The sequence below is a fragment of the Xiphophorus couchianus genome, chromosome 9 (genome assembly GCF_001444195.1).
Source record: "Xiphophorus couchianus chromosome 9, X_couchianus-1.0, whole genome shotgun sequence".
NCBI classification, from domain to species: Eukaryota; Metazoa; Chordata; class Actinopteri; order Cyprinodontiformes; family Poeciliidae; genus Xiphophorus; species Xiphophorus couchianus.
The window spans coordinates 20,520,175-20,573,623 of NC_040236.1; the positions used below are offsets into that span (position 1 = coordinate 20,520,175).

Consider the following 53,449-nt stretch of genomic DNA (forward strand, 5'->3'; position numbering starts at 1 on the left):
TGGGTGGTGACGCATAAAATATTGCCCATATGCTGCACCCTTGGCGTCTTCTTTTGCCTTTTTTCCCCCACCACAACTCATCGGTTAACTGAATTTGGACGGTAAAAAGAAAGAAAATGTGAACCCACTCACCAATATTCTCAACTCAATACTTAAACACAAAAAGGAGATTTAAGTTATCAAGGACATAAGAGTTATTGAAACCAACCTTCAGCATATGAAAACATAATTGATAAATCATGAAATAACTGCAAGCAGTTTGTTCAATTTTACTCTTGGCTTTTACTTTCCTTTCCATGCCCAGGCCTGGTAACGTCCCGAAATCCAGGATCAAGAAATCTCCTAAATATAATCTATCGGGCAGCATGAAGTTGGCTAAAAGATCTCAGAAGGCAATGCATCGCGCACCGATCTAAAACAAATTCAAGAACAGACTAGAAAATAAGTCAACGACATCTGCAAGTCATTTAAAAAATAAAAATCCGTTTCTAAAGCCTTGGGCCTCCAGTAAACCACAGAGAGAGCCATTATAAACAAATGGAGAAAAACTAGGAAACGTGGCCAGTCTACCAAAGATTACTTAATAAACACATCCAAAAGGTCACAATATAATTTAGACCATCTAAAGCACTGCTGGCCTCACTTGAATCAGACACACGAGTCAGTGTTCATGATTCACCAGCAGGAAAGAGACTGGGGGAAATAACGGCCTTCATGGGAGAGATCCAAGGCAACAAACCACTGCTGACAATAACGACACGAAGGCCCATCTGAAAACATCTCGAGCCGCAAGAGATGGAACAAAGAAAAAGATTTAAAAAAAATTTTTTTGGAAGTGTGAGTCTCATTAGATATGTAAAAAGTAGAAAAGCGTAGTAGAAAAAGAATATTATGGTGGTAGTATTTTATTAGAGGGATTCCTGAAACCGTAAATCCTGAAGGGAGAAATCTCTCTGATCGTAAGCTTACGTGTACTTGGCTTGTGCAATAACCTGAATCAGTATACAGAAGTTAGTCTAGCAGTGAATTCCTCAAAAAAATAACTAAAAATTTTTATTTTTTTAAATTACGTTTTGGAGTGGCACAATCAAAAGCTAGATCTGTGTCAGATTAATATGCTCTGGATGACCTTCATCAAGCTGCTCACGCTGGAACATCTCCCAGTGTGTTATATTTAAAATGCTAAAGATTTCCTGTACAGTGATGTAAAATACTTATTACACATCATCAGGTATTGCCTTCTTTTCTTTTCTTTTTTTTTTTTTTTTACATGAGGCCATGTTGTTTTCAATAGTTTTTTAGTCTTAACTCAAATCTTTTTTTTTTTCTTTGATGCAACACATTTAAGTGCGGTAAAAAAGAGCAAATAAAAAAAATTAATGAATCTTAAAAGGAACAAAAACTTTGTTACTGTACTGAGCTTAGTTTGTACGCAGGAGATTATACTTGCTAAAAAAGCAACATAAAAGGATCCTACAATATGTTTCTTAAAGAAGAGCAAAGTTTGGGACAATGCCGGCTTTCAGCTCCCAGTCACGGGAGTCCAGCGCATATGGAGATGTGTCTTAGTGTACATCAAGGCAGCCCTTATTTCACAAGCAGGACTTGATGCTATCTGCGTAAACAATAGTAGATGACCGACAAAAAAGGACGGCGCCCGAGCATCACATGTTGTAGCATGAAGCATCACATGATGCAGAGAAAAAAAACAACCCCAAAACATTGTGATCCGGTCTGAGGGAGGGAGTTGGGTCATTTAATGGAGACCCTGGAGGGATGTTGTTGAACACTTCTTTTCTAAAAACGAGTCCAATGTTTTGGGCCTCCTTGCCGTGGCCGGAGAGTTATTTGTCTCGCCGGCTACTCGAAGCGGCACTTCGCTCTCTGGAACGAAGACTCGGAAAATGTTCTGCTCCTGTGCAGAGAGAGACGGGGCCAGGGGTCTCTCTGGTGGCCACGGCTCACAGGCCCCTCTGTTTCCTTCCAACCGTGCGCTAAACGAGGCGGTTTTTCACATTAAACTGCCAGATTTACCACAAAACGTGTTTTTTAGGAAACCGACATGCTTATCAAATTTACAACCACTCCGAGGAACCACAGCTTGTTGAGCAATTGGAGACACCATATATCAACGCAGGACCTGCAGCTCAACGCTCAACGGGTCGTATGTCTTTTTTTTTGTTTTTTTTTTTGGATTAAAACTGGTTACTCTATAAAACTGACAACAGAAGAACTATAATTTCAATGATAGTGTGAAAGGAAACAAATGGAAGTTTTTTGTTTTTTTTTACTTCTGAGCTTCAATGATGGGATTTCCTGCCGCCTCTTATCAGTTAGATCCTAAAACAATGGTCACCGACCCACGACTTTCTGCACCAGCCTCATCTAAACGGGCGGCGGGGGGACGGGGGGGGGTTGCCTCGAGTGACCAGATGTGTTTTTCTGCTCCGGAGTTCACGAGGGCAAATGGAAATAGAAAAGACAGAATGGCTTCGGTTAAACGGCCTCAAGGTGTTGATGTGACCACCTGCAAAGATAAAGTTGTCAACAGATAGCATTGTGAGGTTCTGCAGCATTACTAAAGACCTTTAAACAAACCCTAAGAAAGAAATGTTGCTATTTTTTAAAACCACTTTAAAGATATGGAAGGTCATACAGATTTATTTGAAATACATTGAGCCTGTTCCATTGATTTTCCATTGTTTGTGAAAAATATTTAATTCCCTGACAGTAATATTAAGTTACTTTTGATTCATTTCTTTGAGTTTGACTTTAAATCAAGCTGCTTACATATATTTCTAAATCAGCCATACGCATTTAAACCTCCTAGCATCATAGCTCGCATCGTGTACAGCACTCAAAGACACACCGAAGTCTCTTGGAGAAAAAAAACGGTTGAAGCTGTCAGACGAGTGGATATGCTGAAACGTCGGAGCAAGTTGTTTATTTCCTCCTTTTCGTCCTTGAAGAGAAAATGACTGAAGAAGTGAGGAGAAGGAAGAAGAAGGAAAAGAAAAAGGCCAAATTTAATGTGACGACTTAGTTCAAGCTGCAGCTTTCCTGCTATAGGTCAGTAATTTTTACTTTTTTTTAACTTTTTTTTGTTCTTTTCAAACTTTCAGAAGTTTAGATACATTTATGTAACAGTGTTCATAACTTTCCAAAAGACATGACGCTTTAGCCTCTGCTCTCTCTTATACATAACAGGGAATGCTGTCATCAGGTCTAAGTGAAATCTTTGCTATTTATGTTGCTTCTGCAACATTTGCTTCTTCCCTGCTGGGTGGCCTTTCAGTCCATATCTGTACAAGACTCATTTCGCAGTGGATAATTATATTCTCATTTTCTGGTAGACACTTGGATCTCTGTGCCGCTCAGTGCATCTACTTCCTGGTATGACAGCTGGAAATAACCACCGAAGATGCTTTTCTTCAGCAGGTGTATGAGTCAGGGAACTGGTCAGAACATGGATGCAGCAAAATGCAGGGCCATCCTGTGAGAGGATGTGAGAGACATGGGAATGTGGTGCAGCCACGGACAATTACCCTAAACGTACCACCAGAGCTTCGTGATTTAAAACAAAGCGTCCACGTGTTAGAACGGCCCAGTCAAAGCACAGACTTCAATCTAACAACATTTCAATCGATGTTTGCAGAAGGCTGCCGTAGACGATTTCACTGTAGTTTGAGAAGCTAAGTCAAAATCAGGAAAATGGATCAAATTCAATCATGACCAAAAGCAGAACTGAGAGTTCAATATACACAATTTTATTTACATTGACACTTGTAATAGCAACATTTCAGATTTACACAGTAACTTTAAAGCTTTCAATAAATACACTGGGGAAATGCAGCAAGCAGTCGAATGAAAAATAGTCTGGTATTCAAGAAGGCTCCTTTCCCAATTCTATAATTTTGTCATATTCAAAGCTTCCTGATCAGATCTGACCATTTGGAGCAGTGTCACTGGAGGAAACTAGTAAACTTGCAAAGTGCAGCAAACAATTGGAATTGGCCAAAATGAAATCCTTTCTGTTAATAACGTCATAGAAAGAAGAGCAACATGCAGATTCTCTGGTTGAATCTATATAGGGATATCTGTGCACCTATATGAAAATAAAGCATAATAATTTCTGTATCACTGTACCGCTTCTTCATTAGCATAAACATCTTCCAAAGTACTGACGTTACTTTGTAATATACGCACGTATGTATTTACAAAAAGACAAGAGCAGTAAGACTGTGGGGTCTTTAGTAAGCTAGATGAATCTGTAGTAGTGGCACCTCTTGACAGTAACTCTTTGAAACTCGCGCACGCACAGACACACTTAGCACACGCAAACAGGACACTTTCCACTCCTCTGAACAACACCCACAGCTGGGAGAGATGCCGGGACCGCTCCAGACGACTGGCTGAGAGGCGCTGAAACCCCCCCCCCCCTGTTCCGACAGAGGAAACAACTGGACGACAAAAAAAAAAAAAAAAAAAGAAGAAGAAGAAGATGACGAGAGGGACGGCAAGGAAACCAGCTACTGGCCGGAGAACAATGAGACGGCCAAACACAATAAGTTCTGCACCGAGTGTCACCTTCTGAACGCAGAGCTAAGAAAGAGCCTGTGTTGTTTTCTTCTTTTCCCTCTCGCTCCTGTCACCTCAGGGAATACTGCAATCCACTTAATGGCATATCACATGAGGTTCAGCTTGTCTTAGTTGGAGCACTACACTGCTAGCATGGGGTGACACACCAGTCTGAGTTGGTTAAAACAAACAAACAAACAAACAAAAAACTGTTTCCAAACCGACGGATTGGAGGAGGGTTGGGGGAAAGCTGTGAAAACACGTCTGAGAAATGGCAGTACCTACCTCACGCTTGTAAACATATAAACAGCGGGAGATGCGGGAGAAAACAGTTATATACATCTTTACAAGAGATTGAGACCTCTCGCAGTCCAGCTGTCGGCAACGCAACGAAGCATAAAGGGTCGCGTAGCATATCTGTATCTATGCTGTAGCTGCAGTCATGCACTGATCATGGTATTTGCTAACGAAAGTCACAAAAGTCGTTTGCTTTTTAGGTGCTGTCGTCCTGGATCTGCCTCCTAATGAACTCGAAGCACTTATGGATATGTCGTCGTCGACCATGCCGCCTAGTAGCTTATATAGAAGTATCCGTGTCATTGTATCTCAATTGAAATTGGCCCCCAAAAGTATCTTCTTTATACAGCATAGATCTGCACAGTTGGAAAGTAATACTGACAATGAAAGGGATTTTTTTTTAAAAAGAAAAAAGTTGTATTATTTGCATCATGTGATGTATGGAATAAAGAAAAGTTTAAGTGCCTCAAGTGCTTTCTTTTCCAACCCTACAACTGCAACAGTCAAAAAGAAAGAAGGAAAGAAGGAAAGAAAAAACGCAAACGACGCTCCATGACAGAAAAAAACAAAAAACAGAAAATAACCAAAACAACAACACCAAACGTAAAAAGAAAAAGAAGACATCTGCTATAATGTGGACTAATCCCCCCCCATCCTCACCTTGAAAAAAAAAACTTAAATGATGAAACAACTTTAATGAAATGTAAAGGAGACATGAAAAAGTGTAAAATAACCAACCAATGTAACAGTGTAATAACATAATGAGTAATGTGTGACGGCCGCCCCACCCTCAGTGGTGCCTTCAGAGTTCTGGAGATTGGGAGCAATAGTCCAAGTGTCCTCCCAGCACTGAGCAGGCAAGAACAGCGATCGCAAAGATAAAAGCCGTTTATCCACGGACGCGCTCTCTCCTGCGAGAGGCGGCGCTCACTCTTCTTACAGCAACCTTCGCTGGTAACCGGGGGATTCAGGAGAGGGAGGCGGACGAAAAGTAGTGGTTTGGATGATTTGTGGCGAAACATCACAGGCACTTTGAGGCAGCCAAACAAGTCCGGCGGTTCCTTACACCCACTGGGCCTGAAGGATTGTCCCCTCCACGAAGACTTCATGCTGAACCAGCAAGGGCTGCGTTGGAGCGCTCTTACTGCTGGCTGAGAACGAGCCGAGAGTTGCTGTGCTCTGAGAACTGGATTCCTCCCTCGCTCTAGGCAACACAGGGAGTCTGGAACTGAAGTTCAAATAAATCTGAGAGAGGAGAGGGGGAAAAAAAATATCTGTTGGAATGGATTTTCAGATGCTTTAATTTGTGGGAACTCAGTACTTTTCTTTTATTCTTTTTTCTTTAAGCCCGACTGTCTAAGATATTTCCAGAGATTTGCAGAAGTATTAACTCCACTTTGACGATTACACATTTTGTTACACTGCCACCACAAACTTAAGTGAATTTTATTGGGATTTATTTTTTGACACAGTGTAGTGCAGGATGGTGAAGTGGAAGAAAAATAGTACAAACAGATTAAAAACATGGAAAGCAGTGGCATGCATCATTTGTTTTCATAACCCCCTTAGTATATCAACGCAATTCAGTTTGAAAAAAATATTTCCAGTCTGACTGAGTTGGAGCTACTCTGCAAAGAGGAACGAGCAAAACTGTTAGCGTCCAAGTGTAAAGTTGGCAGTGAATTAGCCAAAAACGACAGATAATTGCACAGTACTTTTCAGTTTTTGATTAGTCAAAAAGTTTGGGAACTGTTATTAATCTTCTTTCCTCTTAATATTTACATAACGTGCCCTTAGGAATCCCAGTAAAATACAGACTGACATTTGTTATTGTAACACTGCAAAATGTTGCAAACGTTTAAGGAGGTTTTTTTTTCCAAAGACAACACTGCATTGTAAGCGAGCGTGGGAGAAATCTTCCGAATGTTGCACTGGCAGGCAAACGTGGAATGTGATATTTGAACGAGGGAGAATAAACAATTTAGGTGAATTTTTCTCATCTGGTTTTACATTTTTCATTTGCTCAAGAGTTTTGTGTTTACACAATAAGACGTGCTGTTGAGAGCGAAGGCAAATCAGGCCGTCGTCTAGAATGGTGACAATTGAGCCAAAGAATCTTGTTCCTGCTCATGTTTACACTTTGTAAGGAAAGACTATTTAGCAAAGTGCCTGTTGATGTGAAGCTCGTACCCTGAGGGAACGTCCAGGCTTCTGGAATGCCGGAAAACTGTCACGAGGCAGACGGATTGCTGGACTGTTGTTGAGACGTTTCTGTCGTCATGACTAGCTACACGTTGCATCACGCAAAAGATGAGCTGCAATGGGTCCACCTTTCCTGTTTTCATACACTCAAAATTATTCTACATATGCACAAAACATACGTTAAAGCTAAATGGGAGATGTGTCTTATTGACTGTAGGTGTTGTGGATCAGGATGTAGATTTTTTTATCATGCAACTGTAAATTTGGTGGGCTGATCCAAGCCACCGCCACCTCAGTGGCCGGTAAAAATGTTCATTAGCAGCTACTGTGGCTGGAGGAGAAAATTTTAAATTTCCACCCCTGCGTGCATCTGGTTTACATTCAGAGTCCATGCGCTCGATGAGTTGAATGCTCAAGACGCTCCAAACGATTCAAATTGCGCGCTAGACGCTCCAAACGCGCCGCAGTGGCCCTCGACGCGCCTCCACATAGACTTTGAATGTAAAGTAGACAAGCCTGATGCGCAAAACACGTTCGTTGTGAACGCACCATAAGTGGTGAGGGACCCGGCATCACGCAAAGGTCGTCTAAGAGCTGAACAATAAATCCATAGCAATATACTGTATATATATATACAGTATATCGCAATAGAAATGTGATCAACATCAACAGATGATACGTCTCATTGAATGTTCAATTATTTCACTGAAATCTGATCCAGAACCACACAGCATTCTGGGGGATGTAGGCAGATGAAACGGCGTTAGTCTTTTATTGACTGATTTATTGCTCAGTCTCTTACCACCAGCTAAGAAAGGTTGGTGGCATCAACTAACTCCCTCACTCTTTGGTTACCAGTTGAGTAACTTGCGCAGCAGCGGTTTGAGGTTTCGCCACTGAGCCTCATAAATGCTCAAAAATTAAAAACGCTGCAGAGTGAAAACTGTAGATAAAACAGAGAAGGTTACGCCACGAGTTAGGCATTATTTCAGACATTTAAAACAAAAAATGATTAACATCTGTCAATATTGACTGATGTGAAAGGTGATACGTTTTTCAGCCCTGTTGACCAGCTAAAGCTGGTCTCCAGTTCACCAAATAAAACCAACACTTTTTACAACTTTCAGCCCTTTGAAGTCTTCCTGATATTGTTGAGGAATGTGATTCTGATCTTTGTGCAGTTTTGGAAAACAGTGCAGAAATAGGTGAACCTACATGTTTAGTGGCATCCGACAGCTGTTGCTCAATGCTCTCAACCACCTTCATGAAGGGGGGTCTCTTGAAGGGGTCCGCATCCCAGCAGGAGCTCATGATCTGATACCTGCAGCCAAACACACAAACAACACAATGTACCTTCAGCTAACACAGAGCATCTTCTGTCCAGTACTGTTTTATCAAAAGATCCTTTATTAATAATTTGCTATTCTTGTGCGCAGCCAAACACAATAGGACGTGAGCGGGCTGTGACGCAACTCCTCAGTGTTGCATTCTTGCATATCATTTTATCAAACCGCAACATCTCTGCGTTTGAGGATGCGTTTTGAAGACTGTCACGTTCCACATCAACAGAAAACTCACATTTCGCTGGGTGCGAACTCCGGTGCGTCCATCCGGTATCCTTCTTTTATCTGTTTGTAGAACTTGGCGTCCACAGGCATACCAGGATACGGACTGTTTCCTGCGTTCAACGGGAATCTCAGGTTACTTTGTGCAGTTCTGACAACACCCAGATAAGCCGGGATAAAAGCGGCGTGGATGGAGAAACATACCCAGTGAGAAAATTTCCCAAAGCAAGATGCCGTAGGACCACACGTCACTCTCAAACGTGTACACGCACTCAAAAATGCTTTCTGGGGACATCCACTTCACCGGCAGGCGGGCCTGAAACAGAATACCTCAGTGAATAGGTGCTGTACATAAATGCAGTCAACCTTTTTTTTTTCCCATCTCAAATACAGATTTGACAGAAAGTTTAATAAGCAAAACAACCAAGGTGTGAAGAAGTTCATGGCTCTTTCTGAGGTTTGTAAAAAAAAAAAAGAAGAAGAACCTCAGACAGAGGTCTGACATTAAATCTGAAGACATAGTAAAAAACAAAATGTCTAATTGAATTATTATTTTAGAGGTTATACTTTTAAGAGAAAGGAGCAGAAATATGTAGCAACCCGAGACGTGAATCATAGGAACACACAGTTCCTAATAATTCAGTTTTAGTCATTTAATAAAATGCTTCACTGGCTAACACATCTTGTGCTGTTTTCTTTAAAAAAAAAAAAAAAAAAATTATACTTGAGAGTTATGCTCCAGAATAACAAATTGCCACATAGATGCAATGTAGAAAAGCCAAACCACATAGAACAGTGCAATTTTCTGGCTTACTTGCAAAACTATTCACAATGTTGAACATTTTAATGTTCTCCTTCAGTTACAACCACAAACGTTTATGTACGTTATCAAAATTTTAGAGGATAGATTCATACATATTTTATTTTGTGTTTGTTTTTTAGCTTTATTTTTTAGCTACATCCACAGACATACATCTTCAGATCTTGCCAGAGGTTCTCATTGGCTTTGGATCTGGACTTTGAGAGATTTTGATAGATCGATAGACCTTAATGTAACCAGTTCAGATTCTGAACTGATTTTAGATTTGATCTTTAATTACTCTGTTTTAACACATTATTTAATTCTTTCATTGTAGCTCTCCTGCTGGAGGGTGTACTCCAGTCTGAATCTGTTGAAATCTCTAACAGGACTTTCTTTGAGGATTTCAGCACATTCATCTCAACCAAAAAGGGAAATTTTAATCTCATCTGACAAAATGAGCTACTGTGGGGATCTTGGGTGCTTCTCTGATTAACCCTCCTGTTATGTTCCAGATCAAATTGACGCTTTTTAAAAGTTTAAAAATGTTTAAAAAAAATAGTTGGAAGTATTTTTTTTTTTGCATGAAATGTTTTCTATTTGTCTTAATAGGTACACTCTACATATAAATTGAAAATTTATTTATTTTACATATTTGTACCAACCCCTAGGTCTACTTTTTACATAGATACTGTTCAGGTCAATTTGACCCGGCAGTCCAGTTGAAGTGCAAAAAAAGATAAAAAAATGTCAATTTCTCTATGTCTCCTTGCAGCTATGAACCATATTTCACCACACACACACACACACACACACACACACACACACGCACACACACACACGCACACACACACCCCGACACACACCAGCCACACCACTTTCTCATTATTCTCTTTACTTCTAGGAAACTGCGAGAAAGCAGGTGTTCACACAACTTTGATGGGAATCTTTTCTGTTCCTATGGACAAACTCCACCCACTCAGCAGATGTGGAGGAAAACATAAATACTCTCTGCATGACTCATTTATCTTGATTTTAATCAGCGAGTCAATTTGACCCTGAACAGTATGTGTGTCTCAAGTTCAATTATAAAGGTCACCCATTGAAAAAAAAAGTGTAATATAAATTTTTTTTACCAAAGATCAATTTCAAGGAAATTATTGTTTTTTTGTGTCTAGGTTTTTTTCAGTGGACATTAAAAATGTAAATTCCATTTTTTATGTCCAAATGAGTAAATGAGTAAGTTGTCGTCATTGATCCTTAATTTTTGAGAAATAAAAAAACATCATTGCACAAATATTGATTGAAATGGTTAGTAATGGAGTTAATAATCAGATACAAAAATGTTTTGGTTTCTGACACTATTGCATGATTAAACACTCCCTGGGTCAAATTGACCCACGAACATTATTGCTGTACCCTAGAAACGAACATAAACAGGAGGGTAAAAGCCCTCCTTGCCTGGCCTGTTAGTTTTAGTTAGATGGCCAGAGCTTTGTAGATTTGTGCTGTTCTCTCAAGTTTTACATGATGCTTAATAATAATGTTTTAGAACCCAACCCTGCTTTATCCCCGATCTATCTGCTGCTTTCCTTGGTATTACCTAATGTCCTGTAAAACCCTCGAGTCCTTCACAGAACTGCTGAATTTCTACAGAGACTAAATTACAAGACAGCAATGAAGAACCTCCTTTGCCATTTCCTGTAAAAGGACTGATACGACCTTTGTTAAGTCCCTCACTCACCAGGGACGGTAGTCAGGGTCTGCATTGGCTAACTTGTACAGGGGTCCATCGTCTTTGTGGGTGGAGAAAGTGATTTACCGATGATTTTTGAATGAAGAGGACTCAAAAATAATTTCTAACAGGAAGAGTAGAAATGTGGAATTTATCACTAAAATTTGAGGGATTGTGATTGATGAATTGCCAGAACCAAATCAGAGGCTTTAGGCATTTAAGATGAAAAATGTTTATGAACGTGGCTGAATTGAAATACAAATGCATTTTTATTTTATTTAGTTTCAAAATATATAACACAAACCGTTTTACGTCCACTTCACAATTATCGGCTTACTTTGTGTTTTATCACAGTAAAGTCTAGTAAAATATGCTGGAGACTGCAGTAGTACAGTAACAAATCTCGGAAACATTCATTTGGTAAAAAAGAACTTTTCCCGAGGCACTCGAGAGTTCATTGTTGTATTTGTAATTCTTCGTTAAGTGCATCTGAAAAGAAAAGAATCGCAACTTTCATACCCTCGGATCAAACTGCCAGGATAAACGTTGGCAAACCACAAAGTGTAAAGAAGTTCAAGGTTCTTAAAAATCTTGTCTTGACCTGAAATCTGCTGCACAATAATGCTGAGTCAGCAATTGTAAGTCAGTATTGTAACTCAAATCCCTGTGTGTGCATATTCCAAGTCATAAATCACGATCCAATCTTTCTGTGATGCTGCACAAAACAAAACAAGAAAAAGAAAAAAAACCAACATTTGTCTCACATGGTGATCAGGCCTAATTCAGCTAATAGCTAATTCATACGGCTAGGAATCTGCCTTACATCCACAACTTTTTGATTGTTTGTTTCTTGTATTTCAGCTGCCACCGTAACTTCATGACACCTCTACTTACGTTGCCCTTGACGACGTAGTTAGAGTCTGTGGTGATGTCCCTCGCCAGGCCGAAATCACAGATCTTTGCCACTCTTCCTTGAGTCAGCAGGATGTTCCGGGCGGCGAGGTCTCTGTGAATACACTGAAACAAGACGCGCCACAGTAGTCACAAATGAGCTTCTTCTCGTAACAGACTCGGAATACTTTTTCTGTGCCGGACTGTGTAATACGCAGCCGCCGACATCGATACGCAAGCTCTCTGGACACAGTATCTGCGCCTCCGCAGGGGGATCAATTTTTCAACAACATGCTCAAACACGCGTTGTAGATCCGTTTACTAGCTGTGGAAATGCGATCAGCTCTTGCCATGACAGGCACGCGCGTGGCGTCTGGTTATCAGATGTGACGGGGTTTATCCAAATACAAAAAAAAAGAAAAAGAAAAAATCTAATTTGGCAGCTGTTCGTAGAAAATCTGCAAACTGCGAGAAGCAGAAGCTTACATTTTTGGAGGATAAGAACTCCATGCCTTTGGCCACTTGATACGAGAAGCTGAGGAGATCCTCGGTGTCCAGAGACAAATCGTCCTCATCGAACATCTCGCCGTCTGCGTCAGCTTCGAGGTACAGGCCACCTGAGGGGGGGAAAGGGAAGAGAAATGACAGTTTCATCTCTGTGTTTAAAGTTTTTTGTTTTTTTTAAGGACAGTTGAAGTTTGATGAATGGCTGGCCGGCTTGCCTTTGCGTAGTGACTGTCTCCGCTCCGAGGACGAGCTCGACGGTGAGTTGCCAGCGACAGAAGGCCTCATGCTCATGTAGCCATTCAAGCTGTCACTGTGAAGAGGAAAGGATCAGTCTGGTCTGAGCTGAATCCTGCTGTCCAAAGACCCTCCCACGCACGATCTGTATTGAAAATACTAGTACTCTCCTCTTTTTTTTTCTTTTTTCCTTTTTCCCTCCCATCACAAATCACTTTTAAAGCAAAGTCTCACCCATCTGCAGCTCTTTTTTGTATGAAGTTGCGGTAGAAATAGTTCTCCTTTAGCTCACAGGTGCTGAAAGACTCTCTCTTTCTCCGGAGGAAGTTCAGAAGGTCCCCAAAGCAGCAATATTCTGTGATGACCAGCGTTGGTCCTAAAGATGGAGAATCAGGTCTCATCAAAATGAGCTTCCAGAATCCATGACACGAGCAAAACTATTTCACATTTCAGCCATAAGGTTAGTGTATTTTATTTGGGATTTTATGTGACAGACATAGTGTTTGATATTAAAGTGCAAGTATAATTTTTTTTTTATTGTTAGCAATGTGGCTAACACCGCTAACAATGCGTTGTACTGACAGCTGTAAAGTCCTGAGGTGATCTACGCATATCTAAAAGTCTTAAATTTTTGACAACTCTCTTCATTGGATTAGAAGCATCTTTTAAAATCAATTTTCTGATCTAGCCGACTCTAGATCTAGATCCAGACTCGTGCTTTACATTCTAACACGTGCTGTTGGGAAATATGAATATTTCTGCAAGGCACCAGATCTGTGCTACGTTAAGACGGCTCCAAGCTAAATCTCAACTAAATAAATCTGACTCTTCCAGTTTCAATTCGCCGCCTAAAACAAATAAAACAAGACAACATGGATGCCGCACCTCCCACAGTGCAGGCTCCCAGCAGGTTGACGATGTTTATGTGGTTTCCCAAGTAACTGAGGACCTTTAGCTCTGACATCAGAGCCTCTTTCTCCGTGGCATGAGCGCTTGCTGTAATAAAAGCAGCAAGATAAGAATTTGCAAAAGGGTTAGAAGCAAAGTCATCTCACGTTGAAATATGATTAGTTGTTCTTATCTGATTGCTTCGTGGGCTGAATAAATAGATTCGTACCGCAGGGTAAATATTAAATATATTGCTTTACAAGCAGAATGTAAAGCTTGAAATGCTAGCTCCAAAAAAACAAACAACAAAAAAAAAAACACTGCTGACATGTTTTGAGCACTTGTAGGAAAATCTGACAGCTACTGTGCACATTTATCATATTTGTTCGTTGGGTGTGCAGAGGCAGAACTTACATTTAAGCATTTTCACCGCCACCGTCATGACCGAGTCAGCGTTGGAGAGTCCATACGCCGTGGCCTCCACCACTTTCCCAAATGCCCCAGATCCCAATGTCTTCCCTGGAAAAAACAGAGGTCAGACACAAAACATCGTTATGCCCTGTCCTCTTTTTTTTCTTTTTTTTTTTTCCCAAACAGACCGAGCTCCAGCGCTTCCAGGGCAGCAACAGTTTGCGCCCCGGGGCTGTGTGTGCAGTCACCAGGACGTGTAGGATCCTGTTTGAAGAGGGCTGTTGAAAACAACACCCAGAATATGTCAACAATATTGTGTTTGCATTGGAGGAGTGCGGTTTCTTTCTCTTTGAGCTGCGGAACGAGTTGGTCAGTGGCAAACACAAATGCGGCTAATGCCTTAATGCAATGCACACATCTCTGGAACAAATAAAAGAAAAAACGGTAAATCAGCGTAAAGTAGCCAGAGGGTGTCATTGTCACGCCTGACAGTACGGCCTGGGCTTTATGATTTTAACTGTTACTGCGTCCAAACCCTGTTTATCTCTCCAGGCTTACCTCCACCCAACACATAACAGCATAAACACGGGTCACAAGTGCCGGGGTGTGTCAGCTTGCTATGACCTATAAATTGCACCGGCCATTCGAGAGCGCCCACTCGTCGCCAACGGACTTCGATAAAGGCGTGCTCACCGAAACGCAGGTTGTTCCGTGGGAACTCCCACTGGTGATTGTAGGGCAGCTGCGTGGGGTCAATGTACACGTAGCTGTTGCCGTGGATTCCCTCAATGACTTTCCACTGGATCTGGTATTTGGGTTTCTGACACACACAAACACACGCACACAAAATGAAAAGACAACAGAGGCACGTGTGAACTAATGAATTCGTGACGGACACCTCGTACGCCTGACTGCAGGGCGTGCCTCACGCAGGGAAAAATGCATCACCGTCTTACCTGCATGTACTTGTAGAGCAGCAGGATAACAATGAGGCAGAGGACGCCTGCTGCTGATATGAAGCCAATTAGGAGAGGAGTGAACAGATCATGCCTTTCCTCTGCAGGAAGACAGAAAAGATAATGTTAGATAACCAAAGACCCAATCAGTGACTTGTTCGCTGGTTTGTTGTGGTTGCACTGCAGATGACATTAAGGTAAGCCAAAGAAGGGTAAGCCACAGTGAAGCACACTTTGATCAAATAGCAGCAAACTAATCCCATTACTCAGGTACGCATACACAAATTTATCCACGTTTTTTATTTTTTATTTGTCCTGCTCTAATGTCCCGTGATTTCACACCGCTCGTTTCCAGCTTCTCGTGCTACTTTTGCAGCTGCGCCGGCGAGCAGTCGCGCATGCAATTGTTGTTCTGTCCCCTTTGTGTCTGGCCGCTTGTGATGCCTCATTGTTTTGCTCCTCTGTACACGCCGGGGTGTAATAAGCTCTTTAGCGATAAGGAGCTTTCTCTCCACTTCAAATCTGAGAATGCCGAGTCTGCAGGAACTAATCCCCTGTAAACCTGTCAGTGGGTTCTAAAGCTCTGTTTTCTTCGCTGCAGCTCACTGACACCTACAAGCCTCCCACAGACCACCGAGTGCCCAGCGCCGGGGCTCCCACTGCGCTCCTACACGCTCATGCGCCTCCGCCTGGTCTGCTGCTACTCTGTGCTTAGCAAATCCTGGGACTGGCTCCCGAAGGCATGTCCTGCATGGCCACAAACACACACTGTCCCCATAATGCACACCCACATACCCTCCACCCCCCACCCCCTTCTGCACAAAGCTATTTCTGCAGGCTCAGACTGGGGGAACTTTGGTGTACTTTCAGCTGCTGCACTGCCGCTTTTAGGACATCACGCAGCAGATGGGGCGGCCGTTGCAGGAGAGGGGATTTAGAGTCGTAACGTACACAAAGGCCCGGAGCTAATTCCTGTTTTTGCGCCTTGTTGCAGCCAATCACCTCTGAGATAGTATCTCTTTGTTAATGTTTACCAAATGGATGGGAACCAACCAAGGGTTAGCAGTGAGTTCGGGGTTAATCTTTGGCAAAAATCATTGTTTTCAGTAAACAGGTTGAGGCTCAGGAATTATTGCTTGTTAAGATTTACTGTGGGGGGCGAGCCCACCAGGACGGCCAAGATAACGTAGAACAGAGTCTGGCAGGTTTGCATTAAGATTGTTGTTTTAATAAAGAACACATTTTGGTTCTTAAGTATAAGCTGCCAAACATTATTGGGAGAAAAAAAAGTAAATATGGTGAATACACCTCTACAATCAAGAAGATGAGATAAATAATATTAGCAAAAAGCTTTCAAACACTGTGGCAACATTTGTTTACTAAAATAGGTCTTAATGTACTGTGTGTGTGTGTGTGTGGGGTGTGTGTGCGTGTGTGTGTGTGTGTGTGTGTGTGTATATGAAATATCTAATGAAATACAAATGATCAGAAGTACAAATAAGCTGTTGTATATTGGCTGCATGTATGAGAAATGTCCCACTGTGACTTCCAACTTCTGTGGATGTCTCTGCTCATTTCACTTTGTCCATAATAATTTAACTCACAATTTTTCTCCATTCCTCAACCAATCAAGCAGATGGTCAATTGTGGTTCTAGCAAAAAAGTTCAACAAATCCGACAACAATTTTTTATTTAAAAGCATATTTATTAGGGTTTTTTTAATTTAGCCTCAATCTTAAAAGGAGTGTGTAGAAGACCCAATGAACCCGATCAATCTGCACTGATACCGCCCATCTCCCTATCGGTGAAAACAGTTTCTTTTTCATGTGAATGCATAGACTGGATGCAAATTTACCCGTGATAGAAAACAGTATGAAGGCTTGCTCTCCGTCCCCGGTGGCGACGCACTCCAGAGTACTGTACCGTCTTCTGACGTTGACCCAGCTCTCCACCCTCTTCCCGAAGCTGGTGCTTTCCGACATGATGGTCATGACGCCGCGCTCTTCCTGGGTGGCGTTCTTCTGCTGGGAGCACCTAGAGGCACATCTGTTTGTTAGTATTTCATCATCGGATCCTTTTTTCAGCAAACCTACAGCTTCTCTTTACAAAACCTGCAAACAGCTGGTCAGTGACCAGAATCGACCAATCCTCGTTTGGTTGGCTTCTGCTTGGTAAACGGAAAGGAAAATATGGAAAATTTAGATTTTAAAATCTTTAAAGTAAATCAGATTTTAAAATAAATTTATATTATATAAATATATTATATTAATATAAATTTTAAAATAATAACTGTTTTTTTTCTTGTCTGTAAGTTAATCATTTACAAAACTCATACTTGCTTCAAAGCATTTGCAATTTAAACTACTATCTCTACATTATTTCTCTTTTAAGTAAGTAAGTAAGACATTATTTAAATGGCACCTTTTAAGACACAAATCCAAAAAGTGCTGCATGCACTATTAAATAAATGGAATCAGTCAAAATTAAAATTAGGAGGTTTGGCCGCAAAGAAAAACGGGAATCTGTTTTAGACTGATCAGTTCATCTACTGTCTTTGACTGAGAACGTTTTAAAGAAAAAGCACAAACACACTTTTATTTTCTTATCTAAATCACCTACTGCCTAGCTCTTGTGTGGCAAAGAAAACGTGACATTTCTGTTTTTATAAAACAAAAGTTGATCGTGTAAAATTAGCACCCAGGCTCCACCGATCCCGGCTTTGCTCCACGGAGAGTGGAGCATAAATCAGCGCTCACAATATCTGCTCTTCCTTTAGACATTAAAACTCCTGTCATGCAGGCGCAAGTAATGAGCATCAAGTGGATTTGATTTCTTTTTTTTTTTTTAAAGTAAAGTGATTGGGCGGGATTATCGAGCCTGACTCATTGGACGTGCTGCTCGGGATTGTTATTGGCATGGCAACCAGAGGCTCCTCCCTCATGCATGTTTGACAAGTTGTAGCCAAGCAGACGCGTCCGTCCGTCCGTCTCCAATCGGCGAGTGGATTCTTAACAATCTCCCCGTCACGTGGAAGAGAGGGTGGGGGGAATCGTCTCATCAGTGTCAACCAATCGCAACCGCAAATCCCACATTCCACCGTCATCATCATTCCCTGACTCGATCCAGCGCGTCTCTGTGTGACCTTTAGGACCCCCTGGGTTAAACTTCATAGGTAATTGTTCAGGTTTGATGATAAAAATCCAACCGCAAGAACCAGATCTGAACTGAGCCGTGGGATAAATGTATCGTTTGGAGAGAAAACACACACACATAAAAAAAAAAAGTACAACACCAGGAAAATAAAACAAGCTAAATTAGCAAATGCATATTAAAAATTTGGAGTATGAGAGCATGGGCTGAGGATTTTATTACAATATTTTTGTAGTCCTGTTGTGATAACTATAAAAATGATAATGATTGATCACTTCTTGTTTTAGGTACCTGCATGGCGCAGCATTCATAGTACCACCAACAACTCTACTCTTGATTCGTTCCTATCTGAAATAAGCTTTTTCAGGCTGCCACGTACATATAGAAATGTGATTTATATCACTAAGCTGCACATAGACACTTTGTCGACTCATATTTTTGAATTTACTGATAATTTTTGGTGAAAACAGTTTAGAAAATAGTAAAATAAACATTTCAGTCCGGTTTTTTTTAATCAATTGAAATTTATCGTGACACAAAATCTTTTGACACGATAAATGCCCACCCCTAGAGCACATCATGAAATATTTGTTTGCATATCAATAACTCACTGCTTTTCTTTAAATTTGAGAGGCTTTGTGAGGCAGAGACGTTCATCGTTGATTGAAATCATAAGATTTAAAATGAATCATCTCCATTTTCTTTTTACTGCTAATACCTGGTCATAAAATGATTGACATACAGCGTCACGTTCTCAAATTTACCCTCATGAAGGAAACAGAGACTGAAACAAGCAGACTTGTTTTTGTTGTCCACACATTGTTGTGTGGACAACAATAACTGTTGTCCACACGACAGTCATTGTTGTTTGACTAAAAGCCTCACCTGACGTGCTTCTCACAGTAGTACCATTTGATCTGGGGGGCAGGGTAGCCTTCAGCCACACAGCGCACCTGTCCGTCCACCGGGCCCCCATGGTCTATGATCGCAGGCTTACCTGGTAAACAAAAAGCCGACGTCAGACTGAGAGATCGTTAAGTAATAAATTACAGGCTGTTGAGAAAAAAAAGAGTGTTTGCCCTCCTTCAGGCACAGCTGTGAGCTCGGTGACGCGCGGTCAGAGGGTTTGACTTCATTAAATTACAATTCCTAAAGGTCAATTCCTCTTGCGTCAGCTGCCAAACTTTAACGCTGCATGGAGAAATGCATTTTCATGCTGTGGCTCAAGGGGAGAGAAAACCTTTCACTTACTGATAACAAACACGGAGAAGTTCTGCTTTACCGCCGCGTCGCCGTTGGAGGCTTCGAAGGTATAAATGCCACCTTCTGTCGATTTGAGCCGCACCAGCCTCAACTCACTGACGTAGCTGAACATGAGACAGATAGATTTTAATCAAGGTTGGGTTTTTTTTAAGGTAATAAAAAATAGGAGAATAAAACTGAAAATCACTGGATATGAAGTCTTGTCTGAGAGAGAAGTTCACATGTTCACATGGATAGATAATCAGTGCTTTATTTGAGTAATGTGTTCCCTTTCACATATCTGCATAGCATTTGTTTTGCTGACCCACATGCAGCTGAGGATCGAAGAGTGCGTCTTTATTCGTCCCATATTTACAGAGATTATGAATAACACCTGATGTTTTTTTTTTAATAAAGAACATGTGCATTTCACTGGCTTTATTTCCCGAAAACACCAATCAATTACATTTGTAATCTGGCTATGAACGCTTCACGAGAAACCCTGAGGAGACGCTTTTCGCCCCAGCTGTTTCTCTCAGGAAGCCGTGACCTTGCAGCTAGGCCAAGGCCGCCAAATTCCAACGCTCTTCCAGCAACACTTGCGTCCACTCTACATGGACTCAGTTCAGCGACTTTGCATCGTGCACGCACCTGTAGTCCCTGCTGTGCGTGGTGATGACGTGGTCGCTGGTGTTTCTGAGCTTCTCGCCCATGAAGCTCCAGGAGACGGCGTGCGGCTTCGGATACGCCTCCATGCTAACGTTCAGAGACAAACTGTCGCCGGCGCGGATGTGGAAGGTTCTGTTGTGGATTTCTGCTGAGCTGATAAAACCCCGTTCTGAAATAAGAAAATAGGAGGCGTTTACAACACTAGTGGAAAAAAATACGCTCCAGATTTTCACCTGCGTGAGAATGGGTGGTGTAAAGACTTTCGGGAACGTCACGTCACGTCAACTCAGTTTGTGTAGGAAAACCTCACTGCTAGAAATGTGTCAAGCTAATAGAATAAGACTCTCTCAGGCTATGAGCAGTTCAAATTCAATTTTGACATTTAGGACAGACTGGTTTTCTTTTCGGCAGCAAATTAGACAATATCTAAAAGTTCAATTTCATGCAGCAATGGGCAGCATAATAGCTTTGATTAGCCTGCGGGCTGATTAAAGACAGAGCTTAGCTGCGGTCTTGTCAGGAGTTAGATGAGAACCGTCACACCACTTCCATGACTTGAAGGAAAAACTCTGCATACTAATAGTATTTGTTAACTCATCTCAGCTTCACTTAAAAAAAAAAAAGCGTTCCTGATATTCAGAATAAAAATGGCAATTCTGTTTTTACCAGGTTTTATTTTAGAAGGCAATTTGAAACCAGGACATTTCTGATGTGAGTGCTGTGCCAGTTCAGTTACAAAAGAAATACATAAATCCGTTGGCTATGCCGTCTTTTCTTTGCAGGATCGCAGGGGTGCTGGTGCTCATCTCCAGCGATCGTTGGGAGAAAGATGGTAAACTGTTAGCAGAACGCAGATATTCATGTAAAAATAAATGCTGCATGTTTTTGTTAATCTTTCCAAATCACTCAGCTAACGTGACGTAAATCAAGCTAATCAGCATTAGGCAGGCAATTAAGGGTTATCTTAGTAATCAATAATTGACTCAATTATTATGAAGATTAAACGATTACTAGGATGAAAACAATTCCCACATTCTGCACATTTTTCAGTTAGCCACTTTAAATCTTTTTTGAACAATATAAGAAATATGTTAAAAGATGCAGAACAAACAAAATCAATTCCTTTTTTAAATAACAAAGTAAACATTTCATTGGCAAAAAACGCAGTGAGCTCGATCATTTGTAGATTAATTGATTCATTTTTTGCATTAACCACTTAATAATTGAATAACAGTAGGTGATAAATATGAGTTTTTATTTTTACAGAACTTTAACCACATTAAGCTAAAACTTTACCACTTGAGAAGTTCTGGGTAGAAGATATTTACAAAGATTTTTTTAAAATCTTAAAGTCAAATGTATATGTTGCAGTTTTGGTTTAATGCTCTGAATGTGTTGTTCTTCCACAAATGGCCTTTTTTTTTGTCTGTATGCTCCAGTTAACAATTAATCAATTACTAAATTATTTGACTATTATTTGAATAATTGATTAATCATTTCAGCCCCAATCAGCAAATTTTGGTATTTCGTTGCATGATATGGTAAAACACTGTAATAAAATTCCTCAAGGACCTTGCACTAGTATTGACACTCTTAGGTCTTTCTGCATTTTGTTACGTTACATCACATTTATTTAGATGTACACATGCAACCACTACGTGGATAAAAATTGAAAACCACGCATCATTTATTTTTCACTTTACAAAGGTTAGCTACTAAATCATTGCATGGCTTTATGTCGATCTACTAGATAAAACCCCAGTTGAATACACCAATTGTAGTGGTTATGTTGTGATAAAATGTGGAGAAGACAGAGGAATGTATATACTTTTGCAAAGGACTGTTATGCTTCCATTGAGTGTACACACACATATGCAATTCCCAAAATGTTAAACAGTTTTCAAACATGTACAGCTGGAAACCAAGAGCTTGTTAGGAAAACAAGTACTCAGGAGTTTTAACACATTACAGTCACATGTAAAAGGCAAAGATTGGTAATCCGAACTTCACTGGAACTTATTTCGATTTCATCACCGGGCAAGTAAGTGGAGGAAAATATTTTTTTTCCCAGACTCACCATAAACGTCCAGCCACACGGACATCGTGCTGTTCCCTTTTTCGTTTCCGGCTTCGCATTTGTAACTCCCAGCATCCTGTGGACGCACGGACTCTATTTTCAGCGTGACACTGCGGGCGTGAGTGTAGTCCTTCGTCAGGATACGTGCATCGCCATCAACCTTTGCTGGTTGCTGTGGACACCAGATGGCACCCTGTCAACGCCCAGAGATCTCTAGAGATTAACCCCGAAGGCATGCCTATCCTTGCCAAGCAAATACTAGCAAAGATGCATAAATGCATGCAATATGACCACAGACACAAACTCCACACGCACATCCAAGATCCAATTGCACATGCAAAGACACTTTTGACCCTCCAGCCTCTTGCGCAGGAAAATTAAACCCATTTTTTAACATTTTTTTGGACATGCAAAGATATAAAGCACGCTCTACAGCAAAAGGCAAAGCTGACGGGTCTCACCGAGCCAGGTGGTGCCACCCAATTCACTGTGAACTCTCCGTTGACATTGGTGGCATTGCAGGTGATGAACAGATTTTCATTTCGAGTTAGAATGATTCTCCTGGGATGCTGCATCTGAATTTCAGGAGGACCTAAGGGGACTGAAATAAAACAAGTTGATCCATATCAGAGCTCGACCTCAACAGAAACGAAGCACAATAAAGAAGCTCAGTAACACGCATTGAACACATAATACGCATTTTTACCTTTCTTGACTGTCAGGGAGTATTTTTCTGATTTGACGGCTCTTCCCTCGAGCGTCCCTGTGCACACATAGCATCCTCTGTAAGTCAGCTTTGCATTGTGGATGATGATCCCTTGCTCCAGGCTCGTAGAATACTGGAGACCAGCGGGGAGGGCTTCTCCGGAGCACATTTCCAAAGTTAAGTTGAGCATAGTTGGATCAGTTGCAAGGCATGAGATGGCAGCGTTGTTTCCCTCACGAATAAGAATGCTGTTTATCGCTGATTTTCTAAAGGGATTCTCCGGATCTGCCAAGAAAACGCAATTGCACAGGTTGTGTGAGCAAGCGGGACTTCACACTGAGCTGATGAAGCTTTCTGGCTATATGTTTTGTTGTGCAGACATCTTGGCAGACCAACAGGCCCTGGAAATGCGGAAAATAAAAACAATGCCTCTGCACATTTTGCTCTGACAGCCAAAGAATGTCAGAAGTTACGTAAAGTTGCTTTTTTTCCCCAAGTTTCCAAGCAGCTCGGCTTTTCTGGAAACGTCCCAAACTAAATCACGTTCAAATGCCGTTTTACAAAAAAGCAGGAAGTGATTTCAAAGAAGTTCAAGGCTAAACAATAAAACAGATTAGAATATTGCATGATGCGGTTCCAGTAACAGTTTGAGTTTAAGGAACTCCAGAGTGAATTTGGGTGAAATCTTCCTTAGCTGCTATTGTGTACAGGAGAACAGCAGCTTCGGGGAATGTTGAAGTCAGATGCTTCATACTTGTCATGAGTTACTCTCTGTTTCTTCTACTGATGCAGCCTGTTGCATTGGGGGAAATATATGTACAATATATACAACCAAGAGTAAAACATTATTATTATTATTATTAAGTAATTATGACTTTTTACCAAAATTTTGCAGGTTTCCTCTTTGTGAATCAGGGTTAAGGATTTTTGAACTGCTATTATTCAGGATTTACCATCTCCACTAAAATATCCAGCCTCTGAGGCGAAACCGAACTCTAGCGCCTTAATCTTAGCCATCCTGTTCACAGTATTCCTTTCAACTTTTGCTAAAAATCCCAAACAAACAAGACTGTTTTACGTAACCATACATCCAAGCTAAAAAGTAGTTATTGTTTATTGCCTCTGAGATAGATGCAGGACTGTTGAGCGAATGATCAGCACATGATAAGAGCCTGCAGTGATGGCACGGGGCCAGTGGGATGCAGGAAAGAAAATGCAGTAAAACTCAGTCATGCACTCAATAAATATCTCCAGAATCTACCTCACCTGTCCAGGGCAGAGTTACACACACCTTGTTGTGCAAAACAAACCTCGGCATCCTGTCAGTAAAGACAGTACTGCCAAAAAATACATAAAACAACCTTCGACTGCTGTAGCCTAGAGTCTGATTCCATGTCCTCCTGACTGAAGATGGCCTCGTCTCACAAACACAAACCCACTAGATTCACACACAGATTCACCCAGATACCTTTCACGAAGACGAAGATGGAGGCTTCCTCGCTGGACTTCTCATCCCGGCACAGGTAACGGCCACTATGGACACTCAGAGCTTTGAGGTGAAATACTCTCCGCATCCCATCAATTTGCGTTGTTTTAAGAGGTCTTTGCCGGTTTTCTCGCCACCACTGTGTCTTGTTTTCACTCTTGCATCGCAGGTCGAGGGGATGGTTGAGTGGGACGACGAGTTGGGTCTGGTTGGGGATGATAGTGGGCTTGGTGTTGCCTGAAATGTGATTGGAAAGAGGATTGTGATTCTGGAAGGTAATCTCAGTACGACAGAGTTGAGCTTTTTTAGCATCTACGCTACCCAACCTGCCTGTCCCGGGCATGACAAGAGCTTAACAACAAATCTCTTATCTAAAAGATTAATAAGGTCCATATCAAACATTAATAGTCATTAACTGACGTGTGTGTTGACAAACACAAGGTAAAAATTAGAAGATTTATATTGGACTCGCATCTCGCCTCATATGAAATCTGAAACCAAATACCTATGTCTTCCACTTGAACATCAAACAGGATTAAATATACAAGCAAACAACAATCTCTTGTAACGTTTCACCTGGGACTCTTTAAATCGTCCAGAGATTTAAGTTGTTATACACTGTAAACAATGCAGGACAAAACATAACTTGGGTTATTTTACTAACTGTAACCCTGAATCAACGGTGGAAAGATCCAGAACTGGGTTGATTTTGAACCACAAGTTTGGTAATGGGATTCATTTAACGTACTGGCATGGTTTTTCAACCAAAAAAAATGGGCTAAAGTGAGAAATGTTCAAAGCTATCAAAAAGTGCAGTGAGAAGAGGGGATTGCTGACTGAATCATAACAATGCCAGCTTTAGTCATTGCCAGTCAAGAGCTGGCAATGGCTAATGCTAAGGGAACAACCCCATTCTGTAGATTACATTAACACAAGCTCTTGGCATTAATATTTGTCACTTTGTGATTTCTAATGTAACAATTTGGAAAGACAGCATTGAAGTTGAATCAGAAAAGAATAAACTGTGTTTTAATTGGTGTCTTTTAACACGTACAGTTATAACTGAGACACCATCACTGCAGCAGAATACCATGTTAGGTGGCTTTTTAGACTTCGCCCCCCTAACAACAAAGGTCACAATATTTGATCCAATGTTTGTTCAAAATCTACCCAACTTCAATTCTATCATCTTGAATCTAATATAATAGATGACCCAACAGTTTTTGGACTGTAACAAGTTTGTTCAAATGGTTAGAATTAAACACTGGAGGTTATATGAGCAGAAATCTTCAGCAAAACACCATGATCCGAAATAATCCGAAACATTTCATTTCTTGCTATATTTTGTGTCTTTATCACCCAATGCTTTAAACCTTCGCAGACATTGCAAAAATAAAAAAAATTAAAAATAGACAAAGTGAGTAACCACTCTTTGTCTTCTGAGAAAACATCATGTTTTTTTTTGTTTTTGTTTGTTTTTACAGAGCAAACCCACTTTACATGATCAGTACAAGAAACCACAGCAGGAGTGTTGAACAGGCAGCCGCTGATAAGAGATACGCCCTCGGTTGGCGAACTCCTCACTTCGATAGAGACGGAGACAAAAGGGAGGCGCTGTCGAGTGTGGAATGGTTGGCAATTTGAATGCAGGATTTGGCAAATCAGTGAAGAGATAATCAGGGTCACCCTGGGGTTTGAAAAGGCTGTTCAGATCAGGTCAGCTCACAACCTGTGGGTGGCCCACCTCAGCTGAAAATCATGCAAGATTTTTACTCATCGGTCATTTTTTTCCTCTTAAAATAACGTTAACACAATCAGGGATGTGCACAGATAAACTCTAGATGCCCCTAAAAAAGTGCCCTTCTGAAATATTTTATTATTATTATTATTATTGATTTATTTTTTTAACAGTGTATGTAGTCCAATGTAGGATTTTGCAGATTTAAAAGCCTAAATTACCAGACTGCCTGTAATAAATGTCACACTACAGCCAGCACAAGGTGCCCTCTTTTGAACACCTGACCCCCAAAATGTCTGTGCACGCCACTGAAGACAGTACATGTGCATTACAAAAAACTATCTGGTCAATGGATAACGGGAGGGGGAGGGAGAGCCCCCCGGCAGTATAAAGCAGCTATACATCTTTCAAACATAACCACTTCTTCAGTTAATACTGCTCGTGACCCGACGTCAGCAGAGACTCCAGGTACTTCACAGAACAACCGGGACATTCAGCGTAAAGCTTTGGTAACACGCAAAGGAGAAGAAAAAACTGAAAGAAAATGAATGCATGTCGTTTTTAAACGAATCCAACCACGTTTTTATTTCCGGCTTCATCATCATAAAACCTGGCTTATTATCTGTGCACCATGCGCAAGCGGGCTTTAGGGAAACTTCGCGGCGTGACCCTGTCGCATCACATGACAGTTCAGCCGGAGCACACACTGCCTTGAAATGTGGCACTCATTCAAACAAACAAAACAAAACAAAACCACCCAGATGACCTGATCGAAATGGTCCGATCAGGTCTTGATCGTAAGCGAAGAAGGCCACAAATCCACCTGACGCCGCCTTGAAACGCCTCGGCACGGCTACAGGGCAAAAAGGAAAACACTTCGCTGATTCAGTTCCCCCCTTTTCAGAATCGGCTGAGGCACCGAGGCACCTTTTCCATAAATTTGCCTGTTATCTCTCCAACCGCCTTACACTTCAATATCCCCGTGAATATCCCTCTGATAAAGAGCATTTATCTACTTTTCCTGACTCTAAATCGCTCAACTTAGACTGCAGGTGGCTCTTTCTGGCAATATAAATAAGTAATGAAGTGCTCCCAATCGGCTATTGTGGACCTTGACCTTCGTGTCCACGCTTCTGGAGAAAAAGCCAAGTCATAACAATTGCAAGGTGTTTTTAAGCCAAAGCCCACTGAGAGTGGGAGCAGGTTGTAAAGCGTCCCACTGAGTCCAACACATCATCTCGGAGCTGGGAAACACACGGAGACAAAAACAAAGCCAGTGAAACGGTCGCGGGTCGGAGTCGTTTGCATGTTTCCTAGGAATCACAAACCAATATTTTTACATGTTGGCGGTTGTGCGCGCTGCTGGTGGATTATTTGCATCTTATTAATATCACTGGAGAGCCAGTTTCACCACGACAGAGTTCGGTTTATTTCTTCTTTTTGTTTCTGTTCGTTCGTTTTCATCAATGGCGCCTTGTTCCTTGATTAAAGCGTGAATTATTTAAATAAGTCTCGCATTCAAATCGTCGCAGTGTCTGCTTCCCTCATTGGGTTTCTGTGCGGCTTCAGGTTGTCCTCTTACAGACTCTGGGGGGGTTCTGACTCCGCGCACGAAGAGAAAGCGTCACAACACCGTCGCAAAAAAAAAAAACATAACAAAACGAAATCTACAAATATATATATATATATATATATATATATATATATATATATATATATATATATACACACGAAACCTGTTAAACTTCAACCCACCCTTTGCCCCCCCCCCGCGCGTCAGTGAACAAGCAACAAGTTGCGCGTGAAGGCAACACGCGCTCCGCGAGCCTTACCTGGGTGGAAGCTGAGCTGTAAAAACACAAACAGCAGAATCCAGAGGTATTCCATAGTTAGTATTCCATGGGTCCAGCTGAGAGGGTGAGCCAGTGCCGCAGTGGTCAAGCTGGTTTAGCTCTCGCTCGCACCTCGCCGAGCGCGTCGGGCTTCAGGGGGGGAAAGTTTGTCCGCGGGGTTTCAACAGAGGCGCGCGCCGCTTCACGGAGCTTTAACGGCACAGATGCTCAGCAGCAGCAGCCTGTCTGAAAAAGCATGCTGGTGTCCTGCAGCGGACGGTGCGGGCCCACCAGGTGGTTCTGCCTGAGGAGGAGAGTCAAGAGCATGTTTATAGGAGCCCAGTGGTGGAGCCTATTTATTTTACTCACACGGAACTGGAGGGAGAGGGAGAGAGAGAGAGAGAGAGAGAGAGAGAGAGAGAGAGAGAGAGAGAGAGAGAGAGGTTGGTGTCTGTGACCACTTGTCTCTGCTTCCCCGCGGGGAAAAAATTTTTACAAAGACAGACAGAAAGAGGAAGAAAAGAGACATATATCTAAATTACCCCCACCAGCCACAGCAGGCAGGTCCACCTAAATTAAAGTTTCCCTGGTGGACCACTCAAAGTCTGGACTTGGGATGCAACTTACCTTCTGCAGAATGACCTTAGATGTCCGCGCTGTGAAGACCCTCCATTGTGGATGGACTAAAACAAATCTGCAATGAAGTGCAAAGGGTAAAAATCGCTCCCCATAAATGGAAAAACAGAAAGTTCCAAATGCTTGATATCAGTTTTCATCACCAAGGGTCATCGTCGTAAAACATATGGAAGACCGCACCTGACAGAATTTTTTTTTTTAAAGCATAAAATATAAGTGGTCCAATGAGTAAATCAACACACTTAATTTTAAAAAGGAGAACTTCACCTCATGTTTTATTATTTAATTGACCGTCATGTTTATTTTCTCAATTTAGTTGACACAAATTATATATTTAAGCACATTTCTTTTGCGTTTATTTTACGGTTCCATTTTTTCCCACGTTCTTCCATTTACCTACTGATGTCTCTGTAATTTCTTTTAGCTTTCTTTTTCCCATGTGTCTCTTTATCCTTAGTGTTCTTCACAAAAAAAAATTCTTCTGTTTTTACTTTACTGCATGCTTTTCTGCCTATTTGTACTAATGAGGAGCAACTCTGCCTTGAGGCGTCAACTTTTGACTAATGGTTGGTTTAAAGGCTGTGGTGGCTGCCTGCAACGAGGTTGTTATAGAAAACAACTCTGTAACTCCTGACTTTATTATTATCGTTTTTTGTAACATAACAAAATATGTTACAGTTCGTTGTACTCATACATACAGATGACGGCCAACTGATTTGTTGTAATTTGGAGGAAGCAGCAGCTCAAATTGGCTCGCGGTTGCAGATTCCAAGTCGGAAAATGGCTAATCTGCCCTAGTTTACTAACTAACATACTAGCTTTGCTACCTCAAACCTCGTCTGGATTACTTAAAGCTAATCGTGTGATTTATTAAACTTCCACGGCTGCATGAGTGCTGTGATTTCCCCTGCACTACATTAGGAAAGCCTCATCTTCAAAACTGCAACACCAACAAAGTCGTGTTACGTATAACTTGTTTTTCAGTTTTATGTTTGGAGTAAATATTTTCTTGCACACAATTATTTCAAATTGACCCTTAAAACAAACCAAATTCAACATTTCTTGTATTTCACTCAAAGGTGCCACGGTGCGTGTTAGCTAACGGAACAGAACGGAGCGTTGCTAAGGGAGTGTGTTCAAATCCAACTTTGTCTGCACTTTCTGGTCACATTAGTTTTGTGCTCATGTGTAATTTACCTGGCAGCAACACAATCCCTCTGTTGGGTGTGGGAACACTTCATAATTGGGTTAACATATAAAACAGAATTGGTTTGTGAAAAACCACGATGATGAGGAACAGAGACACTACTGATTTCTAGTTAGCAGCTAAGTAAACACTCAGAATGCACCACCTTATTTACTTGGTGGTAAATAAGGTGGTGCACAAACAGTGAAATCCTCTGTTTGTGCACTTTAAGTTGCTCGTATTTTCGATTTGGAATATATATTTTGTCTGAACCCTGCTGGTCTGGCATGTCGTATAACTAAAAATGTCATGATTCTTGGGTGTTTGCGTTGGATTTTCTGTTTGTGGTTTATTATCTTTTTGTAAATGTGCGTAGTCTAGACTTCACTTTTTCAGTTTATTCCTTGACGTGTAATTTTATTAAAGTCTCAATGGCAGTTTTTTTTGTCAAGGTTTATATTGAAAACCTACATTTTCTTTTGTATCTTTGTTGCTTTAGGTGTTCTCTTCAAACCTTCTGGTTTGAAGCTTGATTTATTATTCTGTTGGATTATGTCTCTACTTTGCTGCATCTGTTTTCCTTGTTTCCCACATTCTCCGTTTATTCTCAGTCCTTTCTCTTTTTTTTTTTGTTGGTCAAACTTTAAATTATTTGTATTTGCTTACAGCTGCATCCAATTTCTAATCAACCACTTTCTCTTTATTCAGCAATCAACTCTCCTGCATAAACATATCTGACTCTTTTTCCCCCCCATTTCTCCTCACTTTTAAATAAATTGTTGACTTCTGCCTCCTCCCTGCATTTTACTGTTTTGAGACAAAGTGTTTACGAGTGACGAGCATGCACAGCAATCAACCGGACAAGGAATAAATCTATATTGAGATCAGCTTAAGGTTTGTATATAATCTTTATCTTTGCCTCTTAGTTCTCAGCCTCCACATCAGAAACCATCACAGCTTATAGATGAAAAGATCCGTGTTCTTGTTCAAACATGAAAGGTTAAACTTCCTGCCACCGTAAAGCTTTCAGCTGGTCTCTGTCATATTTATGAGCTGCATCTCTTACGCACAAAATGTCCATTGGACTGTATGGAAAATGTTTCGTGATGCATGTCAGAATTTGTCAATCCAAGACAGGACAGCGTTTGCTAAAGCAAAGAAATTTCCCTGAAATTTTCTTCGTCACGTTTGTTTTTCCAACCAATTCCTGCCAAGGTGACATTTTTCATGTGTGTGTTTTTTAAAGGTTTTCATGAACTTCTGCATATGAAATTCTAAATCTTGTTGTTGAGCCATGTTTTTTTCAAGATTGTAGCTTTTGAAAATGGGACGCACGCTTTTGCTCTTGGACTTTACGAAGGTTTGGCTAACATAAAAACAGAGGACTGAGTTCAATCAGTGTACTCAGTCTGGTGGAAAACTACAAACATTAAACATGAGCTATCAAATATTTAATCAAAAACAAGTGGGTTTTTTTTACAATCACGGTTTACAGATCTGTACTAAAAGGGGTCTGTTCTGAGTATTCAAAGTGTTTTCTGGAAATGACGACGCCAGGTGTGTAGCAGAGCGGCATGAGAAAACATCAACCTAATAAAGTGTGAGCACAGGAAATAATTGGTCAAAGCTATAAAAAAAGAACAAATCTTCAGACTAATGAAAATAACACAACAGGAGTCCAAACAACCTAAACAGAGATTAAGTTACTAGAAAAGTAAAAAAATAAAAATAAAAAAATGAACGAATTGCTATTGATGGATCTAAACGATGACAATATAACCCACAAATGATGGGAATATGAAACGACTGAGACTCAAACTCTTAGCTTGCCGTCTCAGTGACCGCTTCAGGCTGAAGAGGCTCTGCTCGTAACTTTGACTTCAGCGTTAGCGTTGATTTGTTTGTTAGCAAGTTGAGTAAGTGAAACTCCTGAATATTGCTCAACCTGAAGTGCTAGGAAAGTTAGCTTCTTCAAGCTTGGGGAAAAAAAATAAAAAATCACTAGCAACACAACTTGTATAAAAGATCAGGCTATTGCGTGGCCTTTTATGAGACAGGACATTCAACTAATAGTCAATTATCAAACTTGACCAAATCTGTTAAGTCTTTGGCAGACAGCTTTTGTACTTTTTTAGATCCCATTAGGGGTGTGAACGTTTGCTTATGGTGACTGTTGACGATGCAACAGAGCGTTCTTTGTGAGTGTGGATGAAAACTCATTTTAAGCTCGATTCCATGGAAAAACAAATGCAAATGTGTTTCAGTAAATGTGGGCTGTTTACTACCTGACAGACCTGTTTGTATGAGCTTTGAAGTCGGTCTGTTACGGAGACTCGCAGTGTCGTTATGATTCCGGTTATCTGCTGCACAGGTTTCTGCGTCACGGCTTTTGAATCACACAACATAAAAGTTCCACAAGTACATATTCTCATCAACGAGTGGCTAATGACTGAAAGATGCCTCTCATAAAAGCGCGCTGTTTAACAAAAACTCATTTATCTTTTAATATTTTAACACCTAATTCAACATCAGAAACTTTTATGACCTGCTTTCATTTTATTTAATTTTTTTTAAAGAAGCAATATCAGAATGGGATTCATGTATTTCTAAATCATTCAAATGAAATGCTTTTTTAGCTTGTTTTTGTAATGGTGCAGCTAATGGCTGTTTTCATACTGTCCACTGTTTTACTATTTACTGCAGTGTAAAAAAAAAAAATAAAAAATATCACGAGCAGCAAATGTTTTGTTTTGATTGGCAGATTATTATTTTTGCCTTCAACAGTGAGAAGAAGAATATGCCAGAAGTAAATTTATTTGTATTTATTTTGTTCCAAACCAACACAGTCACCGACTATGTTGGTTTAATTTGAGGGACATCCATTATTGTAAAGCTGCAGATGTCATAAACCAATAACAAAATATGGATCCTTCGAGTATCGCCTTGTCAGCACCGAGGTGTGTTTCTGGAAAAACCAGCTCGCTTTAGTTTGGTCATAAAATTCAAATTCAAAAACACTTTATTGATCCCAAAGGGAAATTAAATCATAGGCTGAAATAAAGCTAAAAGCAAGTCAAGTCTTTTCTTTTCAAATTTAAGTTCGACGGGAGGCAGAGTCTCTAACGTTTGTCTCAATCGTAAAAAGTGATTTAAAACCTGGAACAATGGAAGTGATTGAAACACCTGAATTTAGGGATTTAGATTTCAGCCCATCTGTCAATTTATTACTTTCAGGCTAAGTTAAAATTAAGTGGTGCAGAGAAGGTTTTTAATGCATATAAAACAATGTAGGTGATGAAATTTAGAATAGACTCCTGAAGCAACACGATGTGTTTTATTTTATTTTTTCCCAATAGCCAAACCGGAGGGGACGAGGAAAACCTGAAACTTATAGTTGTTTGTCAACGAAACGTTCATCACGACTACAAAGTCCCATCAGCGGCGGACAGAACGCCGGCAACTGAGATAAATGACATCTTCAGAAAAATGCAGGGGCGTGCCGTGGTGGCGTAGGGGATAGCACGACCCACGTTTGGAGGCCTTGAGTCCTCGATGCGACCGTCGTGGGTTCGAGTCCCGGACCCGGCAATATTTGCCCTTTCCTGTCAGCCTGCTTTCATATAAGGGCCACAAAAAACAAAAAGAACCCCTGGAGGGGAGAAAGAAAAAGGCAAAGGGTCAAAGACATTTTCCAGTGCAACAAATGTCTCAACAGACTCTAGATCGGAGTCCGAGTGCAACGTTTGCAAGAAGGGAGAAGAACAGAAACTTCTCCTCGACCAAGACTTCCAGTCTGTCCGTCAACTTTGAGAGAAGATGTTGTGATGATGAGTGATTCATGCGGAGAACAATTTGTTTGCGGCCATCTGTTGGTGCCACAACAGTGACACAACAAAACTCAGTGAGAGACCCGCTCTGCGGAGAAGAGGGTTGCACAAGCCGCCTGAGAAAAGTGTTCCTAGTCTGTTATCTCTGAAGCAACACCGAGGACAGTTTTGGTACATTTGAGTGGATCGATCGATCGATAGATCATCAATCAATCAATCAAGTTAATTTGAATAGCATATTTTACTAACAGGGCAGTTCAAAGTGCTTTACATCATAAAAACACAAAAATACAAAGTCATAGAAAACAAACGAGGCATTATATTTTGTCAAATGCCATCAAATGAAGATGTTTAATGTTTCATTTATAATGTAGGTAACTAAGCAGGTGGATTCCTAGTCTTGATTTAAAGGAGCTCAGTGTTTCAGCAGCTTTCCGGAAGTTCTGTTCCAGATCTGTGGTGCATAGAAGTATATATATATACAGTATATATATATATATATATATATATATATATATATATTCTTTTTTAAACAGCTGTAACATTTCATGTTACCAGAAAGTTCAGTATCTAACAAAACAGTCACAGGTTGTTTTTTTTTTTTTTTTTTAATGTTTGAATTAGTGAGCACACCGCTGCTGCTACTGCGTACGTTAGCTCAACGTTTAATGTCGCATGAGATGTTTTCTGTGAAATGTGGCTCCGGCTGCAGATGGGAAATATGTCAGACTTGTTTGAGTGAGCCGAGACCATGAACGTCACAGCGAACCCAAACCTACATGCCGTGCTGCACCCGTCTGCTGACTCCAAATGCAAGCCTGTGGCTTTTAAATCGGGCCGCTGTTTACTGTAATTTTCCATGCTACCTCGGAAAAAAAGACAAATGAAAAGGTGTCTCGATGTTTGCATGTTGTATTTGCAGGCACGGCAGCTCTCTGCGTGCTTCGCTCCACCATGTGTTTTGTATATAATCTTTTATCAGAAGGCCACATCTTGACCCTCGCAGGAGCTGGAATAGATTCGTTTTGTTATCCGATAGCGTTTGGATGGAGCCAGCACCTCTGACCACTCTTAAAAGTCTCAGATGGCCGACGCGCTGAAACCAAATCTCTTAATTTCACTTCCTTGAAGCATCAGCTCCTAGAAAAGATCCATCAATTATTACACATTGATTTTCTATTCTCTCTCTCTCCCCTCAGCGCTAATTGAGAGGAATTAATATGAGGATTACAGAAAACGGCTGTTGTCTGGTCTGAACGCGCAAACTCAACACCGTGGTCAATGGATTTGTGTGGGAAGAAAAATGTGAGAAATAATCCACACTTTGTTGTGAGCGGCGCGGTCCAAACATTATTAATGAAAGTTGTTGCTGCTGCAGGCGAAAGGACAAAGATTAATGTAAGAAGTCAAGGAAATGTAATAGTTTAGAGAATGTTGTTCTAGAGCAGGCATGAATTTTTTTATCTACTTTCAATAACGCCTTTAAAAGTGGAAAAACAAAAGAAAAAGAGATGAAGTACGCTACCACGGCTCGCGTAGAGGTTCTGTGAGGCTCCATAGGTACTCGGGGCTCGCAGCAAATCCTCGTTTTGTTTGTTTCTTTTTTGGCAGAACGTCATTTCGGGAGATATAATCATGATTGTGGAAACAAAAGAATGTTTTGTCTATTGTGTGTTGCGAGGAGAAGACATCAGGATCTCCCCTTAAGCTGCGAAAACAAAGTTTTCGCTGTCTCTCGCTGCCCAAAACATTTCCCCTCTGATAAAACGCGGAGTCGACACCAAGTGAACCGTCATGGCGACCTGTGCCAGTCTCCCGACGACGGCGTGATGCTGCACGTCGATTAGATGTTAGGCAGAGAAGAGGCGAAGTGGAAAGGAGGAAAGCGAAAGGTGGGACAAGTCTCCTCCATTAAGCGTCCTGCTGGTTGCTAGAAGCAGTGCATGTGATTTGGGTCGACAAAACCCAAAGGAGCCTTCACCTCAGAAGCGGAGAGACCGAAGGAACAAACGTTCTTTGTGTCGGCATTTGTGTAAGGATTTTGTTTGCCTGATGTCTGGCGTCCCCAAAAAACAAAACAAAAAACAACAAAATTGGTAAAGATGAATTAAATTCATATATTGCAAGTTAATAAGTAAATTGATAAATGGGTATTTACTACAACATAATCCACAACGCTCATCAAATTCATAGGGGAAGAAAAGTGAATGGAATAAGATTCAAGATGCAAATCATGTGGCTCCGTTGGTGGTCTTATCCCGTAGTTTAGCTTGATCCATTTCTCCAAGCCATTTTGTACTAAAGCTTCTAAAACTTAATGTTGGTGGAAAACTAATTTGTCAATTGAAAAAAAAAAAAAACAACATTAAACGCTGCATCAGAAGTGTTTCTTTTTTCCCCAAAAATCTGTTTATTGTCTTTTACATTTCAAAAGAGACACACAGACAAATAACTCACAAGTGCACAAAACACCTAACAAAACCAAAAGAAAACACATCAACAACTTAAACATTCAAGGTGACAAACATTAGTTGACTACAGTGAGACAGAGTACTTTAAGTTTGTTATCTCAGGGTGTATGTTGAGACTTAGTCCAAGAGATTTAATCACAGTCCACAAGCTAGGTACGAGGTGATGGCACCGTCCTTCCTGGTTCTAGGCATCCTGACATCAGTGTTTCAGTTTCAGACATTTTTTGAGCAAGTGAATACATTTGGAATTAACATGAAGATAACAGACTTACAGTCACTATAAGAATATAAACATAAGCAAAATTAGCTAGAGTACATTCAGTCAATCATCATTATGAGTATTTATATTTTCCAAGAATAGCACAAATTTTGGATTGTTTCTTTCAGCCTGTTTTAAAAATAGGATGACGGATTTAGATTTGTTAAGTTTATAACCGGAAACATAACTAAACTCATTGATAGTTGGGGGATTGAGCAACTTAGATTGGACAACATTAAAATAATATCGTCGGCAAATAGTCCAATTTTAGATTCAATATTTTGTATTCTGACACCATGTATGTTTTGATTTTTCCTTATGGCAACAGCCAATGGCTCGATTCCCAGAACAAAGAGGAGGGGTGAGAGGGGACAGCCTGGACGTGTCCCCTACCTAGAGTAAATGATTTAGATACAATGTTATTAGTTATAACTGAGGCAGAGGGTTTATTATAAAGTATTTTAATCCAGTTTATGAAATAACTACCAAAACCAAATTGAGAAAGAACTTTGTAGAGATAATTATGTTCCACTCTATCCAATGCTTTTTCTGCATCAAGTGAAAGCAAAGCTGTATCAGGATGTTCATATTTAGCATGAATTATATTCAGAACATGACGGATACCGTGGTGAACTTGCCGCCCCTTTATGAATCCGTTCTGATCAGGGTCAGAAAGGGATGGTAAAAATTTCTCAAGCCTGATTGCTAGAACTTTAGATATTATTTTGTCATCAGAGTTTATAAGTGAGATTGGTCGGAAGGATTCACATCTAGTGGGAGATTTCCCAGGTTTAGGTAGAACTGTTATGATCGCATTTCGCAAGGAAGGAGGTAATTCTTTAATGGTATAACTTTCCAATAGCATATTATAGAGGGGCTGCAGTAGTTCATTTTTAAATATTTTATATAGGTCCAAAGGAATCCCATCTGGACCAGGTGATTTTCCTGATTTCAATTTATCTATTGCATTTGAGAGTTCATCTATAGATGTTGGCATATCCAGTTCTGATTTAGCTGTTTCACTAAGTGTGGGGATGTTTATAGACTTAAGAAAGGAGTCAAGTGATGCTTGTGGTTTGTGCCCTTTAGACGTATATAAATTTGAGTAATAATCTTTAAAGAAATCATTAATTTTTTGAGGATCACTAGTGTTTTCATTTGCAGTTGTAATTTCATTTATTGCCCTCTCGTTCTGCAAAGCTTTAATGAGCCACGCTAGAAGTTTTCCTGCCCTCTCTCCCTGATCGTAGTAGGATTGTTTCAATCTGAATATCTCTGATGAAGCTTTGTTAGTAGATAAGTTTGTCATATTTTGCTCTCAATATTAGCAGTTCTTGCTGCTTTTCTTTAGAACCCTTTAGATTTATCTCAAGCTCAGTCTCTTTTATTTGTTCTTCAAGTTTTAGCGTCTCCCAGTTTTATTAGCTTTATTTTTTGTGTAGCTTATCATCTGACCCCGTATAAAAGCCTTAAAGGCTTCCCATCTAATAGATGCTGTAGTCTCAGATTTATTAAGGCTGAAGTAATCATTAATATTTATCTCAATATATTTCAGAAATGTGAGCATTTGCAACCAGTGGGGTTTTAATTGCCAAATAGGATTACGTTTAAACGCGATTAATGGTGAAAATTTAAGCATGTATAGTGAGTGGTCAGAGATCAATATGCTTTTGTAGGCACAACTTTTAATTCTGGTAACCAAGGAGTTTGAAATTAGGAAATAATCTATACAGCTATAGCTATTATGGGTAGTTGAGTGGCAAGAATGTTCTTTCTTTGTTGGATTCTGTACTCTCCATATATCTCTTAAGTTTAGTTCAGACATAAAATGTTGTATAACCCGTCTACTTTTAGGGTGGGACAAATCTAGACCCGATGATCGGTCGAGATTAGGATCTAAAGTACAGTTAAAATCTCCACCAAAGATCACATCACCATGGAAAGCTGTAATAGAGAGAAACAAATTATTGTAGAAGTCAGGGTCATCTATATTAGGACCATACAAGTTAACCAAAATTAAGTTTTGGTTTATCAATGAGGCTTGGATTATTATGAATCTCCCAGCAGGATCTATGATGGTCTTTTTTATACATATAGGTTAAGATTTATGAATAAGTTTTGCCACGCCCCTAGCATGTGGAGAAAATGAGCTGGAAAATACTTGACCTGTCCATCTTCTTCTTAGTCGTGCGACTTCGTTTGTAAGTAAGTGTGTTTCTTGGATAAAAAACACTTTTGGATGGTATTGTTTAAGTCTATTCATTACTTTTTTGAGTTTGATCAATTTCCTAAGGCCTCTTACATTCCAGGAGATCACATCAACAATGGACTCAGTACTCATCTGCTTAATGTCCATTTATCAGCTCTTTCTGTTTTTTGTCTCAACTGTAGGAACTTGCGATTTACAACTTGAAGAACATTGCAACTTGAGAACACTGAACATTTACAAACACAAAAGACCTTCCTGAGATTTCCCACCAGTGGGAATCTCCACCTCCCCTTCCCCTCTATTCTGTGACTTGGCTTTGCTACTGATCCCAGAACAACAGGAGCAGAAAAAACGTTTGCTTAAACAACTCGCACCTCAACCTTAAACTGCGAACCCCGACCATGGTATCTAAAACTTATTCCCCACCGCTAAGAGGGGGAGACTTAGTGGAAATGTGTATTGTCCAGGATCACCGATCAATTGGAGTATTGATCCTTATTAAACCTCGCTGGCGCCATCTAGCGTGTAAATGTGGTTACCCGTCAGTTTGTTTTGTTTCCCGTATAAATTTCTCCACCTCTGTTGGCGTGTGGAAGAGGAAGCTTTTACCGCGGTGGAAATCATCTTTGCTGGGAATATCAGTCCAAAGTTTATATTCAGATTACGGAGCTGTTGTTTCACACGGTCGTTTTGTTTCCGTTGTTTCACCACATCCGCGGATAGCAGGGAAGAACATCACACATCACATTCCTTTCAGACGGGCTGCAGTCATCGCCCTCATCTTATCTTGATAGCTTAGTTATTTCATGATGATCACGCGTGGCGGGCGACCAGGAGCTCTCTGGCCCTGCAGCCTGTGGGCCCGCTCGATAATGGGGGGGATGGAAACGCGTCCCGCCCCAGGACCTCCATCAGTCAGGTCTGCAGAAAAGCAGCGATGTCCCCTTGCTCTGTCTTCTCGGGTAAACCCACCAGTCTCAGGTTGGATCTCCGGCTTCTGTTTTCAAGCTCGTCCACCTTCAAAGCGAGATCCTGGGTTTTCTTTTGTATGGACGCTTCTTTGCCTGTTAACGAGGCGACGCCGTCCTCCAGGTTGCTAATGCGGGATTCTGCAGAGGTAAACCTCTCGAGGAATACTCCAACTGTGTCTTTAATTTCTTGATTCGAAGTTATAATTTCTTGATTTGAAGCCTCCCGTAGTTGCCTGGTAAAGTGAGTTTTCAAAGCTTGAATTGCTTCCAGGAGGTTAGCTTCAGAGGTCAGGGAGCTAGCGTTAGCCTCCTCCATGTATTGGTTTTCACTTCGCTGCTAGGATCGGATCCCTCTTTGCTGGTTGTTTTCGCTTTTAATTTGTGTTTACTCGGCATCTTGGCAGGTTGAATTGAATCCCAGGGAGTTTGCTCGTACGAAAAACATCTTAGCAGTGGTCTAGATATCTAAATGCAGGGTATATTGGTCGGAGCTCAGAGCCCAGCAGCTGCTCAGTAAGACGCCATAACCGGAAGTCCATCAGAAGTGTTTCTATCCCAGATTTGCAAAGGTGCCAACGGACTGGAGGAGTTTAAACGCGGCGACTTTATTTTCTAATCAGCTTTTCTCCTGCTATTTTACGTCTTGGCTACAGTTTCATTTAGCAAAGAAAGATAAGCACATGCAAAACATGTCTGAATGAAAAATATGATTTCTGTTTCTTCACTTTTGTAAATGCATGTACAGTATTTACAGGCTGAGCATTTGATGCAGACCGTACAAAATGTTCTCCTCTGAAGATCAGACAAAATTATTTTATGGTGTTTACAATCTTTTTTTTTTTTCTATTTTTGTCTCGAATCTTTTTGATTTCCATGTTTTGTGCTCCTGCCTTACTGTCTCTAATGGATTTTTTTCTTCTCAGTATTTTGAGATTTGCTTTGTGCTTTACTCTCTCTGACCGTCATTTCCTCAGAGCTCTGTATTGACCTATTTGGAAAAGCTGTTTACTACAATGGCAATCTGAATGAACCGAGCATTAATTTGCTACAATTAACTAAGATTGATTCAAGAAACAAAATCCCACTTTTTCAACATAATATTGTTTTTATATCACTATTATTTTTGGTGAATTTACTAACAAGCTGCCATTTATTAGGACATTTCCAAAATAGTAAAGCATGACCAATCTCCAATTTGGCATCTCTGAATTTTAAACATTTGGGAGACATAAAATAATGAAAAACCTGGTAATAGGTATTGTAAGTATCCACTACACTTTTTAAAGAATAATTCAGTGAAACGTTAAATAACTCAAATCTGAAGCATTTTTCTGAAGCATCCAGAGAACGGGTCCAGCTCCTGCTATAATTTTTGTTTAATATACATTTCATTTCTGTGCAACTTTATGGAAGTCAATTCTGAGCAAGTGTGACTTACCAAAACATCAGTTATTCTCCTTTGGTTGCTTTGGGACAACTTTAGCTGCTCTCTTCATCATTTTAGATGTGCGTTTTCTGGTGTTTTGCACCTTTTATTTTTCAGCAGCCTGATTCTGACTCTGTGCTCTTAAGTTTTCACATTTTGTCAGCCACTTTATCAACGCAAATTATTGCAATTTAGTCTGACACATCGACACAAACCAGAGCGAAAATTAAGAAGTGGGAAACATGGCGTGCTTTTGTAGCCAGCCCCCTTCATTCTGATGCCACAAATAAATTACTGGACAACATTACTAATCAAGAAAGTGGAAGCTATCATCACGTCTCCTGAGTAAACGGACCCCACCTGTGCGTAATGTGATCTCGGTATAAATCAAGATGTCTTGTGAAAACGCCCCGGAGGTTTGCTGGAAATGATCGCTAAACAAACATCGAGGAGACGAAGGAGCACAGCAGCCAGGGCGGAGAGAAAGTGGTGAACAAGTTTAAAGTCGGGTGTGGCTGTAAAAGTGGATCCCGAGCTCTGAACGCGACGCCGCTCAAACCACATGAGGGGTCCAGTAGGACATCAGGACCAGAAGCCAGTCGAGGATCCGTGTTGGGACTTTAAGTTCTCCCAGCCGTTCGATCTGAACGAGCTTCGTCTCAACAATAATCCCTAAAACTTTGACTTTCATCCCAACGTCCAGAAAGTCTTCATGCACAGAGGCTGAATGCTAACAATTGCCACACTTGTTAAATAACGTTTCACCCATACTTTATCAATCACATAAAAATACAACATGAGAAAATGCCTTTATGGTTACAAAACGTGAAATAAGGGGGAAGCTGGTCGTTTTCCATGGCGATGAACCTGATTGGTTCAGTAACTTTTGATTTGATTGTTCGGTTTTCCCATATCCTGGTGCTGCATGATTTCAGACACGCACCGTAAATCTGCTGGAGTCGCGTCTTTGCGTCTCCTCTAAGTTTCACGCTATTCGTTCTGTATTGTGAAGTTGCAAAAGTTTGAACGTTTTACTCTCCACTGGTCGAGGCAAGCGTTGCGTAACCCGACACAAGTGCTTGCATGTGTCATTTTCAGAACTGTAAGTGGCATAAGTGTTTTAATCCATTCGTGCGTTTTAAGAGTCGTGACCTCAGAGGTTTGTGTTTTTTTTTTTTCGTTTGTTTTTTTTTTGCATGTCAAACAAAGAAGACTTCACCAAACCGGGAAGTGACAGAGAGCCGTCCGTTCAGTGTTGCATTATGCTTTCTGGCAGCAGAATGTGTTTCCTGCTGGGGGAAAAAAAAAAAAAGCAGATAAACACCACGCACAGGCTCTGTTTGTTTTTCGGAGAACCCGATGCTGCTCATGCAATCTCTCAAAACGACATAAAAAATAGACCAGCTTTTGTCAAACTCTAGACCTCTGGCTAACTGAACACTTCCTGTAGACCATCACATGCCTGCAGCTTCTTCACAATAAAAGTCTTCTATTTATTATTTATTCATTTATTTATTTATTTTCCAGCGCACCCTTGATTCATAATTGCCCTCAGACTTCTGGCAGGGTTTTGGTCTGATTTCCAATAAAACCTCTGTGTAAATGTGGATGTGTGCAAAAATGTTTTGTTTTTTTTTCTTTTGGAGAAGATAAGTCTAACTTTCTAGTTTAAAGTTCAAATTAAAAGGCTTTGGAAGAGTTGCCGTTCACCGGTGTCGCAAAAAAAAAAAAAAAAGGAACTTGTCTTTATAATGTAATAAATAACATAACTGAGATTATTTTTTTTTTTTTTTTTAAAAATGCATAATTTACAATGGGTCATAAACAGAATAGAGGAAAAGAGAATGGATTCACTCGGTAAACAGAACGGTTTCAGATCTGGCAGAGCTGAACGTACCAGAAGATGTTGGGCTCTCCTTTCCTGGCAACAAGGCTGCGGTAAATAATCATAATTTATATTTTCGAATGTGGCGTCAGAGGTACACAGTTAAAAAAAACATCAAGGCTACAGCACAGCACCTTGCAAAACATTAATGACAGATAAAATGTTAGCAATATGTAAGCATCTAAGAAACACACAGTTCTTTTTATCTTGCAGTGAATTGTGTATTTGTAGTATTATATCCATCTGAGAGGAAACATTATTAAATTTCTTAATGAAAGTCCCTTGCTAAGGTATTTATACCCCATCAACTTAAAAACAATTTACAAGTTAAAATCCGATTTCGTTGTGTTTTCTTATTCAGATCCCTTGAGAATGTGGCGACGGGATCTGAGTCTTGGTGTAGTTTCAGATTCAGCTTTAAACATCTCCAGACTGAACAACTTACCCCTTACTGTATTTGCAAAAACTCATTTAGTTGAGACAAGGCAGCATTTGTAAACATGAAGTCTCAGGTTTAAATCTGGACTTTGACTGTTCCACACACCGACGTGCTTTGATCAAACTCATCGCGTTGTAGTTCTGTCTGAGAAATTAACTATTTTTATGACAGAAGGTGATCCTGTGTCCCCGTTCTCATCTTCTGAGTAATTCCTAACAGGTTTTCTTCCAGTATTCAACTCATCGACTCTTAGCAGCCTCGCCGTCCCCCAGCATGATGCTGCCACCGCCGGTTTGTCATTGTGGTTATACGATTTGAGCAGGATATTATTTCTCCACACAGCATATAGACCACAACACCTTGTGTTTGTTATTTTCCTCCAGAAAGCCCCTCTGTCTTTCTGTCGACATTGGTTTTCGTCTTGCCGCAAAACTGCTGGTTGTCCTTTCGGCTGATTGCCATAGCAACCATTTGGCCTCGCGTCGACTTCGCCATAGGAATGGCAATGTTGCGGCGTCTGTGCAGAGTTAAAGTTTGTGACAAAGAACCGTGTGGTGCGGAGTATGGCAGGATATGCATTCTTTTGCAAGGAAAAGAGAAGCTGCCTAAATGTTCTCAAGCGATTTAAATCAACATGAACGTAGTTTTGTTTTGATAGTTACAGCTCAGCGGACTGTAGCGCAGACAACATTCAGCCGAGCTCGGCAGAAAGATACAGATAGCATTTTTTTTTTTAATCTTGTTTGAAGATGGCAAAGGCTTTATGTTTTGGCTATTGAGCTTTTGCTATGCAAAGATATGCGTGTGTTTGTGTGTGTTTGGACTTGTCTCTGAAGAACTCTTTAGGCTCTTCGCTGAATCGTTTCTCAAAATCTTTTCCCACAATGGTAACGATTCTCTAGAAAGTGGACAAAATAGTAGCTGTAAAATAATTTAGTTTTTACGAAGGTCACAGTTTGTTTTCTGAAAACAATCAGCTTTCCCCGTGTGGGCGATCTGCATTTCAAATATTAATCTCACTTTTTTCGAAAATTGTCCAGAAACTCATAAAAGAAGAAAGATTAAAATCTAAACCAATGCAGGTGTTTATGACTTGACAATAAGACAGAGATTGAGCCAAAATGGCGTTAATGGGTTATTAATGCCAAATTGATTACTAACGAATATTAATGCTCATTTCTAGAGACCAACACTGACATGGAGAGAAATGATTTAAGGGTTTAATCATGGCTGTTCAATAATACGAATCAGACAACGGTCACTGCTCAAAATGATCACTGATCAATATCCCTCAAAACTCTCTACTGTGACTGAATTCAAAAGCAGTTTTGCAAATATAAATGTAAAATTTCTGCCCAACACTGTAAAACAACCACTGCCAGTTTAGCCAAAGCGCCTGCCGGATCAGATGTTGTGGCAGAATCTAAAAGTGAAAACGTTTCTCTGAGTGTTGCTGTTGCCCCCAGAGTTTGACTGAGCGGTGGAGCTGAGGAATGATCTGAAACGGGAGCGGACACGAGCCCCACTTTACACAATGGCTTGTCCTTAAACAGTTTGTTCCTTTAATCCCGTCTCTGTCGCTGGAGTCACGGGAAAATAAACGTTCCTATCACTGCCAACGCAGTCATGGGAAAAAAAAAAAACGGAGCGGCTGCTTGCAGGCAGGTGCTGCTAATAAAAACCCTCTTGTTTACCTGACTGCCAGAAAGTGACTACCTGTATCAAAGGAGGCGTTTTGGCCGCTTGGATGCGGTCCAATTGAAATAATTGTAAAAAAAGTAATTCACAAGTGCATAACTGACTATCTTTCCTGGAATGAATCTTCCTTTAAATTCATGTCGAGGTCAAACCAAGACAAAAAAAAAAAAAACTGAGCTCAATCTCAGTAAGTAAGACACAGAAGATGTGTAGTGAACAAATTTAAAAAAGACCTGACCAACAGGTCCATCACCAGATGAGTCTCAGCTCTGTGTAGTTGACTTCTGAAAACTAGCTAGCATCACCGTCTTAAACAGTCGTAGCTATTTGTTTATCTTTGTTTTCTCAAGCTTATTTTAAATGTTCAAAGTCCAACAAAGGAAAATCTTTCCAGGCAAATAACAGCTGATAATAGCAGCCAGGAAAATGTTGAATAGCAGAAGTAAAATATCGCTTTGAAGAACTTTACTCACTTTCTTAATAAGGGACTGCTGGATCAGCTGCAGCTGATCCAGAATGCTGCTGCTCGCGTTCTCACTAAAACCAGGAAGATAGAGCACATAACACCAGTTTTAAAGTCCCTCCACTGGCTCCCTGTAGCTCAAAGAATAGACTTTAAAATACTGTTGTTAGTTTACAAATCACTGAACGGCTTAGCACCACAATACATTAAAGATCTGCTGCTGTTGTATCAACCTTCCAGACCTTTCAGGTCTTCCGGTTCTGGTTCTGCTCTGCATCCCCAGAACCAGAACCAAACGAGGAGAAGCAGCTTTCAGCATCTATGCACCACAAATTTGAAACAAACTTCCACAAAACTGTAAAACAGCTGAAACACTGACTTCCTTTAAATCTCAACTAAAAACCCACCTGTTTAGGATTGTATTTGAAATGTAATCAATTACAAATTTATTGATGGAACCTGACTTAATGCTGTGGATTGATTCTATCTTGCATTGTGATTCTGTGTTTGTAATGATGTAAAGCACTTTGAAATGCCTTGCTGCTGAAATGTGCTATACAAATAAAATTTGATTTTGATTTGATTTGAAAAATACAACTACGTAAAATCAAGTTCTGAATGGAAGCCTCAACAAAAGGTGAAATTCTGGCTGAAAGAAAAACAAAGTCGCCAGGACTTTTGTTTCTTTTTTATGTGCGCTATAATTTTTATGTTAACTGCTTTGAATTTACTGTGCTAACGTATTTTATTGCACAGGTTAATGTCGTTTTTGGCTGGCTGGACATTTGAATATTATTGTGTTGATTATGTAAAAGCCCCAGTAGAGACAAGAGATCAAACTTAGCAGCAGCTTTGCACTCTCAGTGTGTTAAAGTGCCTCACAGTCTTGTCCTGCTCATGCGACTGGACAATGGTCCCAAACACTGCAGCATATATCATTTGTTTTTCATGTTAACGAGGATGGGTTCGGGCCCACCGTTTGAGCACATGTGCGTGCGTCGCCGCTTCGGCTCGTTGAGATTTGCTGACATTTGTTTTTTTGCTCATGACTCTGGAGGTTCTACAGCAGTGTTTCAGTCGAGAAAAAAAAAAGATATATGCACAAATGCAACAAATGCATATGCACAAATTATACCAAATGGAAAACTGCTGCTCCTACTCATTGTCGGTAGAAGTAGTTCTGTAAGTGGCTTTGTTATGCAGTTGAACGTAATTGGTTACTCGGTTGCTTATTAATTTGACTTTTTGAGAAAAAAAAAAGTGTGGGTCATACCAGATTTTTCTTCTAATCTATTTTTATTCAAATCAGTTGTTCATATTCTGAAATAGCAATTAGTTGGGTTTTTTTTTTTTAGCCAATTTATTAAAACTGGTGTTTCATAGACATTGTAGTCGATTTAGCTGTTTTTTAAGTCAAATGATTAGTTATAATTTAGTTTGTTAAATTGGAATAAATTACACTAAAAGGGTTTGTGGCTTGTAGCAAAACACTAAACCAGTATGAAAGAGTTTATAACTGGTCTAAATTTATTCTGGCTGCAGTCACGCTGTGAGCTGGATGTTCAATAAATAAAACGAATCTCACTGAATGTCTGCTCGCATCTGATATGCGCTGCATCAAATGCGCCGCACAAAAGAAGGATGTGGTGCAGCCAGAGAAAACGAGGCCTCCTTTAAAAGTGGAAACAACAGAAAAAGTTTTCCTATTGTGCACGTTTTGTGGTTTTAAAAAAAAAAAAAAAAACATTTTTCAGTCACGTTAGGATTTTTCCCACGAGGTCCCCACAGGACGACACGGCGACCGACGACGAGGGAGCGCTTGAGTCGACAACAGGGTCAACCTGCGGCCGCTGGAGCGCCGGCAGTTTAACTTTAGAGCAAATAAAAAATAAATAAAGCGTGGAAGTTTTTTGTTAGGGTACGGGCAGAAACCCTTTAGCGTTTAGACAAAGCACACCAACACCCGAACACGCACAGGAAAACCAAAGTTAAATATTTGGTCCACACCACACTGGGAAAAGAGCTGATGGAGAACGGCCTCGGGAGAAGAACCCAAAGACAAAACTGGCTTTGAAAAAACCCATAATGTGACACAGAATGTGATGGAACCTCTGGCTCTTCTGCACCAGAGGGGCAGGAAGCCTCTGAACGGCACGCCATCGAGACTGAACGCTTACATCCACTGTTATGAAAGAGACACAAGCCTTTAGTCTTTATCCGTCTCACTCCCTGGCATCTAATTGTTTTGCAGGTCAAATCAAACAACCACAATTATTTCAATTTGCAAAAAAACACCAGAACATTATGTATTTTTATTGCTTCCATCAAACGCAGGCGTTCACACACACAGTAAGATTGTCATGATTTCGATTACACGAGGAAACCCGGATGATAATGCAAACCCACGGTAGGTGGACATGCCATATTTCGCTCAAATTCACACTTGTGAATTTATTAAGAAACACACTGCCTACCTGTGCTGCAAATAATTAAAAATCAATCTACTAAGATTAGTTTACCCCTAGAAGTCTTTTATTTTTTTCCCTGAAGGAGCCATTATACCGTTGAGGAATGAAGCAGGCTCTGTGTTTCTGAGATGAATGATTGTGCAATTTTGTGAATGAAAGTGGAATTTTCTGTTAAATAAGCCTGATCATCACCCCTCCACCATCACAATTAACTGTTGTTGTTTTAGTTTTTTGTCCAGATGTGCTTGCCGTTTTCCAATCATATTACCACCCATTATGGGCAAAACATCTCAACCTTTGTCTCTCATCTGTGAAAAAAAAACAAAAAACAACATCGTACCAGAAGATGCAAGTCGTCAAACTCAGATTGTGCTGCCTTTTTAGAGACAATAAGCTGTCTCCTAGCAACCCTTCTGAACAGGGTAAAGCTGTCGAGTCAACTTGTGAGTTTGGTATCTTCAGTTTAAAATTGAAGCAAAGTTCGCAATGAAACCTTTTCTTTATTTTTTAGGTCTGACAATGGGGTGAATTTGTCCAAACGTCTGTTTGTAAAGAGTTGCTGGTGATTGTTTATTCAGATTCAGGACCAGGATCTCACTTTCTATCTGGAATCCAGTGGAAGCTCTTTCAGCGTTGCCGTAACCAATGCTAACTTTCTTTTACGGGTCAGTAGAGGATCAAATGCTATACATCGGGTTAAGGTTTGGAGATGGGATCATCTCACCAAAGTTCCCAACTTTGAATTTTGAATCTCTCGCGCGTTATTTGTTAGATTTGATCAGCTTTGAAGCCCTTTACTTCTCATTGTCTTTTAGGTAATTTATTTGACCAAATTGGCTTTTCACACACACTCTGCACCTCACATGTACAGCTCATGTGATTTTTTTGTTTGTTTGTTTTCTCCCCCCTCTATCACTTTTTTTCTTTCTCTCACATCCTGGACAAGGTTACGTTTAATAACATTTATAGATTAAAATTAAGCTCTCCTCTCCTCTCCCCTTTTCTCCTCCTCTGTTGAGTGAACTCCTTCAATTTTATATGCGTCACATGAACTTGTTGCAATCTGCTCCAAATGTAATACTTTGCTTGTTATGGGCCGTAAAACTATCAACATGATACCAACAGGCTGCAGCGAGCCTCCGAGAGTCACAAGAGAGGAAGTTGCGAGCCCGACACGACTGTATACTTTCGGTACAGCCAACTTCAGATAAAGGCGCAGCTGTCACGTTGTAAATAATAAAAATCTCGTTTTCCCAGCCAGAGCGCGCTTTGCTGCTGCTTTCGCTCCTGACACATTTACAATATTGACACGCACTGCAACAGGGCACTTTGAGGAAGGAGACAGCTTTACGGTGGAAGTATTATTTATCCCGCCATTGCTCGCTTGCTCTATTTTTTTTTGTTGTTCCAGGTATTGTTTAGAAAAGGTCATGCAGCTTTACGATCCCTGCCCCAATGTTTTTGTTGACTCAAGCACCTATCGGCCGCGTTCAGGCGGGAAAAAAAAAAGATGGTAAACACAAACTGCAGCGTTCGTTAACATTGTTGCGTTTCCACGTTACAACCCCAAATGAGATGTAGATGGAGTGATTTTAAAAAAAAAAGATTTTCCTTCAATTGCTCTTCTGAGCAGGAAGTTGAGGAGGCATCATGTTTGTCATCGTGTTGGATTGTCTTTCGATGTCAAAGTGACGTGTCTGGACAAAGATGCATTCCACTTTTTTTTCTTTTTAAAATAAAGTTCTTAGCAAAACGTATTAAAAGCCTTCTCTGATTCATGTACTTTGACTTCTTATCATTGAAAGTAGGTAAATTTGAGGTTGCAGTGCGACAAACTGAAAGAGGTCGAGGCGTATCGGTACTTTTGAAGATCGCCGCGTTCTCGTCGACCAGTAAAGCGACCCTGCAGTTTGCAAAGGTGTGCCAGTTCCTCCCACTGTTGAACCTGTGCGGCCCCGTTCGGAACAACAACGCGTGCAGTAATCTCATTTTGGACTTTAAAGGTGTCGTCGTAGGCGCAAAACCTCAGGAGAACACCGCACAAATGTGACTGGAGGAGAAAACTGCGTCGTTCTGAGAAGATGTGGGTCACAGTTTTACAGCTAACCGGACTTGATCATCCTCATACTACACGCTTTCTCTTCTCAAAAAAAAAAAAAAAGATGTGATTGACAGCGGTTTTTGTTTACGAGCGACACTATGATGAGGCTGGCTTGTGGGAAATGAGAGGAACTCTTAAACACTTTGTGAAAAAAACCCCCAAAAAACACTGACCTCCTGCCAAAAGCTGCGCAGCAAATACCTTTGAACCATTTTCATCCATGAATTTGAAAGACTGCCTACATTTCTGTTCTTTTCCAACCACACAGAATCATCCAGAATAGATGAGTCTGTCCTGAGGATCCAACTGCAGTATCTGAGCACTGTGTTTAAAGTCAACACGCCTGATAGGTGGGGCCTGTTGTACGGTTACATGTTGTCTTCATAAAGAACAGGAAAATAATGGCACAACTAACAATGGCTTTGACCATTGCTAGCAACAATTAGCATGCAACATGTGCATTTTACAGGGGTCTCAAACTCAAGGCCTCGAGGGCCACTGTCCTGCAGTTTTTAGATGTGCCACAGGTACAAAACACTGGAATGAAATGGCTTAATTACCTCCTCCTTGTGTAGATCAGTTCTCCAGAGCCTTAATGACCTAATTATTCTACTCAGGTGGTGCAGCAGAGGCACATCTAAAAGTTGCAGGATTGCGGCCCTCGAGGACTGGAGTGTGAGACCCCTGTAAGCAAAACCTGAAACCTCTAAATCTAAATTTGAATGTGATTTTCTTTTCCTGTGTTCGGTCAGTAAGAAAAACCAAAAGTCCAAAACGGCTCAGGGAGGAAGAACCATTCTCTCTTTATTATGACATCTAGCAAAAATTCAAATATTGTATTTTTTTACTCAAACAGACCCACGTGAAAGAAGAACAGTTCAGTCTGGTCGAATATCAGACTGTATGTGTTTGTACACATCTGGTTTCAAACCGTGCACCAACAGCCTGTTTTTGGAGAATGGCGACTCCGACGGTCTCGCCGGAGCGACGAGTTGACGTGTTTCACCGCCCGCTCAACTCGTCCTAGTAAAAATCTCCACCGGCTCAGTCGACGGCCTTTGCGCAACGGTTTTGTTGTGGCTCAGAGTTTACCGTCGTCTCCTTCAATGTGATCAGGTGGAAGTGCGTGGTGTTATCTGTCTCCTTCGATCGAAAGATCAGCCCCGTTCCTGTTATCTAGAGTGACTTCCCCAGTCAGACCGCTTATCTGTGACTAACTATTGCAAGATGCCACATTTACTGTCATCATTTGTTTGCTTAAACAAGAATAAAATAAAAATGTAAAAAAAAATCTACTGCTTTTATTCATTTTATTCAAGTGAAAACTTGAATAAAACTTTTTAAATAATTTTATCCCATTTTTAATTAAAATCCGATTTAGGTTTCAGTTCAACTAGATTCAAATTCAAAAGTACTTTGTTTGTCCCAAAAGGAAATGAAATGTTTCTAACTCATATCATCCAAGTGTCATCAAACAAAGGGTGATTTAATTTTAACATCCGGTGAAGTTAGTGTGTTAGAGTAAATCAACGTCCGTACTGGTGTTGATGGGAACAGAGTAATCAATCCGGTCCAAGAGTGTCAGAACCGACCCACTGCTACAGTCACGCTCTTCATGCTGGTTTGACCCACAGTACAGCTGACCAATTGGAGCAGTTGTTGAGCAGTGTTTTCCATAAATGTATATTTAAAATTCTACATGCAATACATGCGGCTATTCTGCAGCTTCCTCTCTGCGACTGGTCCTGATTTTCCCCAATAAAAAAAAAAGCAAACAAAAAAAAACAAAGTCTTAAATCACAGTAAATCGGTCCCTGGTGTAACACTTGGCCGTCTTTCCCTAAATAAAAAGGGGAGGTAACTGGAAAGCAGGTGGTGCTATTTAAAGTCACACTTATCAAGCCTTGAAAGACAAGTACAAATCGACTCCTTCTGAGATCAGCTGTGATGATTTTATATCTATCTACAGTACAGACCAAAAGTTTCTAATTCAATGGGTTTTCTTTATTTTCATGGCTATTTATAAGGCAATAAATCCCACTTATTAACCTGACAGGGCAGGTTGACCTATGAAGTGAAAACCATTTCAGGTGACGACCTCTAGAAGCTCATCAAGAAAATGCAGAGTGTGTGCAAAGCAGTAATCACAGCAAAAGGTTGCTACTTTGAAGAAACTAGAATATAAGGGATATTTTCAGTTGTTTTACACTTTTTTGTTTAGTGCATATTTCCACATGTGTTATTCATAGTTTTGATGCCTTCAGTGTGAATCTACAATGTCAATAGTCATGAAAATAAAGGAAACTCATTGAATTAAAAGATGTGTCCAAACTTTTGTTCTGTACTGTATATATTTTTTTCAATCATAAAACTTTTATGATTGTAGATAAAGTACTTATCTCCGTCCCCGCTGCTGGCACAATCGTCACGCTTGGATCCTCAAAGCCTGAAAACGATTTTTTCTTTCCTCATTTCACACTTTTCGTCGTTTCACTCCCAGTGATCTGGCTGAGAAAATTGCAATTATTAGGACCTCTAAAACCAGCACTCCAACTAAACCTTTTCAGGATGCTTCATTTTTGCTGTTCTTGACGTGATGAACGTGTCTCTGAATATGTGGAACTTGTCATTCACATACTAAAGACAGAATAAAGAATAAAGTCACGCCGATATGGAAGAGTCATCCTGTTTACGCTGCTCTTTGCGGTAACACAACTGGAACAGCGTGCCGGGCTGGCAGTGGTTGCAGAGAAATAAATGAATGAATGGATGAATGAAATGAAAGCGTAAAGAAAGGAAAGAAAAAAAGGTTAATCTGTTAGATTCCTGATTGACCTTGACTGCAACTAAATGAGATGCATAACACTGATATCCCAACAATTTCACGGCTCTCTTCACTGTGATTGAATTTTATTGACTGCTGTGGCCGACTGAACGTCTCAGATGGGATTTTGTGAGACAAGTATTAGATGATAGTTGTTTTTGTTTTTTAATAAACTGATTCACACAAAAATAATTTAAGCTTTTTGTTTGTTTTAAAAAATAAAACGTTGAAACATTTTGACAATATAACTTTTTTCTGATGTCAGAATCAAGATTATGTTAATCATGCTGCAGCTTTTGGGGCTATGAATCTTTTGATAATAAGTTGTTTTGTTTTCTTTAATTATGGCACAAATTAGTAAACAAAAAACCTGGAAAAGAGGAATGAGATGTATATTTTGAAACCATCATATCAGTGTCCTTTTCCTGTTAGTCATTTCTGGCGACAGATTTTGCTACGTCCAAAATTTTGGGTTTGCGCAAAAACACATTTTATGTTTGTAGGCTTCCCTTCATCACAGGGAGATGCTCACAATTGGCTTTTTAAACCCCCCAAATTCAAGTCAAGCCAAAAGGTTTTTGAAAGGAAAATCCAAATCAAGTTTCAAGTCTCTACTGAGACTT

General features: G+C 40.4%; 1 protein-coding gene across 2 annotated transcripts; it reads right to left on the reverse strand.

Annotated features, from left to right (window-relative positions):
* Positions 1–3,745: 3,745 nt before the first annotated feature.
* On the reverse strand, positions 3,746–28,304 carry kita (KIT proto-oncogene, receptor tyrosine kinase a). 2 transcript variants are annotated; one of them, XM_028028026.1, is made up of 21 exons: positions 27,964–28,304; positions 24,376–24,630; positions 22,908–23,192; positions 22,663–22,802; positions 22,202–22,394; positions 20,107–20,293; positions 19,465–19,580; positions 19,099–19,210; positions 16,919–17,097; positions 15,064–15,164; positions 14,801–14,927; positions 14,111–14,215; positions 13,694–13,804; positions 13,043–13,184; positions 12,790–12,884; positions 12,554–12,684; positions 12,071–12,193; positions 8,847–8,958; positions 8,656–8,755; positions 8,293–8,398; positions 3,746–6,120 (listed from the first exon to the last, which is right to left on the reverse strand). In XM_028028026.1, exons 1-21 carry the CDS (start codon positions 28,016–28,018, stop codon positions 5,938–5,940), a joined length of 2,958 nt encoding a protein of 985 aa, XP_027883827.1. In that variant the 5' UTR covers positions 28,019–28,304; the 3' UTR covers positions 3,746–5,937. The 2 variants fall into 2 exon arrangements, with proteins under 2 accessions (XP_027883827.1, XP_027883828.1); XM_028028027.1 differs by having other exon boundaries at positions 22,202–22,373; positions 27,964–28,303.
* Positions 28,305–53,449: the final 25,145 nt, after the last annotated feature.

Excerpts from the sequence above, each read along its gene's own strand:
- kita (XM_028028026.1), bottom strand. The coding sequence starts at position 28,018 with ATGGAATACCTCTGGATTCTGCTGTTTGTGTTTTTACAGCTCAGCTTC. Across the intron at positions 19,581-20,106 it reads ACGCACAGCAGGGACTACAG|CTACGTCAGTGAGTTGAGGC; the intron begins GTGCGTGCACGA and ends TCTCATGTTCAG. Across the intron at positions 13,185-13,693 it reads GGGAGCCTGCACTGTGGGAG|GACCAACGCTGGTCATCACA; the intron begins GTGCGGCATCCA and ends CTCCATCTTTAG.